The 72089-nt window shown below is 39.0% G+C and overlaps 4 protein-coding genes across 4 annotated transcripts in view; 3 read left to right on the top strand and 1 right to left on the bottom strand.

Annotated features, from left to right (window-relative positions):
- LOC310637646 (vitellogenin-2-like) overlaps positions 1-5037 on the top strand; it is a gene marked incomplete at its 5' end in the record, with an annotated part of 25445 nt that extends 20408 nt beyond the window's left edge. The window contains 8 exons of the mRNA XM_083358149.1: positions 157-295; positions 734-845; positions 1471-1657; positions 2426-2517; positions 2919-3016; positions 3315-3465; positions 3812-3973; positions 4816-5037. Coding sequence (XP_083214275.1) covers positions 157-295; positions 734-845; positions 1471-1657; positions 2426-2517; positions 2919-3016; positions 3315-3465; positions 3812-3973; positions 4816-4928 — 1054 coding nt within the window. The 3' untranslated portion in view covers positions 4929-5037. The remainder of the gene's footprint in view (positions 1-156; positions 296-733; positions 846-1470; positions 1658-2425; positions 2518-2918; positions 3017-3314; positions 3466-3811; positions 3974-4815) is intronic.
- A 4215-nt stretch (positions 5038-9252) lies between these two features.
- LOC310637960 (di-N-acetylchitobiase-like) lies at positions 9253-16582 on the top strand. The gene is made up of 7 exons (XM_083358595.1): positions 9253-9420; positions 10178-10316; positions 13501-13709; positions 14459-14630; positions 15513-15610; positions 15729-15890; positions 16329-16582. The coding sequence occupies exons 1-7, from the start codon at positions 9280-9282 to the stop codon at positions 16515-16517; spliced, it is 1110 nt and encodes a 369-aa protein (XP_083214721.1). The 5' UTR covers positions 9253-9279; the 3' UTR covers positions 16518-16582.
- A 9346-nt stretch (positions 16583-25928) lies between these two features.
- Positions 25929-38245, top strand: LOC310637645 (di-N-acetylchitobiase-like; the record flags this gene model as incomplete). The annotated part of the gene is made up of 7 exons (XM_083358148.1): positions 25929-26115; positions 27266-27404; positions 29297-29505; positions 34473-34641; positions 35984-36081; positions 36987-37148; positions 38060-38245. Exons 1-7 carry the CDS (start codon positions 25978-25980, stop codon positions 38243-38245), a joined length of 1101 nt encoding a protein of 366 aa, XP_083214274.1. The 5' UTR covers positions 25929-25977.
- Positions 38246-42123: 3878 nt separating this feature from the next.
- On the bottom strand, positions 42124-71852 carry SPATA1 (spermatogenesis associated 1; the record flags this gene model as incomplete). The annotated part of the gene is made up of 13 exons (XM_083358147.1): positions 42124-42984; positions 46412-46510; positions 53286-53464; positions 53690-53815; positions 54981-55104; positions 55786-55846; positions 56333-56468; positions 57843-58064; positions 58786-59122; positions 59215-59268; positions 60368-60485; positions 63509-63615; positions 71802-71852. The coding sequence occupies 13 exons, from the start codon at positions 71850-71852 to the stop codon at positions 42880-42882; spliced, it is 1719 nt and encodes a 572-aa protein (XP_083214273.1). The 3' UTR covers positions 42124-42879.
- Positions 71853-72089: the final 237 nt, after the last annotated feature.

The following is a 72089-nucleotide window of genomic DNA, read 5'->3' as shown; positions in this document are numbered from 1 at the left end:
AGCTAAATGCATATCATCCACCTGCTTTACAGACTAAATATGATATATTGTGGATTATCAAGTTTGTTCTAAGGGTTGTTTTCTTAGATACAGAATGTCCTTCCTATATCCCTTAAATTATATGTCATTAAACCAGGTTTTTCTGTCTTTATCAAGATTTCTTGCAATGCTCCCTGGAATTGCTTACCTAGCAGACTTCACTCACAAAGTCCAAAAGAACCCTCCTCAAGAAATGTCAATGATTATGTCTCTAAAAGGTCCAAGCGAGTGTGTCATGGTCATGAAATTGCCAGAAGTGAGTTACACATTTTTAAGACAACTGGGTTTTTGTTGTTGTTGTTGTTTAAAAAAACAATCAGTTCTACATTTACTTGTTCATTCTAATCAGCTTTGGTGGGATTCTGAAAACTGCTGCTCTATAGCCATGTAAAAATAGGGAGAGTCACAGGAGAATGTTATTGCCATTTTGAGGGTGAGTTTTTGGCCTGCCACATGTGTTGCTGAATTCTTCCTATGTATACAGTAAAGGCCAGTACGGTCTGGCTGTCCAGTCAGTCAAGGTAAAGCAGTAATCCAATGTGAGAAGGAAATTGATTAGGACTAGTGTACTGTCGAACTGTATCTATAAAGCAAATAAAAACAGAATCATTGTGCCTCATTGAAAATGCACTGGGAAAAATAACTAAAGGTACCAGCTCTACTTATTTTTTTTTGTTTTCATATTTCTTTAAAGGATGTCCTCTACAATGACAGATGCAGACTTCCATTTTCACTGCCAAAGGATCTCAAAGCCCGAACTTCAAAAATCTCTGAAATTCCAAAATTGCTTCTTGCTAGTCTGAATGGTCAGCAGTTTTGCTCTGTACTTATAATTTCTGGATAAACTTGTGGACCTTTCAATGATGTTGAATATCAGTTCCCATAATTCCCTTCCAAATGATCAGTAATCAGAGCTGATGGGATTCAACATCATCTGAAGGTTCACAGGTTTCCTTCCTCTACTTCAACTGTTTAAAATATATATTATACTATAAAATTAATTTGATTTATTTAAATTCATTTGAATATGTAGAAAAAGCCATAGCAACCTAAGATCTAAGTTTTATTCTTAGCTCAAATAAAAGGCATATGTAGAATATGTATATAAGAATATACCTCAAAGTGTTTCATAACCGATGTGGAGCAATCACTTTAAATCTTATTTCACAAATAATTTAAAACCCAATCAGTCTAAACATTCATCACTTACTCTAACTTAACCTGTGAGAATGCAAAGAAAATATTAAAATGAGCTGAAAATAAATCTCCCTTTAAAAATATCTACAGATTCCTACATTAGGTTTCTGTGATCACAAATGTAAAGTTATTTTCTCAGAGTTCTAAAATACAATTTATTAGCTGCTTCTCTAAATTGTCAAAATATTAGAAGCTTAATTCTTCTCTCATTGCATTCTTACTTGCTGTTATCAGGTGTTTGTACAGTAGAAGGCAAAAAAATTACAACATTCAACAATGAACTCATTACAAAAGGATTGCCTGACAACTGTTTTATAAATGTATTGGGAGATTGTACATGTCACAAGAAGCTGATGGTGCTAATGAAATACGAAAAAGCAGAAAATAACAGTCTTCTACTTGAAATCCATACACATGGCATGTAAGTAATTTCCAGTACATTTTTAATAATCTAGCCTGAACTCAGGATAAGAGAAAATGTAATTTCTAAATTATCAGAAAAGAATCATTCTATTATAAATTTTGTAAGTTTTGTGAAAACTTAAACAATTTTATTCAATATTTGAGCAAATGAAATATAACTAAGTCAAAGCAATAACCCAAACTGCAACAACTGCAATAAAAATGAAACCTCAGCATTAGACAGTAGAATAAATCATGTATAGTAAGGATGAGGATAATAATAAGAGCATCACCTGCATAATAATAGTAACAACAGCAGTTATATATTATAAAACACCTGTATTACTGGAAGAGAAGAATAACCAGAAAAGTGTTTTGTGTTAAAAAAAAAATGTCAGATTTTTCTCTGAAAATCAAGAATCCAACTTTGAGGGAGATGGATGGTTCAGAAATGTGAAAAATAAATAAACAAATGAGTGTTTCAAGATTGGCCTTGGCAGGAACTGTGAAGGAGGATATTCTGTGCTGTGCTTGTAGGTGAAAATTCTGTTACCTCTAAACAACCAGCCTTTTTCAGCCAGTAATTAGGATTTTAGATATTGTGATACTTGTTATAATTATCTATTTTAAATGGTATGTCTCTTTATGCCTGATAAAATAAACTTGCGTAAGAGAATAAGATAGTGTTCAGTGTTAACTCACTTACTAATGTAAACATGTTGACCAAAAACTCATAAATTTTGAACTCAGCAGACTAATTCTTTTTTACGTTTTCTGTTTCTATAAGTGAATGTATCATGAAGAAGCGTAATGGTCAGCTCATTGTAGAAGTAAACGGCACTAGGCTACTAGATGGAGTTCTCCCTCGTAAACTGCAACGTACGTAAAGAAAATAATATTAATCATGAGTTAATGTAACAACTGAAGAATTTGCTTTAAAAAAAATCAAAGATATCATATTTATTGCAAAGAAATAGAGAGTAATGATACAGCATAAATAGAGGAGAAAAACAATCTAAAAACAAGCATTGATTGATTCTGGATTTAGAAATAGTCCTTCAGTTATGTGTTCGCCATACATAAAGGTAGAATTGTTTATATTTCCTGACTCTAAAATATATTAGAGGGGTAGTTTGATGATCAGGAATGTTCAGATGGGAATGGGAGAAGAAACGAACAACAGTAGTCCCTGGACAAATTTTATTTGAGAGGAATTCCATCTACTAACCCTCTTGGTAGAATCATCAATTGAACTTTCATTTCACTTTTTGCCCTTACAGATTTGCCACTTCAATTGAAGAAAACATCACGTGAAGTGGTCTTTAGTATGCCCTCAGCTGGACTAGAAAAAGTGACCTACACAGGATATAATGTCGAGGTGTTTTTTTATTATTATATATTTCTGTCATTATTACAGCATATTTAAAGTTGTAGAATGTTAAATGATTAAGAATATACAGGAATGAGTCTCGCTGTTTTAGAGATTAAGCTCTTGGTGTGCTTAGGGGAACAGCACTTGAATCATATAAGATTTTGAAATAAATTGGTCTGAGGAATCCAGTTTAAACTTCGGGGGGGGGGAAATGAACAAATCCACTGTTTTGTATTTATGAGGTTACATCTCTTTTCATGCCTGTTGTAAACAAAACCCCATTTATTTTTCTCTTTTTGTGAAGTTTGAAGTAAATACCGTGATAGAAAATTTATGTGGTATCTGTGGATCTCGTGGATCAGAAGCAAAAAAGTTCCGGAGACCAAGTGGCCACATAGCTAAAGATGAAGTGAGCTTTGTTCAGTCCTGGGTGGTCCCTGATAAATGTGGTGGAGGTAAGCAGAGTCCAATGGTTTGCTTTAATAGTCACCAACAATCTGCTCCAGATTTTTCCTTGCTCGGCTCAGCATTTTGACATCACTATTAGCAACTGGAATAAACTATCCTATAATGGTTCAGGAAAGAGGAGTCTATGGCTGCTAGGAATTAGTATTGCCCCAAAGTTGATCATTGTATACCTGTAGAATAAATTGTTTGGAATAAATTCATTTAAATCACATACCTTCAAAGCTAATAAGCATGAACATGATGCTTTAATAAATGCTACTTTGGGAAATGAAGCTGTAGAGCTCCTAGTTTCCTTTAGAAGGCTTAAAAGAAATCTATGTTGTTCTCTTGTAGACTGTAAACTGCGACACACAACCGTAAGAAATGAGAATCCAATCCTAATGGGCCAAGAAAAATCACAGTGTGCAACCAATCTTCCTGTCACACGCTGTGCTGAAGGATGCTCAGCCACCAGTACTACCAAAACCTTAGCTAGCTTCCATTGTGTGCCTACTGGTAAGTACATGTAATGTTTACTTATTTCAGATATTCTTATAACCTGTAATATATGGGGCGGACACACTAGATGATTCACTTAAGTATTTTCTGGGAATTTTCTGCAGTCTCTTGGTTTTCAAATATTTTGTTTTTAGAGAGGAGCACCAAAGAGCTTGATTTTATTGGGTCATTAAACATTTTGTTTGCTCAATAGTGGGGTTTATCTCTTCCCACTCTTGCTTTTATGTGGAGAAGAAAGAGTCTTTAAAAAAAAGGGTCCTGAACAGTACAACAGCCATAAAACTTTAAAAGAATCTTAATGTTTTTAACATTTTGTCTTAATAATTGGTTTAAAGTGGGCTTCACTGTTACCTGTTTTCTATGAACATTAAATGCATGTACAGATACCTAATGGACTTCAGTCCAGTCTTAACTCATAAATATTAAGAAATATCTCCTATATTATGAACAGGCTTAAAGACTAAACAGGAAATAGGCTCTGCTGTTCTAACTGAGCTCTTATCTTGGCATAAAGGACTGGGCCAAATCAGATTTGACTATTTGCTTGCATAAATTCAGGAAATGTGCATATCTGAGAAAGCTGACTTATCCTCTGGATTATGGAAAGTGAGATTGAGGGAGGGGGAAATTATCCCCTTTCCCTGCCGCAGTCCCAACTGAGTCTCTTTCTCAACTTTTCCAACACAATAATATCTTGAGGAAAATTATTCTTGCCAAGACTGGGGTGGGCTTTAATGGTGGTGAGGGAGTTTTCATTGGCCTTGCAGAAAAAAAAATATTCTTTGTCTTGCACCAAGTTTCTTCTTTTAATGATTTTATTCTTTTTCCTCTTCCTCCAGGAACAACCTTGCCTACTGACCTGACCCTGCTGGCTGAAAAGTCTGAAGATTTGATAGACTTAGTTGAATCTCACACATCCTGCTCTTGTGAACAGGAACGATGTGTTGCATGATCCTTCAACTGAGCAGACTCAGTGCATGTTCTCTTTGTTTGCTGTGGGGGCTAATGTGTCAATTCTAGGCTACTACACAGTTGTTAATTAAATTATTTTAAGAACCCTACTGTACCCTCTTAAAGAATCCAATTCTTCCTAAAGTAAATCTAAGCCTTATTCCAATATAACAAAGTCAACTCTAAATGAAAGAGAATTTTCTAATAAACACTTGCATTCCAAAAGAAAAATAAAGTGGTGGCTTCTTTATTTCATTAGCAAAGTGCAGTGAAAGGTTGCATTTGGTAGAGCAAAAATGATTGGGTATTTGGATAATAGGAAGTGCTTTTTAAAATTATATGTTACTGCTAGAATTTTCATTAGAATTTCTGTTTTAAATAATTACTTTCCTGCTCAGTGAAAAATGTATGTTGCTCACATCATTGAGAAATACTATATATGGTAAACTTCTCACAAGCTATATATGCTAACAGAGAAAGAATAATATTCAAATTTATGGAGTAAATTTGAATTTAAATTACTTGGAGTAAGATAAGCAGACTGAACTACCTTCAATTATAATTATAATACCCATAAAGCCTCCATGCTACATAAGTTAATACATTTTGTTAACTCATTCACATACCTATTCCAAAAGAAAATATTTATCTTGATTTAAACCCTCTTCCCAATTATCAGAATGTCTTTATTTTGTTTTAAAATCACAAATTGAAAAATCAAGCCTTCAATGGCATAAAATAATATAGTAATACCGGTATATGCATCCTATCCAGAATCAGTAAAAGGAAAAAGAACTAAGTTTGTGTGTGTGTGTGTGTGTGTGTGTGTGTGTGTGCGTGCGCACGCTGTGGGTGGATATGTATGTAGGTGTGTGGGTTTGTGCACGTGTATATATATTTGTGGCAGTAAGAATATGTATCACTCTATACCTGTGTGGTTATGTTTTCATAAACAAATCTAACCATTCAATAGCCCATATATGAGCAGAGATGACAATGGCAGTTTCAAAATAGGGTGAATGGTGGAGATACCATTTTAATGGAGTAGAAGCTGATCCAGTGTTTATCTTTCTTGAAATTAAAGCACTGTAATGAGATCTGCGTTCTCCACTGTAGTCTTGGCTCCATGATCTAGTAAGATTGTTATTCCAATCCAGAGGTATTATTCTATATTTTTTAGATCAAGGTGTGTGAAATGGGAGAATAATAGGTAGCATTTCTCAGTAGTGCTCATCAGTACCCATAGTAAAATGGTTGCCATCTAGATGGACAAATATTGCCTCTAATAGTTCAGCAGTATGATGAACGGTGCAGGATGGAGTGAGTTTGCAAATGTATTGACATAGATTCCTACTGTTTCATCATCCTACCTAAAAGTATTGGTCCATTGTTGGAAATAAGGAATCCACATCATTAAAACAGAGTGGTATTAATTGAATAGAACCCTGTGCATGAGCAAAATGTCTGATCTCATAGCCCAAACCAAATTGGTCATAGTAGGTAGAGCTATATGATTAAAAGAAAAGGAATATGCCCACACGAGCTTCAAGTGGCCATTGGGATCCAAGTAGATCACAGGTCTAACCATGTCTTTTCCAACCACCTCACTGAAGTGACACAAATCGCTAGTATGATAACATTTGTATTGGGAAAAGACAACTCCTTTTTTAACAGCACACCAAGTACACTACCTCTGTATCAGGCTGCAAATGACTTAGAGGTGATGATATTTCGCATTAAAAAGTCAATGTTATCTTCACGCCCTGGTTAGGATATAAAAATTAACCATACACCGTAAAGTAGTATGAGCAGGTTTGCATTTGTCTGATTGTGTGAAACAGCAACAACAACAATCCTGAGGAGTTGCAGTGAAGAAGGATTTATGAAACTATCAGGTTACTTTTTTTCTTTAAGCATCTATGATATGACTTCACGCAACATATCGGGACAGTTTTGCCATTGCTGGCAATGGGGTGGGCGCAGCTTCCAGATGATGTGTCCGGCCCGTGGGCTGGCAGTTTGACACCCCGGGATTATAGGAACACAGGCCTTTACTGCTGCCAATAGAAAGAGTATTTCTGTGTAATTTACAATGCTCCACAGCTAAATCAGTTATAATTTCAAATCTCACACAGAGATGGCAGCATGTGAACATAACAATCTAGAGTTAATTGTAAAGAGGTGCAAGGAGAGTGTAGGCAAGTATCCTCAGAAGCAATGAGAATCAAAGAGCAGCTGGTGAGGAACTTTCCACTCACTTCTGCTGCTATACCAACTGAGCTGCATTTCTAGCTCTTGGCTTCGCAAAGGTCATCATTTCCTGAGAGGAAGAACAATGGAAAGATCTACATTTGCCAGGCAGATCTAGATTCAATTAACCTGACCTACATGTGTTCAAGCTCACTTCTTTATTATATTCTGCCTATTATACAGGAATATTATACCGTTCCGAATCTTTTGCAACTGTGCAAAGACTTAAGGCCACCTCCTGTAATGGCTCAGCTCCTAAAGCCACATTTGAGGCATATGTCTGGACAATAAATCTCTTTGATGGGTCTGGAGATGGGGCTATTTGGTAAAGAGCTGTTCTGGAAAGAACTGTTGGTGGTGCAGTGATTAGAATGTAGTATTTTGCAGGCTAACTCTGCCCATAGTCTAGAGTTGGATCCTGACAAGGCTCAAGGTTGTGTCAGCCTTCCAAGATTGGTAAAATGAGGACTCGGATTATTGGGGTCAATATGTTGACATTGTAAACTGCCCAAAGAGTGCTGTAAAGTATTCTTTCTGTTCAAATGTCAAATTTTACTTTCTTTTCAGCAATTGAGTGAGAGGCTTAACTTTATGTGCAAAGTTAGGAATGAATTACCTTTAAAAATTAGCAAAGCCTAATAAATGCTGAACCTCTTTTGCATTATAGAGGACTGTCAGGAGAGTACTGCCTGCACCTTGGGGGGCGGGGATCCCATCTGTGGAAATGTTTTAACCCAGAAAACCTAACTGCTTCAAGTCAAATGCATATTTCTCCAACTTACCAAATAGGTGATTTTCCTATGGTCTGTGCAAGACTTCTCATACATGGTGCTTATAAATTTTCTCATCTTCTGAACAAATTAGGATATCCTCCAAATCAATCACTACAAATATGTCAATTACATCAGAAAAAAAATTGGTTCATAAATTTAGAAAACTCTGCTCCATAGTTGAAGTACTAGCGTCATACTGCAGCACTAGTCATGCAAAAATGATCTGCGATCTAGTGAAGGAGTGGATCCAATTGTAGTTGCAGTGGTACTTACTATAGTGAAACTTCATTTTGGCATATCTCAATATATAAAATTTTGAATATAATAGTTGCAAATATCAAAAGTTCATCAAATGATACAAAAAAGGATGGATGGATAATGATGTTATTGTACAAATGATATAAATCACAATGACATATTAGCTTAACAGATACTTGTGAATAAGATTTCACTGTCTCAGTATGACGGCAAGAATTCCAATTGGCCAATCTCTTTCCCCTTTGTGAACGCAAACATAGCAGGAAAATTATATAACACAAATGAAAAGTTTTGGGATGATTATAAAAGTATGGATTTTTGCATTTATTATCCTCTTTTTTCTCTCTCTCTCCAATCCGATTGAAATGAGCAGATGCATCGATTACAGAAACCGGTTCCCTTGTGTTCATCAAGGCAAACTTCTGACAAGTTGGGGAGAAATTATTTTATTGGGGTTCTAGCCAAAATGGAAATAATAATAATAATAATAATAATAATAATAATAATAATAATAATAATAATAATAATAATAATAATAATAATAAGAAGAAGAAGAAGAAGAAGAAGAAGAAGAAGAAGAAGAAGAAGAAGAAGAAGAAGAAGAAGAAGAAGAAGAAGAAATCTTTTTCACCAGGGGGTGTATACATGTATGCATGTATATCTGTGAAACACAGAGAACACGCCTACCTTGCCACAAGCAAAACTTGCGACTTCAAGAGGATTCTTCTTCGTAAAAAAATAAAATAAAAAACAAAAACAAAAACGGGGAAGTCTCTGATTTCCTTCTTGACTCATTTTTTCCTCCCCGGCCCCCCTATTCCTGGATGAAAGACAGCATCAGCGCTAATCACGAAGACCGACGCCTCGATCGACGCTAGGGGGCGCTCGCAGCCCCTATAATCGAACAACCCAGATTTCCCTCTGAGCGGCGCCAGGTCCCCCACCTTCCTAGCCAGCCGGCAGCCCGGCAGGTTCTTCCCCAGCCTGAGGCAGGGAGACCGAAGCGGAGGGCAGGGGAGCGCGTTGGGGACGCTGTTAGAGAAGCCGAAGCCGAACCGGCGCGCCCTGGCCATGAAGAGCTCGGGAGGGGGCGGGGACGCGCGTCTCTTGACCGCCATCCTCTTCGCCCTGCGCTTGCGGTGGGGGGCCGGCGCGTGCCCGTGTGAGGATCCCGCGCTTTGCAAGCCTATCTCGAGCCCCAGAGACTTTGAGGTGAGCTCCCCGGCCCCGCCCTCCCCCCCTTCTCTCTCTCTCTCTCCTGGAGCTGGGGTGGGATCGGGCGGACTGTCTCGCTCGGGTCGGTCGGTGCCCGACTTCCACAGTTTACGAGACTTTTGACCTTTGGCTGGGGACACTTAGGATAATTTTGAGGACAGATTGTAAGTAACATTTATTTGAGTCTGTTGTAACTTTGTTGTTAAGCAATAGGTTGTAAGTGGAGGACTATCTGTAATGTTAATGATTTTAGAAATCTTACGGCTTATGAAAAGGTGGCAAATAACCATTTTTATGGTTAAGAGAACTTTGAATTTTAATTAATCTTTTTAATATATCTGAATCAGTAAATACAAGCAGTTATGAAAGCATTTATTATACAAGGGACTTGTAGAGACTTAAAGGCGCATTCTTTATTAATTAGGGAAAGGAATCTTTATGTATATTTTTATGCAGAAAAAATGCATGAGTTCCTCTAGGGGGGATGGTTATTGAACTGAGAATTTCTGAATTTCGAAGTATCAGAATGTACACGAAGCAAATAACTTTTAGGCCTTTTTCCCAATCTGATGCCCTTTGACTGTGTGGGACTTTGGACAGAGAATTATGGGTATTGGTTCAACATGCCAAAAAAAAAATCAGGTTGGAGAAAGTTTTTTCCCCTTAGTCCTAATTAAAATAGTTTTCTTTATCAGCTAAATCAGTTAAAGAACAGTGATGAGAATGACACTTTCATTTTACTGTACCTCTGTAGGTCTTTGTATTTGATGTTGGTGGGAAGACATGGAAAAACTATAATTGGTCACTAATTACGACAGTGGCCACGTTTGGAAAATATGACCCTGAGCTTATGTGTTATGCTCATTCAAAAGGCTCCAGAGTAGTACTGAAAGGTAAGTTCTAATCAGGATAATGGTTTTCTGCACCTTGTCTGTATGTCTTTTCTCACATGTAGCACCCACTGAGCTTAATTAAATCTATTCTATATTAAGTGTGTGCAAGAATTCAGCTTTAATCATTGTGTAACACTCTAGCCATTATGATCATAGTTTACCCCTGACATATTAAAAGAATTTGCATTAGGGCATCACCAGACTCAGGATAAAATGTTTTCTATTCAATCCAATCACTTTCAGCAGAAAGGAATTCTAGATAAGCTGGAAAATGCCAGTTTAATAGGCATGTGTTTCAAAATATTTAGAGTGTGTTCAATACTCCATCACAAACATAACCTCATGTGTATATATTACCCAGGTCTGGTATTTCAAATAGTATATACCTTGCAGTACTTTTGTGTCCTCTGAAAAACCATTCTCCAGTTGTACATTTAGAGCTGATTGCATGTAGAGATAGTCCTCGGACTTACAACAGTTCATTTAATGAACATTCAAAGTTACAACAGCACTGAAAAAAATGATGTATGACCATTTTTAGAAATACTGTTGCAGCATCCTAATGGTCACATGATCAAAATTTGGATTCTTGGCAACCGGCTCATATTTAAAATGGTTGCAGTGTCCCGGGATCATGTGATCCCCTTTTGTGACCTTCTGACAAGCAAAGTTGATAGAAGCCAGATTCATTTAACAACAGTGTCACCAACTTAGCAACTGCAGTGATTCACTTTAAAACTGTGGCAAGAAAGCTCATAAAATGGAGCAAAATTCACTTAACAAATGTCTCACTTAATAACAGGAATTTTGGTCGCAAGTCAAGGACGACCTGTACAACTTCATTGGAATAAATATCAGTTTCATAGTAAAACTTATTTGTATTCATATTTAACTCCATTACATTTATGTTGACAGAAGCACAACTCTATGGGCCCTTTTCTATGTTTATAAAATTCAGAGAATTGGGGCCTTCTGTCACAGCTTTTCCTAATAAAACAAAGTTATGCTTTTCAAAAACAAGCAAATCATGTTTAATATAACATATTTTGGTTATTTGGCTTCACTTACTAACTGATAGGGAAACACTGACATCCTAAATTACTGGTTAACCAGATTATATAATAATTGGAAACAAGAAGTCAGACTGCTAAAAACATCATACTGATTTTTAAAAGTGATGCAGTTATAAGCAAATTAACCAGACTTTCACAAAATAAATTCATTCACAAGGCTCCAATTACAACAAGGAAATAAATTTGAACAATAGTCACTTATATCCAAAATCAACCTCTTAAAAATGGAGGTGGTCAGTTTCTTTGATTATCATGTGAAATGGAGACATGGCCTTGACAGAAAAAGTAAATATGTTGTCCTAACCAGGAAGTTATTTCTCAAAGCCAACTGATTTTGTTCTGGTCAGCCTTCCCCAGTCAACCCATCTATATAAGTATTAGATTTGTAGCATGGTTGAGGGCTGTGGACCAGTTCATCTGGAATGAATCCGCATGAAACAATTACTAAATCCAGTTTGTGATAATATTCTCCCATAATGAAATTTCTCTGCTAGATTTTTCTCATACACTGTTTTTCAGACAAGCCAGTATTACTGTTAACACTAAACAGTATTCAAATAATGGGTTTGTCCACCAGTAAATGTCACCAGCAAAGCAGAATAGAAAGCACAGCAGAAAGATTATATAAATCCCGATCCATGAGTACACAAAAGCTGAACAATTTATTTTATGGCTATTATTATTTTGGTATCTTAAGCAACATCTGAAGCACTTACGACTTTGGTGTTCCTTGTTTCACTTTCTCTCTCATGTAGTAATAATGAATTTCTGGTCCTCTCTTCATGCTCATGTTTATGGCCTCTATTTAAAGCTATGTGATTAATAAAATTCAGCACATATTTATTCCTATGATCTGCCCTGATATGCTGATTAAGGCTTTTTTAAAAAAATCATACTTAATATATGAAAGGTGGCTATAAATCTTTTACAACCTGGCCCTGCTCTTCTGAAGAGATATAGGTCTTCAAAGGTGAATTTCAATACATAAGTCCATGGACAAGGATAATCATGTGGATTTTCCTTCCTTGTGGGAATTCTCCTTTCTTAGAAGTAATTTTGCAAAAGCAAAAAGTGATTTAAAATCATTACTTGACCATTTTTAATGGTGTTATCAAATAGGGGTTCAGATCTACTTGTGAAATGTACAGAGATCATGATTTCTACAGTTGCTGGGCACGTACTATTATGCTTGGCAACTTTGCTTCAAATGAGGAATTTTGTACAAACAGGAATCTTCCATTTGCAAGCAGAAAGTACAACTGCAAAAGCAGAAATAGATATCAGTAATAGGGACGCGGTGGCTCAGTGGGTTAGGACGCTGAGCTTGTCAATCAGAAGGTCGGCAGTTTGGCGGGTCGAATCCCGAGTGCCGCGTAGCAGAGTGAGCGCCTGTTACTTGTCCCAGCTTCTGCCAACCTAGCAGTTCAAAAGCACGTAAAAAAAATGCAAGTAGAAAAATAGGGACCACTACGGTGGGAAGGTAACAGCGTTCCGTGCACCTTTGGAATCTAGTCATGCTGGCCACATGACCATGGAGACGTCCTTGGACAAGTGCTGGCTCTTCGGCTTTGAAACGGAGATAAGCACCGGCCCCAAGAGTCGGAAACGACTAGCACACATGTGTGGGGGAACCTTTACCTTTACCTTTTAATGATATGCATATCAGTAGCTTGGCTATTAGTGGGGACACTTGCCCAACTTCATTTCTGTTCTCAGAAAGACATGATTGTAAAGAGTTCCACTGCAGGGCTACTCACCATGACAGACAGACAGAATGATTTTAATTACTTGCCTTCCTTTTGCTTATGGGGGATGGGAAGAGGATTTATTTGCAGAAAAATGGACGGGGTTGCCATATGCTAAAAATGAATGAATGAATGAATGAATGGGCATGGGTAGAGCTATGCATCTAATTGCTACCAGCATTGACTGAGATCTCTGTGCATTACTGGTCAATAGCTTCAGTGTTGCAAAATAGCAGAACAAAACTGAAATTGTCAGAACAGAATATACTTCAAAGGGATGACGACAAGGATGATGTTGAGTTCAGAATATTGTTAATGCCTTAATAAATGCAGCAATTTGGCAAATCATCACCATTTTTATTTCAGGAGACATATCTGTGAAGAAAATTATTGATCCTGCGATTAGGGTAGCCTGGATAAACCAGCAGGTAGACCTGGCCAAAACACAGTATATGGACGGAATCAATCTTGACATTGAGCAAGAGATTAACCCATTGTCAGCAGAATATTATGCATTAACAGCTTTGGTTAAAGAAACCACAGATGCTTTTCACAAAGAAATTCCAGGATCCCAGGTAAAAATAGAACAGTGACTCTTCTCGCCCATACACTAGTTCAATTTCATGCTTCTAAACTATGCACCAGAATGCAGCAAGACTTCTGGATATGATTCACACATGCTTGTTATCACTCCTAAGTCCTCATATGGCACAAGGCCAAGCTATTATTTTATCTCTGATTATTTCTCCTCACCCCACCAGAATTAACAGGAATGCCATGTTCCATGTCTTGTCTACCATGTAATGTCATTTTCCTGGACATGGGGGCCTTACCTTCTCTATTACAGCTATACACTGTACAAGCAACACCCTCTTCAGGTTCCAGATGACCTGGACCCTACTAGCCTTTCAGAAAAAAATAAAAGTTCCCCTGCAGTTCCCCCTAGGAATTTCGTCCATTTTTTTATTATTATTTTTTAAATTCCATTTATATCCCGCCCTTCTCCGAAGACTCAGGGCGGCTTACAAGCTTAGCAGTCATTAGATGCATTTTAGTTTTGGTTTCTAAGGGAAAACTTGTCCAATGTTTTATGTTATAGTATGGTGCCAGTGAAATGCCTTGGCTTCATTATAATGTTTGAACCTGTTCCACTGCACTTTAACATTCCTATTAGTAATTTTATGGTTCTGTGCAGACCTATGATTTATATTGCTAGTGTAGGATCAACACTTGGTTGATCCATAAAAAGTGGACCCTGCATATGTGAAAAAACACTAGGCATGAGAGAGAGACAGACAGATGGTTATGTTTCTTTCATACACAGGTAACCTTTGATGTGGCTTGGTCTCCTGAATGTATAGATAGAAGATGTTACAACTATACTGGGATTGCTGACTCCTGTGATTTTGTGTTTGTGATGTCTTATGATGAGCAAAGTCAAGTGTGGTCACACTGCATAGCAAGAGCCAATGCTCCATATAACCAAACCTTAGCAGGTATGCTATAAAACAGAAGAAAATGTTGGAAGTTCTACAAAAAACTTACAATATGTGCAGTATTTCAAATTTGAAGAATCTAAAGTATGTTTAGTTAAAGCATTTTATTTAGCTCTGTGGTAAAAATAGTCCCTAGGTAGTTTACAAAATCCAGAAATTAACCAGTCTGTGCTGTGTATACAATTAATCAATAATTAAAGCTAGTTTTTTTAAATAGCAATTATATCTGTAGTCTTTAGAGATTTAACTGTCATTACTATATCTGAAGGGATCTAAACATACTATTTTAAAAAAATATTTTGAGAGTAAATAAGGTAAAATCTAAATATAATATCTATTCTTCAAAATGAGGGGTTCTTGATACTCTGTGAGCTTGGTTGTTTTTTCATCTTGCAGATGTTTCATTACCCAAATTAGGTAACATCATCAATGTTAGTCCTACAATTTGTAGCTAGAGCTACAAATATACTCCTTTCCTGGAATCTTCAAAATATTTGCTGAGCATTACATTGAGGGCAATTTAACATAGGAGATACCTGATTAGATTGGATGGAAGAGCTTACTTGGTTTTCATTGCAAAAGACAACCTCAGTTAGTTTGGTTAACTAGCAATAATCTTGGTCATGTACCTTTTCAGGTTTCTAAGGCTACATACTATTAGTTCTTATATTCTCATGAAAGCAAAATAAACAGTAAGAAAAATTAAAAATGTTTGTCTAGAAAGAGTGGACCACATCTGAGAGATCTGAAGGCTTAATTGTATCTTGAATGTTTACCTCAGTAGCTTTTGTTTGCTTGATGATGCAAATGTAACTATAGGTATGGAAGTGTAGAAGAGCAAAACAAGCATGTGGATAAATTCTGAATTTTATATTAAATTAGGTTATGATAATTACACTTTCATGGGCATTAACCAAAAGAAGTTGGTGATGGGAGTTCCATGGTATGGCTATGATTATACTTGTCAAAATTTATCAAAGGTAAGAGAAAAAGGGATGACTTGTTTATCTTTATCAACTGTGGCATTTATTTCACATGAACAATAATCCTTCTTAAAGTGTTAATACAGTTCCATAATAAAAGTTGTATTTTTTTCAGACTCATGAGTGCATCATTGAAAAAATCCCTTTCCGGGGAGCTCCATGTAGTGATGCAGCAGGACGTCAGGTTTCTTATAAAACAATAATGACTCAAGTGAATAGTTCTCTTTCTGGGATTCTGTGGGATGAGGAACAGAAAGCACCATATTTGGAATATAAGGTAATTAGTTTACTGTATCAAGCATATAAGATAGCTACGTTGATTCATTGGTGGTGGTGGGGGGAAATCACCAAATAAAAGTACTGCATTACTTTTACTAGGACCAATATAACAAATTTAGAAGGAAGCTTCAAATCGAATCCAGTGGCAATATGTATAGAAATTAAAGAGCTTACAATAAAGGAAAGAAAGGATAAGGGGAGGGGAGAGAAAGGAAGGGAAAACATGAAGGAGATTATTTGGGTTGGGGACTGAATCCAAATTATTCAGCTACATTAAACTTGGTGATCTTGTCAAATAATTTGAAATATGTTTAGCGATTATAGATTTTCATATTTCATGCAGAAAGGTGACTAGTGATTTGAAGGGCTGAGGTGAAAAGAACATCAGTTAATACTTTTGTTAATATTTTTGCTGTTACATTCTCTTGTCTTCCAGGATTCACATGGTGGTTTTCATCAAGTATGGTTTGATGATCCCAGGAGTATTTCTCTGAAAACAGCCTATGTGAAAAAACATGGCCTGAGGGGCATCGGAATGTGGAATGCAAATTGTCTTGAATATTCTGGGAGTGTTAAAACACAACAACAGACAGAAGCAATGTGGGACGCCTTGTTGCCAAAATAATATTGCTGTGTACACTGCCATTTTAAATGTAATTCTGTTTTAATTATGCACCATTTGAGTTTTAATTATACTGTATACACTTAATCTATTCTTGTCAACAAATAAAAGTTGCAGAATATATTCAGACCCCCCCTTCACCTTTGTCAGTTTTGTTTTGCTGCAGCCTGATTCTACGGTTGTTGAAATTCACTTTTTTCTCATTAATCTACACTTAGTACCCCATAATGGCAAAGTGAAAACAGAATTTTAGAAATGTTTGTAAATTTATTAAAAAGAAAAAAACTGAAATATCCCATTGGCATAAAGATTCAGACCCTTCACTCAGTACTTAGTTGAAGCATCTTTGGCAGCATTTACCGCCTCGAGTCTTTTTGGGGTATGATGTGACAAGCTTTGCAACCTGGATTGGGGGATTTTCTGCCATTCTTCCTTGCAAATCCTCTCAAGTTCAGTTAGATTGGATGGTGACTGTCGATGGACAGACATTTTCAGGTCCCTCCAGAGATGATCAATAGGGTTCAAGACAGGGCTCTGGCTGGGCCACTCTAGGACATTCACAGAGTTATTCTCAAGTTGTCTTGGCAGTGTGCTTAGGATCATTGTCATGTTGGAAAGTGAACCTTTGGTCCAGTCTGAGGACCTGAGCACTGTGGAACAGCTTTTCATTGAGGATATTCCTCAATCCTGACCATTCTCCCAGTCCCTGCTAAAAAACACCCCCACAGTATGATGCTTTCACCACCATGCTTTATTGTTGGGATGGTACTGGGCAGATGATGAGCAGTGCCTCGTTTTGTCCAGACATAATTTTTAGAATTGAGGCCAAACAGTTCAATCTTGGTTTCATCAAAAAAGAGAATCTTGTTCCTCACAGTCTTGAGAGTCCTTCAGGTGTTTTCTTGCAAACTCCAAGCGGGCTTTTGTGTGTTTTACACTGAGGAGAGGCTTCCGTCTAGTCATGCTGCCATAAAGCCCACATCAGTGGAGGGTTGCAATAATGGTTGTTCTTGTGGTACTCTGTCCCATCTCCACACAGGAACTCTGGAGCTCAGTTAGAGTGTCCATTGGGTTCTTGTTCACCTCTCTTCCTAAGGCCCGTCTCCCCCAATTGCTCAGTTTGACCAGGCAACCAGCTCTTGGAAGAGTCCTGGTTGTGCCAAACATCTTTTATTTGAAAATTATGGAGGCCACTGTGCTTTTCAGAACCTTCAGTGCAGCAGAAATTTTACTGTAGCCTTCCCCAGATCTGTGCTTTGCAATAATCCTGTCTCTAATCTCTGTAGGCAGTTTCTTTGACCTCATGGATTTTGCTCTGCTATAATATGCACTGTCAGCTGTGAGGCCTTCTATAGAGAGGCGAGTGCCTTTCAGAAAGAAATCATGTCCAATCAATTTAATTTACCACAGGTGGACTCCAAACAAGGCAGAGAAACATGTCAGTAATGATCAAGAGAAAAAGGGAGGCACCGGAGCTAAATTTCAAGAGTTGTTGAAAAGGGTCTGAATACTTATGCCAATGTAATATTTCAGTTTTTTCAGTGTATTAAATACACTTACAGACATTTCTAAAATTCTGTTTTCACTTTGTCATTATGGGTACTGAGTGTAGATTAATGAGAAAAATAATGAATTCCAACTCTTGTAGAATCAGGCTTCAGCATAACAAATTTGACAAAAGCGAAGGGGATCTGAATACTTTCTGAATGCACTGTGAATTTAACTTTCTTACATTTGTATGGTTTCTTTCGTCCAACTAGTTTGGCTTATTGTAGCCAATGCATATTCTGGTTGATTAATATAACCCCAAAATTATGAAAGCCCTAAAAATATTTGAATATCTTTGAATAATTGATTTCTTTTTTCTAATAACAAGTGTTTTTTATCATCATCTTCCATCTCCATCCTAAAGTTAAAGCTGCAGAACTGAAGTGCTCCTGAATCTTTCCTAATTTAAGCAGATTTCTAATCTAAAATAGCCAAGATGTGATGTAAGGGAGAAGACTGAATAACAAGCACCCAAAGTGTGATGGGAAACATAAATAATGTCAAAAGTCCTTTAATTGATCTTTATTTGGCTGTCAGTATTGTATTCTCAAAGGCTTGATTTTCTACTATCCTGAAAGAAAACTCAACCCTCCAATTCCAGAAGGGTTCCCCAGCTAGACAAGCCCCAAACTAGATCAAAAGGAAGAGTGACCTAATTTCTATAGATGCCTTATGGAGTATTTTAAACAGCTCTTTGATGTATTCCTTTTAGTCGCTATTGAGTATATCATACTAGCAGTCAAATGAAAATAGTAAGCAGAGGACATTACTCGGAGGCCATTTAGAGTCTATCATCATCTGCCTTTTTTTTTTTTAACTCAGGTGATAAACTGAAAGATTGGAGTGGCATAACATGAAAGCTTTCCTTTGAACAGATGTACAAAATGGAAGGGAGAGAAGAATATTAATGGTTAATATACTTCTTTATACCTTCAAGTCAGTCTGGATTCTGAGAACTAAATGCTCAAGCATGGGGTTTCCTACTTGAGTAGCGGAGTTGGACTAGAAAACATCCAAGGTTTCTTCCAACTGTTATTCTGTTCTGTTCTGTTTTGTTCTCTATGTGGAATATGTGAAGGGTTGTTTCTTTGTTTTTTGGCATTTGCCATAAGTGGCTTGTCTTTGCCTTCTTTCTGTGGCTGAGAGAGAGTGACTGGTCCAAGGTCACTCAACTGGCTTTGTGCCCAAGGCGGGGTTAGAACTCAGTCTCCCATTTTCTAGGCTTGTGCCTTAACCATTACACCAAATCGACTCTCATTTATTATATAGTAATAATTAAATGAACAAAAATGTTGTGTTGTAGTTCCTCTCAATGCCTTCTTTTATATACAGTAAGCTTACATTGTATTATAATGCAATATAATATTGTATTATAATATTATACATTGTTTTATAAAATAATATAAAACCCTTGCATTTTAACTTGATTGTATTCAATTTTCTTTGATCTGAAATAGAGCTTTTCTCTAAGTTTAAAGTTATATATCCTTAGAAAGCAGAAGAAAGGTGTTATTTGATGCAAATGAAGTTCACATAAAGAAAAAAAACTCTACAGTTTTCTGCATTGTTACAATCAAAAGAATTGCAAGATTTTTTATTTTATACAAGAATAGAAAACAGAGAATGTCTGGTTAATAATACTTCCCATGAAAATAATAGTTAAGATAATTATTTTTTCATCACGTGGAGGTGATTGAATTCTAACCATAGATACCTAACCCTCTGAATTACATAAAGTATTAACAAATTTTGCTTGCTATGTAATACTTGTGTTTTTTATAAATTCAGGGCCAGAGCAAATATTTGTTTAGAAAAAGAGAAGCCAATGAGTTAAAGTGGTTTCACAATGTAGCAAGCGAACCATTCATGTGACAAAAGCAAAACATTAATCACATTTTAAGGCTGCTTCCTTAAAAACAAGCTTATTAGAGACTGAGGTTCATTGAGACTTGTTTGCTTTTAAATGGATCTTTTTTTTGCTACTTTGAAATGGAACTGTTGACAGTGCTATATTTATACCTTACAAATGAATTTGGATTTGATCAGTGATGACGAACCTATGGCACTTGTGTCAAAAGTTACACGTCACAAAGTTTTGTGTTGATATACCAGCATTCACCAACCCCCACATTATTTTCAAAATCGCACCCGATCTCACATGATTTACAGAGACTATGGAGGCCATGTGAGAGCGGGCTATCTTTTGTGTGGCCTCTGGAACTTATGTGAGAGAGCTGTTTCTTGTGCAGTTTCTGCAGCCTCCAAAAAATACCAGAATGGGGCATGTTTTCACACTGTTTTCAGAGGCTGCAGAAGCTACAAAAGAACGTTATCTGAAGCTGCTTCAACAATAGAGGCCTTGTGTGACCTGGATCAGCCTCGGGTAGCTTACAGGGTCTGTCAACAGAAAAAGAGCATCTCCTGAAGATAGGTGTCATGTGGCAGACTCCTTGGGGAACAGTACAAGGTGGCTCTCTTGAATGGCAGTGGTAGAGCTAAGGCTGAAGCTGACGCCTAGGCATTAGGCCTTGCCCTGGTACTGCCACTGTGTGTTGCTCTTCAGGATAGTATGTATGGTGAGGAGACAGAAAATTATTTCTCTTTTGTTCCTGGGTAATTTTGTGTGTAAGGGACGCGGTGGCTCAGTGGGTTAGGACGCTGAGCTTGTTGATCAGAAGGTCGGCAGTTTGGCGGGTTGAATCCCGAGTGCCGCGTTACAGAGTGAGTGCCTGTTACTCATCCCAGCTTCTGCCAACCTAGCAGTTCGAAAGCACGTACAAATGCAAGTAGAAAAATAGGGTCCACTACGGTGGGAAGGTAACAGTGTTCCATGCGCCTTTGGCGTCTAGTCATGCCGGCCACATGACCACGGAGATGTCCTCGGACAAGCGCTGGTTCTTTGGCTTTGAAACGGAGATGAGCACCGGTCCCTAGAGTCGGAAATGACTAGCACGCATGTGTGGGGGAACCTTTACCTTTACCTAATTTTGTGTGTGTTTGACATGTCAGAAAAACAAGTTAGGCATTTTCTGAATTTTTGACATGCCAAGTGCAAAAAGGTTGTCCACTACTGGACAGATTGATAAAGTTCTCTCCAAATTAGCAAAGAGGCTCTGTTGCTTTCTAATAAATTTCCTCCTGTTCAAAAAATCTGTTTGATCAATATCTGCCATTACTGCACAGCACTAGAGGGAGCCCATAGACACAAAATGAACCCCTGGGTTGCAGTTTAACTTCAGAGTAAAGTGAAGGATCTAGAATTAGTGTGGATTGGAATGACAGCAGTGGTGTCAAGGTCTGGAAGTGTGGCTTTCTACACAAACTGGCCAAGTAGGGATTTCTTGGTGCAGGATTGTACTGCCCAGAAATTGACATGAGATATTACTTTTATTGGTGAAAGGAATAAAAGTATTATTCAGAAATTTCTAATGAGTCTAAAGGTTGAAGCAGAAGCCAACTGAAGATCAGAAATAATATTTCATCTGAGTATTGACAGGTACAACTGTGAAAAGCAGAAGTTACAAATTGTAAGAGGAAATATTGAAACAACTATAGGAGACGGACTGTGATAACAGAAAATTAGATGGTGAAAGGTAGGATATGGACAAAGGGGCTTCCTGGAACATGGGAGGGACAGTGGTTTTACGCGGTCCGGATAGTTTATCGGATGATTAGGGAAGGGGCGTTGAGTGCAATAGGGGAAGGGGAATCTTCGTCGGAGATAGGATATAAAAATGTGTCAAACAGCTCTGACCTGGACTGATGATGGGTTTTTAAATATGTTTTAATTTTTAACTGTAGTTAACTGTAGTTAATTTATTTTGGGGCTGTTACTCGTTTTTAATTTTTGTATTGTTGTTTTTATTGTTGTAAGCCGCCCTGAGTCCTTTGGGAGATAGGGTGGCATATAAGTCCCAAAAATAAATAAATAAATAAATAAATAAGGTGTGGCTGAACTCCTGTGTGTGTTTCAGTCCACCAAGCCTTTGCAAACGTTTCTTTTGAAATAAAACTTTGTTGCTGGAATCTTGAGCCACGTTCCAAACATTGGAAATCTAAAACTGCCACAGCAACCTGTAATGAGTGTAATTCTGTACAAAAGAATTCAGATAGAGTAGCTTTTCTCAATTGAGATTCCATGAGAGGTATGATTGAAGAAAAATGAACATTTTGGGGACTTGATTGTAATGTACTGGCCTTTTAAATGCTGTTTGCTTGTGTTGTGCTGTTTGCTAGTTGCTTCTGTTATGTTCTAACCTTCAGTAAAGCCTGTTGCTGTTTGAACCTCCCATCTTACTCAATGCCTGCAAAGAAACGACTACACAACTGTAGGAAGAAAAGTCTTCATCATGATTCCTCCAAGCGGGGAATAAACATGGCAACTGCTTTGGGAAGAAGGTTGTAGTTTATTGCAGAGGAAAGCCAGACAGAAAGATGGATCCAACAGAAAAAAAGGACTGACCACATGTGGGTAATGAGTTTTTATACCCGCTGGACTCTATTGTTTGGAGTTATTTCCTGTTTCAAGCTTTGTATTTCCTTTGTCACGTATTCTGTCCTGAGCCTAGGTGTGCCCCTCTAGGATTCTTGATGGTTGTGGGTATGTCCTATTATGTCCCCTGCTTCCCTGGGGCTGTGGTTGATGTTGACTCTAGAGATCTTTCTTCCTAATCCCAGTTTCCTGACGAGATTATCACATCTGCATTCCTGCAGATTTGGTTTGTGCTTGGGACAGAGAGACTTGGGGGCAGGGTTGGTTTCTGCTTTTAAAATCCTCTAGGGAAATATATTCTTCCCTTTTAATATTTCCTTCTCTGGGGAGCTGGCTTCCCACACAACATTGAGCTTAATGTTGAATGTATGGCCTGGAAACCAGACTGTGTTCTAGGTCTCCCTTAAGCGTAAAAGCCTTTGGACCAATCACTCTCTCTCAGCCTAGCCCACCTCACAGGGTGGTTGTTCTGGGAAGAGGCAGGAGCTTTAGGTATGTTGGTTGCCTTGAGCAGGATACAAATAGAATAATAATTCCATGGACTGTGCAATGTTAAAACTCACGAGTGATAGAAATTCTTACACACCACAACTTAATTTAATTCTAATTTATTCCTCCATTTGCATAACAAGATAAGCAATGGGTGATCAGGACTGTGGTGAACAGTCATCTCTTTCCTATCTTGGACTAGCTTTGCCCAAAATGCAGTATCGTAAACCATAGATTACAAACCACAGTAGTTTAACTACTCAAATACAAATCTCATATTAAGCTTTAGTGTGTGAATTTAGCTACTGCATGCAACCGTAAATTGGTTTGTTTCGTTTGGGTTAGCTAGGCCCATGGCATCAGGGTTGCAATATTCTAACCAGCAGCACAGTCAAGAGTTTTCTGAATCACTTTGCTGCCACCTAGCAGTAGATCAAAATATTGGTAAAGATACTGGTCAAGCAGCCCAGGTGTTTTCAAATTCTCCAGAACCTAGGGGCCAGTTAAGTTCTTGAACCAAATGCGGGTGCTGATGGCGGTATTGGTTCAGACTATGTGAACCCCAGAGCCTTGGTGGAGCAGTGGGCTAATGCCTCCTTAAGTAACACCAGCTGTCTGCAATTAGTGCAGGTTCGCATCCCACCAGGCTCAAGGTTGACTCAGCCTTCCATCCTTCCGAGGTAGGTAAAATGAGGACCCAGATTGTTGGGGGCAATTAAGCTGACTTTGTAATAATGCCGCTTGGGGTGTGTGTGAAAGCCCTAATAAGCAGGCATATACATAGAACGAAGGCTACTGCTAAGCTTGTAAGCCTCCCTGAGTCCAGTGGCGTAGCGTGGGGGGTGCAGGGGGGGCCGGCCGCACCGTGCGCAACATCTGGGGGGGCGCACTCGACGGCGCCGGGATCCGGCAGGGCGGAGGCACCAGAGCCCCAGCCGGGAAGAAAGAAAAAAACGAGTTTCAAGTTTGATCATCGCAGATCCTGGCTTGTCTCTTCCTTACCGCTCCCCGGCTGCCAATCGTGGATGTTGGCCTGGAAAAAAGTATATATATATATTCTCGGCAGACCTTCCTTGCTTCGCCCCCCTCTCTGCTCGTCTGTAAGTAGCCACGTTTTTTTAGACCGCCACGGTTGGATTGTCCCAAGCAGGAAGGGCACGGCATTCCCGAACGGGGCGCCTTGCCCAGATGCACCCGGTGCGCAGTTTCCAAAATTGCTAGCCACCGTATTTGGTTGCAAGCCCAGCACGTTTGAAAAGTGGCAGGCTGGGGTAGGCCTCTCCTTGCAAATTGCTTTAAACACACAACCACACAGCGTGACTCTTCCTTCGGGCCGCTCCGCCTTCGCTCCGGCCGCCGGCGCTGGACGGAAGCCTTCTCTCCCTCCTCCCCCCCCCGCAAAGGAGAAGGCGGCTCCTGAGCGTGCACAGAGCGCAGCCCTCCTGCAAGCCCGGGGCTCCGCTGTGGAGGCTCTCCCAAGGCGCTCCCGGGGTTGCCAAAGGCGGGGGGGGGGGGCGCGGCGGGGCTTGAAAGAGGGTGGATTTCCCGCAGGGGGAGGATCGCTGCAGCGTCTCTCCGGGGGTCCCTGCTCTGGAACAAAAGCTGCGTCGGCAGGTTGCCGATCCAACCGTGCATGCAGACTTTGGGGGCGAGAGGACGTGGTCGTGTGCGTGTGTGTGTGTGTGTTTGTGGGCGCGCCCGTGCTGTCTCTGTTCTGCAAAAGGCGCTTTTTTAAAAATAAATAAATAAAAATAAAAATAAATCCTGTCCTGCTGGAATGCAGAAAAGCAGCCCTCGCCCCCCCCCCCCATTAAAAGCTTGAACTCTTCTTCTGCCTTCAATCTCAGTTTCTGTTTGGGGTGAGGTGCCAAAGAGAAGGAGGCGGCTTGGCTTGGATAAGCAGCGTCTGGGCAGAAAATAGGTCGGGCGCCGCAGCAAGTATGAATTCCTGGGGTTCAGCCTAAGCAGGCAAAGCTGCAGGGTGGGTTGGTTGGCTTTTCCAGCTTTGGAATAACCTTGGGAAGCTGAGGCATTGTAAGTTGGAAGTCATTGTTTGTCGCCTAACATGTTGGGTCAACCCCACGCCACATGCTAAGCCATAAACCGTGGTTGGTATCCAGGGTTTAGGACAAGATGGAGAAAACTAGCCAATTGTGGGATCATAAATCTTGATGAAGCCCGTCATCGCTCCATGTGATGCATGCACTCAATCTACAAACGTAGTCCAAGCCTATTCACATCTGTTGTAAGGTCATTCTCTCGTGGGGTTTATCCTGACGTCCACTAAGAGTGGAACAAACATGCCCCATTAACCATTTTCAACGCCATGTCCTCTCTTTGTCTCATCCTAAATCACAGCTGAGGCACCTTAAAGTTGCCTTGTTTCAGTTTTAAACTAGCATTTTCCCTCTTCTCCAGAGACCCTTTTTTGCCTTGAACCTAACTCAGGGGTAGGCAACCTTGGCTCTTTTATGACTCATGGACTTCAACTCCCAGAATTCCTGAGCTAGTGGAAGAGACTCGAGTGCTAAAATCCACAGGTTAGGGGGCGCAAATTACTTGCCTGGGTGCTGACAACCCACGCTACGCCACTGCCTGAGTCTTCGGAGAAGGGCGGGATATAAATGGAATTAAAATAAAATAAAATAAAATAAAATAAATATTTGATTGACAATATATCAAAGCCTAGGTGCCTTTGTTATTTGTGAGCATTTATCACTTTTAGTCTTTTTCAAGCGAGGGAGGAAAAAAAAATGGGGAAAAAAAATCCACGCAGAGTTCTCAAAGCGCTCGAAGCAAATAAAATTGGCCCATCCCACTTTCCATCGCTCGTTTCAACGCCCGCGGGGCGGGCGGGTGGGTGGAAGGAAAGGGAAAGGATAAGAATATCCACAGTAACAAAAGAAACTGATTCCAAGCGGGGAAATCTCCGGGATGAGGCGGTTGCTAGGTGACGGGGCCGCGCTCCTCTGCCTCGCGCTCCTCCTCCGCCGCTGGCTCTTGGGCTCCAGCGCGTGCCCGTGCGAGCATCCTGCGCTTTGCAAACCTATCTCGACTCACTGCGACTTCGAGGTGCGCAGACGGAGGGTCTTCTCCAACGGCGCGACGGGGGAATTCCGAGGGCAGGAATGGAGAGACACGTGTTACTGCCATCGGCCCTTCGATCTGCAGCTCTCTCGATAGGTTGCCGCAATGTTTCTGAGCGGTCACTTAAAATGTCAAAAGTGCTTCAGCGTAAGCCCACGTAACTCCTGTGGCTCCTCGCCTTTTGAAGTCGGGGCACAGTAGCTTTACAACGTGGGTAAGGATCTAGCATAGCAGCTGCGCTTGCCGGATCTGATGAGCTTTGTTGGCATTAAACGTGGTCAGGTATTTTTTTGTTGTTGTTGTTGTGGCTTAAGAGAATCATGGGAACCTGATTTCTTTAGTAGTGGCTTCGTGGTTCCAGGCATTGTTTGAAGGTAGTTAGTGGTTTACGTAGCGTTCAGATGATTGAGTGGCGACCAGTGCTAAATCTCTAGACTTTGGGCAGATGGAAAAGCTCCCTACTTCATTTCGGACTGCTAGATTATGAAAGGTATTATGAAAGGGCCTTGTTGGTGAGGAATGGAGGACAGAGGCAATCTTAATACTGTTATTATATACAACTCATATTTTACACTTGTTAACTGGATAAAGTCTCTTATAAAAAAATGCTAGCCTGCTGGCAAAATGTGGCACCTTTGAATCGTTGTTATTAAATAGCAACTTCATTTAAAAAATTGCCACTCTACATTTTATGAATTGAAAAACACAATTTTAATATTTGTTCATGATTGTTTATTGTGGAATACATTATGCCTATCTGCCAAATCTAATTCTAATGCCAAAAAATATCATGTCAAGAGTTAACACCAGCTGCCTGCAATTAGTGCAGGTTCCAGTCCCACCAGGCTCAAGGTTAACTCAGCCTTCCATCCTTCCGAGGTAGGTAAAATGAGGACCCAGATTGTTGGGGACAATAAGCTGACTTTGTAAAAATGCCGCTTTGGGGGGGGGGGCGAAAGCCCAAATAAGCAGGCATATACATAGAATGAAGGCTATTGCTAAGCACATTGATTTGTGCTTCTTAGATTGTAAGCCGCCCTGAGTCTTCGGAAAAGGGCGGGATATAAATGGGATTAAAAAAAAAGAGTAGAGAAAGAAGGGGAAAGAGATATTATTTTTTGCTGTGCCTTTCTAGGTCTTTGTATTTGATGTTGGTGGGAAGACCTGGAAATCTTATGACTGGACACAAATTACAACAGTGGCAACTTTTGGAGACTATGACCCCGAGCTTATATGTTATGCTCATTCAAAAGGATCCAGAGTTGTTTTAAAAGGTTTGTTTTATCCAGAGTAACATAAATTATTAACAATTGCACTTTATACAATTTAGCTGCTATGAGTCCTTTTTGTTGTAGCCAATTAACTTTATTCCTTGGACATGTGCCTAATTATAACCCATAAGAATTATTCAAGAATGATGTCTTATTTTTCATACGTTTATAGTGACTATGCCATCATTTTATGGATACCTCGTGTTCTCCGTTATGTGAAGCCCCCCTCCCCCAATAAATGGAAGATATGTTGACTGAATTGCCCTAGAAATCTATTTTAAATAGGGAGATAGGGCGGCATATAAGTCCCAATAATAAATAAATAAATAAATAAATAAATAAATAAATAAATAAATAAATAAATAAATAAATAAAAAACATCCTACTGGTTTTTAAGTAAGTTTTGTCAAACAGGTGTCAATCTGGGTTGGCTGTCACCAAGCCAGTCTGTTCCTAAATAATATTAAATTGCTCAGCTCAGCATGATAGTTCGAAACAGATAAAGTGTTAGAACAGTACTGGTGAGACCACACTTGGAATAATGCATCCAGTTCTGTCATTGTGATACAAAGAAGATATTGAGATTCTGAAAAATACAGAGAAGAGCAGCAAAAATGATAAAGGGTGTGGAAGCTAAATTGTATGATGAATGCTTGAAACCTAAGTATGTCTTGCCTGTTGAAGAGAAGGATCAAGGGCGGACATGATAACTGTCTCCCAGTACCTGGAGGAGATAAAGAAGAGGAGATTGAGTTATTCTCTAAGATGCCACAGGGCAGGACAAGAATTAATGGGTGGAAGCTTTCAAAGAGAGGTACAACTTAGAAGAAGAAATACTGACAGTAAGAACAATCAGTGAAATAGCTTGCCTTCTGGGGTTGTGGTTGCTCCCATCAATGAAGGTCTTCAAAAATAGACTGGACAACAACCATTTGACTATGATGGTATTAGACGCCTGCCCTGAGCAGGGGGTTGGACTAGAAAACCTCCGAGGTCCCTTCCAGCCATATGATCTATGATTCTATAAAAATTAGAAATAGACCATTCTCCTGGGTGAGGGGAAAAAGGAGCACAGCTGGTTTTAAGATGTTGGTTGCATCCTGCTATTTCCTTTCAAAAATTGCTTGTATTTTTTAAATTCTGTAGACCTGTTATTTAAGAAATATTTTTAGCTACTTAAATGTGCTTTAAGCTCTAGAAACTGTTTATGATACATTACTCGCAGGTATTCTGTAGTACAGGGGTCCCCAACCCTCGAGCATGCTAGTAACCGGTCCACACAAACAAGCAAAGCTCCATCCGTGAGGTGCAGGCAGCACACAAAACCACACCCTCCAGTCTGTGGAAAAACCTCTCTCCACAGAACCGGTCCCTGGTGCCCAAAAGGCTGGGGACCTATGCTGTAGTATAATACAAGTAGCCTTGTTCAAGGTGGTTCCCCCCCCCTGTGGAAATTCTCAAAGGAATAATACTACATAAATTCCTCATTTCAATTTATGTTTGAAGGAAAAAGGCCATATGGCCAATGCATTTGGAGATAAATGATATTGTGGTAATTTAAAAGAATTAAATATATGCGACTATTGATGATATGCATATGATAATGAGTGTTACTATTTGGAACTTCATTGTTGAGTATAGCTGCAGTAGAAACAGTATTTTATTTTGAATCATTTTTCATACGTGCTTTGCCTCATAAAACCAATTCCAGATCTTCATTCAGAGAAATGGAACTGAATTAATGTAGCTGTGATATAAAACTCAGTTTCCTTCTCTCTCTCCCCCCCCCCAGTCTCATGGGACATAACTTCAGGGCAAACATCTGGGTGATTTCTTTTTAAAATTCCTTTTAGTGGTGCAAACATAATGGCAATTAATTGTTATGTGTTGTTTAGGAAACATATCTGTGAAGAAAATTTTAAAACCTGCTCTTCGAACAGCCTGGATAAAACAAAAAATCAGCCTGGCTAAAAAGCAATATATGGATGGAATCAATATAGACATTGAAGAAACAGTTAAAAAATCCTCAGCTGAATATTATGCATTAACTGCTTTAGTTAAAGAAACAACAGAAGTTTTTCACAAAGAAATTCCTGGTTCTCAGGTAAACTAGAAGGAAAGATTATGTTTTACATTAAATTCTCCATTTAGTCAATCCTCAGTCTTAACATATGAGTTTCTTTTGACAGTATTGACTGTTATGAGCACACATTTTAATGCTGCATATTTGTTGGTGCTAATATATTGTCAAACCAGCATCAACACAACTAAAGGCTTTTCTTCACCGATACTTAACTTACTTAGCATGGGAGCCTCTATTTTTCACTATGTTGCCCTGACGTTCTCCTTCATCTTCCCCTTTCATCTTCAAGTCAGCCCAGTCTATTTTTAAAGACATTTTAGCATTTCTAGTGTTCAAGTAGTGTTTTTCCCTTAAGTAGACAACAACCATAACAGTTTTACCATGGGTATCATCTGTTATGCTTCACACAGCCATTTTGTTGTTCCTGTCAAGTGACCCCGACAGAGTATTAGAGTGTCTCCATGCTCAAAGTTGGCCACTTCAGACTGGAGTAAGGACATTTCATCTGTATCAAGCACTGGTTTCTGTCCTGCTTTCAGCAGCAAAAGAGCCTGGTTTTTCAAACCTGGCTCTCTCCCTATACCTGCCAGGCTCCAGGCTGATCACTGGCTCAAGATCAGCCATGGCAAAGTAAGGGGGAGGAAGCTGCACTTGAGGAACAAGCACGCTTCTGCTTCATAGTACAGTCTACCTATTGAACCTCTTAGCTGTTGTTTGGAATTTTAAACATGGGCGCAGTTCTGACTTATATCCCACACTAGCTGCTGCTATTGGAACTATGCTAAACACGCTTGTTGTTAACCATAAGATGTGCTGCTGGATAACGGCTTTAGCTGGTTTCAAAAAAGGATCGAATCAATTCCTGGAAGTCATGCGAATGTATGACTACTCACCTTGATGGCAGCGTAATCGACTCATAGACATCCTTCTGCCGGGAGACTAGCGGGTTTCATGTACAGTTGGTTGACCACTGTGAGAACAGACTGCTGGACTAGATGGGCCAAGGGTCCGATCCAGTTTACTGCTTCTTATAATCCAGGCCTATGAGCTGGTGATTACCTCAAAAGCTGTTGGATAAAGGTCTCCCTTTTCTCTGTTTGGTCAGTTGTTACACACACAAAAGGAGGTAGAGAAAGCAGAAGCAAGTTTTGACAGTTGGCTAAACTTGCAGGTATGGCTTAACTATCAGTGAAAACCATTAACAATCACAATTGTGTTATGATTGACAGATGACTTTTCCCCTGGTTTGGGAAAGGTGGGAGAGTAGAGACCAGTGCTACGTGGGAAATGTTAGACATCCACCTAATGACTGCAACTCAGAACAAAGGAGTTGGGATTGGTAGCAGGAACAGTATAATCTGTGCTGGTTTAGTTTTCTGCTGGCTCATCAATAGGAAGGGAGCGTTTTAATTGAGCCATGATGAAGAACGGAAAGGTGACTAATAATAGAGTCACACTAGAAACAAAACAATTATATTTGGGAGGCCACAGCAATCTGGATTTTAATTTTCTGAATGATATATTCTATCCTTGTAAATTACAAACGACATTTTACAAATAGTCATAAAGTAAAATTAAAATGAAGATGGTAGCAGGAAAACAATGTGAATAATCCTGTTTTCATTAAAAATGTTAAGGAAAAAGAATATTTTACATGGCATTTAAAAGATACAACTGAGATATATATTAAGCCTGTCCCTTTCTACTAATTTGAAACTCCAACCTATAGCTTGCCTTTTTGGCTATTTACTGCTAATAAATCATGTTGTGAGTATGGAATCCAATAAATTCACATATAGGTAGTCCTCAATATATGACTGGTCACGGAATGACTGTTTGAAATTATGACAGATTCACCCCTTGACCCTGTTTCAAAGTTACAATAGCTGCATTCCCCACATCATGTAATCTCATTTTGGAGGCTTGGCAACTGGCTCACCTTTATGGCCATTTGCATGTGATGACAGTTTTTTTGCTGGTTTACTTCTGATTTCCAGCAAAAAAACACCCCACATTGTAGAAAATGGCAACTGCAGCAAAAAATGCAGAAAAAATGGGTCTAGTTGCGTGATGCCTCATTTTATGACTGTAGTGATTTACAACTAATTCAAGGCTCAACTACAATTGTTAGTGAAGGACTATGTGGCAACTCCAGATTAGCACATAGCTTTTCTGTACCAATCAAATAATAATGACATTGAGTGCTCAACCCAAAGGAGACTATTTTTTAAATTTCCAAATAAACTGCCTGAAATTTGGATTGGTACCTTGAAACTAACAGACTTGAAACTATCTGCCTTTGAATTTGAACAGTATAGACCAGGGGTCAGCAACCTGAAACAGTGAAAGAGCCACTCGGAACCAGTTCCCTCACAAAAGGAAAAACTGGGAGCCGCAAAAAAATGTGTGCACAAGCGCGCATGCGCAGAACAGGGTTTGACTGAAGAGTGGAGCCAAGGCAAGATATACACCTACCCTGCATATTTGAATTGATTGGTTGAACTTTTTTAGTCCCACTTTTGTTTTTTGGACTGCACATAGCAGAGGACTGGGAGCCGCAGGAGACGGCTGAAAGAGCCGCATGCGGCTCCGGAGCCGCGAGTTGCAGACCTGTGGTATAGACAATATAGCTGGTGAGGAGCAGAATGCAGAATTAGATTCTCAGCATCCTTAATTGCACTGATATATAAGATTATGGTTGAAAAATATATGCCACAGTCTTTTCTGGTCAAATTGTTGCTTTGTATAATATTTTTAAAAATTTATCACTCATTGTGAACTATAGTAATACATTCAAATTCTCACATCAAGTGAACAATGCTAATGTAAAGGACATATAATTCAAAGTTTCTTCATATTGTATATCAAGGCTATACAAGTTTTGAAAAATAACAAGAAAAGATGGGTCAGATTTTAATGATCAAACATCACTACTTTTTTTTCAGATGTGGCCGCTTTCAAGGAAGTGCTGTTCCTGCATTTTGTTTATTCTAAAGTATCTTCCAATCATTTTCAAAGCATACATATCGCTATTATGTAGCTTAATTAAATATGTTTAGATTTGTTTTAACCACATTTTAGGCAACTGTGGGTTTTGCAATAAACTATGAAAAAAATTAAATCATTCCAGCACATCTTTACTCATACTAGAACCTTTGCAATTTACTAATTAAATCCCTGGTACTCAGCCCATATACCCAATGTGTGTGCCAATGTGTGCATTTTAGCTCCCAGAATCCTCAGTAATCACTGTGTGGATCAGTGTTTTTCAACTTTAGCAATTTTAAGATGTGTGGACTTCAACTCTCATAATTCCATTTGAAGTCCACACATCTTAAAGTTACTAAGGTTGAGAAACACAAATGTTGGGATTTGTTCCACTTGTTTACAGATTTCCCAGATTTGGGAATATAGTTTTAGCCTGAACCACCTTGATAAAATAATTCTAGAACAAATTAGTCAAATTACTACCACAAATTCCTTTCCCAAGGTTAACATTATTAAAAAGAGTTTCAGTTGTAAAGCTTACTAAAATTATAGGGCAGCTAGCTTCCACTAAAATTATGAGCTGCATTTAGACTTTGCTGATGAGCCCTGACACAACAATATCCTCAATGCTTTTTGCATTGCATTTTCTCCCCACCCACCACTGTATCATCATTTTGTATGGCTCCTAACTTGGTTGGGAAATCCAGGTTGGAAGATAATGGGTAGGAGATGTCCACAGGACCAAAATAATTGACATGGGTTATTATAGGATTTATAGCCTGCCTTTGTCCTGTGAACATATGACAGAACTTACGGATAAACTGTGGGTTGAAAGAAAATGACTATGTTGAACCCATTAGCAAGCCTTTTGATCAGGTAGGTTTTGAGGCTTTATTCTATTTAGCCTATGTTTATCACCTATTTTCTTCCCCACAAAATTCATAAATTACACACAAAAGTCAAACCTAATTAGAAGGTTTGCAAGCTTTACATATAAACGTGTGTAGAGAATGCTTATTCACAGCCAAATCTGTACAGCAAGCTTGTGGGAAAATGCCCCAAATATATACCAACTACAAAGAAACTGATTTTTCAAAGAGCAGGATGTTGAGATAAAGGAGAAAGCTGCATGTTCTGTGAAATGTAGGTTGCAGGTGGAGAGTCTATGAGATTTAATTGGATATGCATCTTTGAACTCTTCAAACAAAGTCTAAAACACTCAGAGGATTATGCTGAAAGACAGAATTTTATCACAAAATGTTTCCAAAAGAAATCTTTATATTCTTTTAAAAATACAGGTAGTCCCCAAATTACTACAACAGTGATCAAATTTCCTTTATTAAGCAAAGCGGTTGTTAAGTATGTCATGCCTGATTTTATGCTCTTTTTTAACCATGGTTGTTAAGTGAATCACTACAGTTAAGTGACCCATTCATTCATTAAACAAATCTAACTTCCACTGACTTTGCTTGTCAAAAGCTGGCTAGGAAAGTCATAAATGGTAATCACATGATTCTGGGACACTGTAACTATCGTAAATGCTGTTTGTTCAACGCCCAAATTTTGATCTTAAGTGTGAGGATGGTCATAAGTCAGTGCCATCGTAACTTTGAATGGTTGCTAAACAAATGCTTGTAAATCAAGAACTACCTGTAATGGACGTGGCTGTGGTTTTAATGATTTAAAAATAATTTAAATTTAATAATTTTAAAAAGTTATTTAATTGTGAAGTATAGCCTCAGCTTGGTCAACAGTCTGAAAAGTTGGGCAGATTTGAAAAAGCTGAATTACGATGATTGTTTAATCCAGCATCTTGAAGAGGCAATAGCAAGACATTCTCATATTGCTGCTACATCATAGTGCTTATCAAGAGGCAAACGTGACTGAAAGAAAAATTTCATCTAACCTTTTTTTCTTTGTATACATTAGAAATGATTTTGGGGTAGTAAAAATGAAGAAAAGAAGAGAGATATACTGCTTGTGCTTTTCTTTCTCTGCAGGTAACTTTTGATGTACCTTGGTCTCCTGAAGGTACAGACAGATGTTACAACTATACTGGAATTGCTGACTCCTGTGATTTCCTATTTGTGATGTCTTATGATGAACAGAGTCCATTGTGGTCCAACTGCATAGCAAGGGCCAATGCCCCATACAAACAAACTTTAGTGGGTAGGAATCAGTTTCATCTCCAGAGTATAAAGAATTATTAGCTTCTTTAGTTGGGAAAACATGAAGACTGGATCTTTGTATAAAACACCATAGGTCTTATGGCATAGGGGACTGAATCAAAATCAGCCCTAGTCCTACAAACTCTAACCAGTTTCCAAGCTAGAAGGCACATTTCCCTTCTCCAAGTATTGGACCTGGATACATGTAAACCTAGCTACTTATTAGTGTTCTGGTCCTCTTTTTACCTTCCGATGCGGTGGCTCAGTGGGTTAGGGTGCTGAGCCTGTCGATTAGAAGGTCGGCAGTTTGGCGGGTCGAATCCCGAGTGCCGTGTAGCAGAGTGAGTGTCTGTTACTCATCCCAGCTTCTGCCAACCTAGCAGTTTGAAAGCACGTAAAAATGCAAGTAGAAAAATAGGGACCACTATGGTGGGAAGGTAACAGCGTTCCGTGCGCCTTTGGCATCTAGTCATGCTGGCCACATGACCACGGAGACATCCTCGGACAAGCGCTGGCTCTTTGGCTTTGAAACGGAGATGAGCACCGGCCCCTAGAGTCGGAAACGATTAGCACGCATGTGCGGGGGAACCTTTACCTTTACCTTATGTATCATTTTACCAGACTTGCGGTAAGCTTTTTGGATAGCCAATGTTTTTTTTTTCCTGTTAGTTTTTCTCTCCCCTCCCACCCTGTAATTGTTTGCAATTCTGCCCTAATTATCTCCTGTTTTAGGTTTGTCCACCCATTCTAAGCACTTTTTTTCCTAATGCCTTCTGCCATGAAATCCTACTTCACATTTCTATGATGTTATTAAAATCCAAGGTATATGCTAGATTACAAATACTTTTAAATTTCCTAAGTTTCTAGAATCCCAAGTCTTTCCCAAATTTCCCACTAATTCCACTTTATGTAGTAAGACTTCTGGTTGATTAGGATCAACTCAGGAGTGGCTGATCCCCTTATACCTTCCTTTCTTTTCTAATCCAAACAGTCTTTTGTAGATTTGGGAGGCAAGATTTTGGCAAGATGTCAGAGAAGGATTGTATACAATTAAGATTCCTATTAACCCATAGGAGTCTTAATTGTGTACAATCCTCCTCTGATATCTTTAAATCTATTAACACTTCTTTTCTTCCTGAATAAATAGAAATAAATAAAGTAAATTATATCTAAATTAAATATAAAATTAAAGAGTAAAATGCCATATGAAAAAACCCTCTACTGGTTTGGTTTCACTTTGAATGCCTATTTTAATTACTTTTGTCTGGTTGATATTACAAGTGTAGATTCCTGAATGCAAATAAGTATAGCAACCATGAGAGTACATTTCTGTATTAAATCAGGATATGACCATTACATTCGCATGGGCATTAATCCAAAGAAACTGGTGATGGGCGTTCCATGGTACGGCTATGATTATACTTGTCCAAACTTAGTTAAGGTAGGAAAAAAACAATTCATTTCTATGTTTTTGTGGGCATGAATTTCACCCCAGGACTATAAGTCAAATAATGTTAATAACCAGTTTGTCTGCCAGGTCTTAGCTTTAGATTCTCAGTCTCTAGAATCTTAAATAAGCAGTTGTATTTAAACAGGAAACCACAAGAGAAGGCTCCAAAAGTAACCAGTGGGGTGGAGGGGAAAATAAAATAAAATAAAATCTTAAAGCATTTTAAAAGAAGAGTGATTAGGATAGAGCAGCATGGATTTTTTTTCTCCCTATTATAAATTCAACAAAAATGGCCACCATTCAGAGAAAGAAATCCTGTAAAATGAGATGTGTGGACTGCAGAATTCTGGGAGTTAAAAGTCCATATATCTTGAAGTTGTCAATTTTGAAAAATATTGGTCTAAAGTGACATGGATTTTCTTCAGAAAAAAAAATGAAAAAATCCCAGTGATACTGGCTATATCCACATTCAGGCTGCACAAATGCCCCCCCCCCCACTACAAATGATTCAAACACTGCTGCAGGAGATGACAACTGCTGAATGAAAAGCTAAAGCGATTGAAGGAACCTCGGTAAGATTTGAAACTCTTGCTTAGTTTGTAGTCTGAAATGTGGTTCTGGAATCAATAAAACCCACTTCTAAGATAACACTGAAAGTCCTGAGGTACCCCTCTTGCCTTAGATAATGATTATTCTTCAAAATACCTGTCTTCCTATAATAGCGTACACAAGCTTACCACTTAATTTTGGAAATTGAGATTTTCTCATGCATGAGACAAGTAAGAATTTATAAACGTTTCCAGTGCTGCATATTTGAGAAATGATTGTGTGTATTAATAACAGAACCCTTTTTGAAGTTTACTGTAACTATGTAATGGAAATTACCCTTTTTTCAGGATCATGTTTGCTTCTTTGCAAAGAATGTTTTCTCGGGGGCTCCGTGCATTAATGCCACAATAAGACAAGCCCCCTACAGAATCATCATGACATTGGAAAAGACCTCTACATCTGAGATCCTGTGGGATGAGGAACAAAAAGCTCCCTTTTTAGAATACAAGGTAAATTGTTCTAAGGGTTCCTTTGCATAGAAAGTACACATTTGTAAATATATATGTGTAAACAACAAAAATATATTAGTACAAAATTAATGTATATTTTCCTGGCTCCATGTGAACATCTTTTGTACACTTCAAATTCCTCTGTTTAGATTTTAAAATTCCCACGTCTTATGGCTTTATACATATACTAAAAGGGAAAAGTACAAATTACGAACAATAGATTACAACTCAGGAAAGTAAAGATAGAAGTGTAGAGGATAAGAAATAAGATATTTTTTAATTAAAAAAACAGGGAGACAATATAGCCATCCCAAGATCTCCACAGTCTCTAGTATAAGTACATTTTAATTCCTCTTACAGCCATTTTTATCAGTGGCCTTAACCAATGGAGTTAGGGTTATTAGTGGAAGGAGTATTAGTGTACCCTATTTTATGCATCTTATTAAAAGACATATTCATGTTCATATGCTTGGCTGAATGAATTAATAGAAAATGTATAAAAATAACATTCTGAGTTAATTAAAAATATATTGTTCTTCAAACTATAAACTGAAGCTCTTGTTCATGGGTTGTTTTAATAATTTGTCTAATTTCAGAAACTTCTTTGTAGTTTTTATTCAGTTTTTCCTTCAAAATGAAACTATGAGGAAGCCTATTTTCATTTTATAGAGAGCAAAATCAGACTTACAGGACCCATTAATTTCACAATAGAAACTTGTCTGAAAGCTCCTTTTGCTTAGCCTGGCTTACCTTGCAAGATTTTTGAGAGTAAAACTGTGTGGAAGACAGTAGCCCTATCAGCTCCATTTTAGTATGTTTAATGGACATGTAATGGAAGTGTTGTTTCTCATTAGCAGCATTTTCTGACCTGGATAACTAGTTAACACATTCTTTCTTTTGGCCCTTTGCAGGACTCAAAGGGTGCTTTTCACCAAGTGTGGTTTGACAATCCCAAGAGCATTTCTCTGAAATCAGCCTATGCAAAAGAACGTGGTCTGAGGGGCATTGGGATGTGGAATGCAAATTGCCTGAATTACTCAAGTGATGCAGCTCAACAGCAAACAGAAGAAATGTGGAAAGCCTTGAAAGGCGCATAATTTATGAATTCAGACAACCAGGAATAATTAATTAAGTTTTTAAATGGATACAGTTTAGTGCACAGGAAAAAACTTGGAAGACTACTTGATGTTAATTTACCTTGTTCCACAATGAGACATGTGCCTCGTTCATAAGAGCTGTGACATTTTATTTCTCCATAAGGAAAATAATTTACATCAACCATTCTAAGCATGTCCTCTACTTCCAAGAAAGGAAAGGGGAAATATATGTTATAAATATGGCAAATAAAAGTGGTTTTTTATAGTTATAGTACAAGGTTTTTGCTTAAAGCTGTAACTTATAAAATCAATACCGTATTTTCCGGCGTATAAGACGACCCGGCGTATAAGACGACCCCCTACTTTTAAGAAGTTTTTCAAGGTTTTTTGTCTTATATGCCGGAAAATACTTACATGCCCTGCCCTCCCTGTCCGTCGCAGAGGAGGCGAAGGCCCGACTGGCCCTGCCGGCCCTCCCGCTTCTCCCGCGCTTCTGCCGGCCCCCGAGGCGCAGCGTTTCCCGGGCGGCAGGCAGCGCCGGAGGGCAGCTGCCACCCCGCCACGGCCAGCTCCCCTCCTGCTTCCCCCCAGGCCTTGAACTTCTCCCATTCGGCGCAGGGCGGGGCAGCTCCGCCTGCAGCCTCTTTTTCATGTGCCGCTTCCCTCTCACCGTTGGCCGAGGCGCGCTCGGCCCGGGCTCCCGGTCCCTCTTCCCGGCCGGCTTCCCGCCCTGCCCCTCATGGAGCTGGACTGGGCGTGCAGCCTCTTGGTGTGGCTGCTTTTCCTGGGCAGCCTGGCGGTGCGGCTCCTGCGCTCGGACCTGTTGCTGAGCCGGCGGCTGCTGCTGCGCGTGGGGCTGCTGGCCGTCCTGCAGGTGCTGGGCTGTCCTGCCGCTGCCCCTCAGCGCCGCGCTCACGGCGGCTGCCTGCTGGCTCGTCTCGGCCAGCACCGCCTGGCGGAAGCGCAGCATCGGACGGGAGCAGGACTTCCCTGCCGGCTCCCATCCGACGCTCTTCCCTCTTGAGGCAGCTGCTGCCTCAAGAGGGAAGAGCGTTGGACGGGAGCCGGCTCTTCCCTCTTGAGGCAGCAGCTGCCGCAAGAGGGAAGAGCGTTGGACGGGAGGCGGCAGGGAAGTCCTGCGTGCGCGCCTGTGTGCAGGACTTCCCTGCCGGCTCCCGTCCGACGCTCTTCCCTCTTGAGGCAGCTGCTACCTCAAGAGGGAAGAGCGTCAGACGGGAGGCGGCTCTTCCCTCTTGAGGCAGCAGCTGCTAAGGAGCAGCCGGGGAGTGCGCGCGTGCGCAGGACTGCCCTGCCGGCTCCCGCCAGATGCCACCCACTGATTTTCTGGCGTATAAGACGACTGGGCGTATAAGACGACCCCCCAACTTTTGAGGTGATTTTCATGGGTTAAAAAGTCGTCTTATATGCCGGAAAATACGGTAATTGGAGGGGAAGTGGAGGGAGCGAAAAATGGTTGCATCAATGAACTGTTTTTAATTTACAGTTTGATTCATAATATGTTGTTCTGTGTACTTAGTGAAGCAGGTTTGATTTTTCAGATTATGTATAATGTTTTTGTTTAGTATATACCAGAATTAGAATTATTTGGAATGTAAAAGTCGAGTTCTTCTGGAAATTGTTGTAAAATTTTAATATCCTCTTCCTTATCTTCTTTTCCTCAAAGCAATTTGTACTTTTCTATCAACAGCACATTGTGGCCTAAATTCCTTGGTGTAGGGATAGATTTACAACTTGTCTTTCAGGCTGAAGAATTTGAAGAAAGAGCTTGTCTGGGTTTACCACAATGAGATTTACATTCCAGAAACTCATTCTTTAAGGACAAGAAAATGTCCCAAATCTAAGTGCCTGTTTTTTAAGCAAACTATTAAATATGTCTCTAGATTGCTTGGCCTTGTAAAATTAACCCTGTTTCAGTCTTTCCAAAGGAAAACACACTTGCTAACAAGTAATAATAGCTCCAACAGATTATGGAGCCAAGGAATTTGTGTGGGCTAGTTCACATAATCTGCTTCTTACATTCCTTCATTTGTTTGTCACAAGGAACATTAAAACATTCCCACCCATCTATAGGAACAAAGCACCTCATCAGTGGCAATTCTGACTCAAGACCATTTCTGATGCAATGTTATATTGTCCTTAACAGTAATAGCAGCTTTTGTATCTTTTCAATGTGCTTCTTTCTGGTATTGTTATTATCACTAAGAAGCTCAAAGCAGCAATATTGCAGTTACGAGAAGACATTTGCCTAGAATGGTATTTTTACCTATTCAAACGTGCTCAGTTATACCTTTTTATGGTATATTAGGGCAGAGGCAATGTTAATGATTTTCCCATGTTTTGGTAGTATTTCTGTAAAGCTTTGAGAGCTCACTGGCCCTAATCCATCCATCTTCCCTCCCTCCCTCCCTCCCTCCTTTCTTCTGGGTCATGGTCATGCCAATTCAGAAATGTGTTTACCATTCAGCCTTCTTTAGGTAAACTTGTTCCTATATCACTTTAATGATGTAATATGTATTAGCTATTAATTTTACAAAACTTGTGCAGGAAGACAGAATTTTGTTAATTCAGGATTAGTAAAATCCTTGCGAGTAGAACACACATTTATTAGTTTGGAAACATGAGCAACATGATAACTTTACTTTATTGTCACTTTGAATGTACACCAATCGGCATACATCAAAATGAAATTTCGTTGCATATAGCTCTCAAAGGGTCACCACCTCTGATATATACTCCTTGTTCGGGGCCCGCTCAAATTTCACATTGTCCATTTTAGTCTCTAGGGAGTGAACGATGGCAAACAGGACAGATGGAAATGGGGTTCCATGTGGATTAGCCCTCAAATTAGCTTGTTTTCTGACAACCTCGCCTTCTTTCCTTTTTCTGATCCTGACTCTTCCACCCTTTCCTTAAAGAGGCCTTGCTTTTCGCCCCTGGAGCACGCTGCCGCCGCCACCAACTCCTCCAAAAGCCTCTCTCTCTTCCTCTGGGCCTGCCAACAGCCTCATCCAGTTCCTTCGCTCCATAAGCTCCAGGTCCTCTCCTCCTCTGCCTCCTCTGGAAACAGCCCTGATTTGCAATACAATCCATCACTGGGCCAGCAGTCAGATCTTGCTGCTGGTAGAACAAATTCAAACAGCGCCACCGACTTTTCACAGTCTCACCAACAGTTCCAAAACAACTAGAAACTCGCCATGCCAGCAAAGATTGTCGGTCGTATGTAGTATGTTACCTTAGTTCCACCATGTTGCTCAAACACATTAAAATCTTCCTGATCATGTGGCCTATAGCCCTTACTATCCCTCCCAAAACTATTCGCCTTCAAGAGCCAATGCAGCCGCAGCCATTTCAGGCGCCGCCATCTTAGAACATCAAAGGAAAGCTCTAATTTTGATACAAGCAAAAATATAGACATGCTTGAGCTTCAAACATTTAAATATTAGAATGTAACTGAAGAAAAGAATTCATTTCTCTAGCTTCGTTTTATAATAATAATAAACCTTTATTGTCAAAGTACAACATGTGTACATTGAGATTAGCTGAGCCTCCCCCTGTGCTCTCTCCCCCCAACACACAGTGACAACAAACCCTCCATCCCACCACACTATGTGAACCAACTACACCACACACCGGCCTCCCAAGTCAACTCTGCATAAGATTACATCCCATTCAAAAGCCTAACAGCCCACGGATAAAAGCTATTCTTCAGCTTTTTAGTTGGAAACTGGCAGTCTGATTGTTTGAAAGTGCTGTTAAGCTTGAGAACAAGAAAAAAAAGTGTTGTATTATGAGATAAAAGCAATCAATCTTCTCTATACCAAAATTGCATCTGGACGGAGGAGATCAAATGTGTCAAGAATCCAAATAGAGTTTTGCTACATTATGTATAGAGAGAGGGAGAGGGGGAGGGAGGGGGAGGAACTGGTTCTGTTTGCCCAGGTTCAATTTCCCATATTCACAGATTCTTAGTAAACATTTATTCATTCAGCTATACCAGGAAACAAAACTGAAAACACACACTTACTTTATATAGTAGTTTTTTTACAGTAATAAAAAGTGTATTGGTATACATGACAATTCAGTAACACAGCCATCAAATGAATGTGGCTTACAGTAAAAAAAAGGCAACCAAAAAAGCTGAAAAGAAATTGAGAAATAAAAAAATTGTTTGTAAAATCATAGATTTGCAATAGGGAAAAAATTACTAATAATTCTCTAGTCATTCTTCTCCCTAACCCAGATGTGCTATCATTATAGCAAACTGTTCAGTTAAATAGACTAAAGTCATTCTACTCCCAAGAGATGACACACAATGGAGGATAGGGGCTTGAAGTCAATCCAGGGATTTCTTCACCATCTCCTAGTAGTTCTTCCAAATATTTATTTGGAGGTTTTCTCTCTCCATTAACAATGCTGTTGCAATGGATGCAACTGGGGTTCCCTCCTCCAAGCTTGTTATTTCTGGTTTGCAGTGCTGTTGTCACATCAGCAATAGAACCAAAGAGTGGTTTAGCAATGAATAATTTTTCACTAGAACGAGCTTTGCTATTTTTAATCAAAACAACTAGGTTTTTGAGTAACTACAGACTGAAGAATTTCATTAAAAAGGTTAACTAGAATATTTGCTTTCCAGACAGAAATCTTAAAGATGACTGAACCTTCTTGTGCACCAGTTCTGCCTTCAGCGTTTGTAAATCAGAAGTTGCTTGTTTTTTCATCTGCAAAAGATCCAGAGATTATGACAGGAAGAATTAAATTACAACTATTATTTTATAGATAAGAGTCAACTTTTGTGTGCGCAATCTTGGTCTTCAAATTTTATAGCCTAACCAGTTACAGTACGATGCATTCTGAGACATGTTAATGCCTCAGGTCATGGTGGATTTTAATATACATAAGGCATCATGTTTGATTTGACATAAATGGGAAATTGGCTAAAGAAACAATTTTAAAGAATTTTTGTTGTGTTGTATTGTGTTGTATTCTGGGAGATGAAGTCCACACATCTTCAAGTTGCCATTGTTGAGAAACACTGCTGTAGATTGTATTACAGATTTCTAAAGCTCAGTCTTCTATTCATATCATTTTTCTATCTATGGCAAATGCCTAAAATAATTATGATTGTACACTAGCTTCAATGTGTAACATACTAAAAAGGAGTACAGAGAAGAGCACTGAAGATGATTAGGGGACTGGAGGCTAAAACATATAAGGAATGGTTGCTGGAATTGGGCATGTCTAGTTTAATGAAAAGAAGGATTAGGGGTGACATGAAGGCAGGACAAGAAGCAATGGATGGAAACTAATCAAGAAGAGAAGCAACCTAGAACTAAGGAGATTTCTTGACAGAACAATTAATCAGTGGAATGACCTGCCTCCAGAAGTTGTGGGTACTCCAACACTGGAGGTCTTAAAGAAGAGGTTGGACAATCACCTGTCTGAAAGTTTCCTGCCTGAGCAGGGGGTTGGACTAGAAGGCTTCCAAAGTCCCAACTATGTAATTCTGTTATTTTATAAGCAAATAAAACCTTCCAAAAAGTATGCTTTGTGAAGGATTTTCTGATACACAAGAAGAATGAGCAACAGCACTCATGCCTTTTGTTTCTGATTTTAGCCTCCCACTGCTATATCTGCACAAGGGCAATTTGGAAGTAAGATCTTACTAATATATAGGCATTCTTGGCTGTGCTGCCTCAGACGCTGAGAATTGTAGGAGTCAGTTTGAGAAGTATTCAGTAATATGATTGGTTTGAATGACAGGACTATAAATGACAAAGTAAAGGTCATTTGTTAACTGCCATTCATCTTTCTACTGAGAAATCTATGACAACTTTCCAGATCATAGTTTCAAAACCATTGGAATAAGTGTTTATTAACACACAATGTAAAATTATTTGTTAATATATGACAATTATGTGCAAATATGCTCTGAACCTACTGTGCAGTATAAGTGTATCTACATATGAAAGATGTATTAAAATGGCTATGCTTAACACCTATTAATAGCATTATACCACTAGATGGGGCTATAGAGCAACAACAATACACACACAATTATATGCTGAGGCATGACAATACAGGTTCATAGTATTAGATATACCACAGAAAAAGGAATTTCTCTTCTTTTGCACATTCAGCTTTCAGATTAATGGAATCCTTTAAATTAAGATAGTAATCTCCCCAGGGCTTCAAATGTTGCAAAATTTTATCAGCAGGATTAATCAGAAATTTCAAAATCCTAATAACTGAAGGTTAATTTAACAGCTATTTGATGGACGCCACTGAGAAGAACAGCACTGGTGTTCCATGTTGCTGGAGCCTCATCCTCTATGCACTACTATAGTCTATGTTGTTGTTGTTAGTTGCAAAGTCGTGTCCGACCCCATGAACAACGTTCCCCCAGGCCTTCCTGTCCTCTACCATCTTCTGGGGTCCATTTAAGCTCACGTCTACTGCTTCAGTGACTCCATCCAGCCACCTCATTCTCTGTTGTCCTCTTCTTCTACTGCCCTCAATCTTTCCCAGCATTAGGCTCTTCTCCAGTGAGTCCTTCCTTCTCATTAGGTGGCCAAAGTATTTGAGTTTTAACTTCAGGATCTGGCCTTCTAAAGAACAGTCAGGGTTGATCTCCTCTAGGACTGACCGGTTTGAAGGCCTTGCAGTAGAAGGGACTTGCAGGAGTCTTCTCCAGCACCATAGTTCAAAGGCCTCAATTCTTTGGTGCTCAGCCTTTCTTATGGTCTAACTTTCACAGCCATACATTGCAACTGGGAAGACCATAGCCTTGACTATACGCACTTTTGTTGGCAGGGTGATGTCTCTGCTTTTTAGTGTGCTGTCTAGATTTGCCATAGCTTTCCTCCCCAGGAACAAGCTTTTTTTTAATTTCTTGGCTGCATTCCCCATCTGCGGTGATCTTGGAGCCCAGGAAAATAAAATCTGTCACTACCTCCATTTCTTCCCCATTCCATTTGCCAGGAATTGAGAGGGCCGGATGCCATGATCTTGGTTTTCTTAATGTTAAGTTTCAAGCCAACTTTTGCACTCTCCTTCTTCACTCGCAACAAGAGGCTCTTTATTCCTCTTCACTTTCTGCCATTGCAGTGGTATCATCTGCATATCTTAGGTTGTTGATATTTTTCCCGGCAATCTTAATTCCAACTTTTGAGTCATCTACCCCTACCTTTCTCATGATGTGCTCTGCATATAAATTAAATAGGCAGGGTGACAGTATGCAGCCTTGCCGGACTCCTTTCCCAATTTTGAACCAATCCGTAGTTCCGTGTCCAGTTCTCACTGTTGCTTCTTGACCTACATATAGGTTTCTCACTATAGTCTATAATAAGGTACAATATTTGTCTTTTCAAACGGTCCTTATGGCTGGCATAGAGATACAGCTCATGTATAGACTGACCCTTGGACAAGAAGTTTTTAAAAGTTACTGTTGATGAATGAAACAGTGATACACAAACATCTATAGGCAATTTTCACCAGTATTTTTCCATGCCACAAAGCCATCTTCTAGTCTTAATTTGTTATTTTTTCTTAGTCCTTTTATAAATTATCAGTGTAAGCCTATATGGGGTATGTTCAAAAGCAAACCACAGTTGATTCAATGTATGCACTTACAAAAGCAAATGTGGAATCATTTACTCCAAGCGATTGATAAAATGGAACTGATTTTCCGTATAGCTATATAGATAATTTACTGTTGTAATACTATTGTGTGGGTTTCTGAAACAAGTAGCATTAGTTGAAACTGATTCTTCTGAGAACTAAAACAAAGTACCTGGTGTGGAACAGTGATAGGCACCTGCAGGAACATTGTTAAATGTAACCAAAGAAATGTGCATGTGCACAGAGCAGTTGGTAACCAAAACAAACAAAACAAGTAACTGTCCCCTCCCCAAACCGTAATTAAGATTTCTTGACTGGAGTGTGTACACTTTGGAAGTCAGCCCTCTATGCTTCATTCTCAAAATATATTTCAAGAACTACTACTATTTTCCTTGATTTCCAGTTGTGCAAGCCCAGTCTTCAAAAAAAAAAAAAAAACCTTTGATTTGTTACTGGCTTCACTATGTGCATATATGTGTACGTGTATACAGTAAGTGCAAGGACATGTGTAATAAATTAGTACAGTACCTTAATTTCTACGACAAGCTTCATTTTGGCATTGTCTAGCTTTCTCTTTAGCTGGTCAATTTCTCGCTCCAGGGTTGTAATCTGGATTATTACAGTATTCTGTCAAACAACCCCCCAAAATTCATTTAGAATATAACTTCATATATAAATACACTCATTTTGTGATATAACTGTTATTAATATAAGTTAAACTGATGCCTAGATGCTCTCCATGAGTTTCTTTTTAAATATATTTTTTATTTTTATTTTTTATTTTATTTTAATTCCATTTATATTCCGCCCTTCTCCGAAGACTCAGGGCGGCTTACAAGCTTAGCAGTAGCCTTCGTTCTATGTGTATGCCTGCTTATTAGGGCTTTCGCCCCCCCCCAAGTGGCATTATTACAAAGTCAGCTTATTGCCCCCAAAAATCTGGGTCCTCATTTTACCTACCTCGGAAGGATGGAAGGCTGAGTCAACCTTGAGCCTGGTGGGATGTGAACCTGCACTAATTGCAGGCAGCTGGTGTTACTTAAGGAGGCATTAGCCCACTGTGCCACCAAGGCTCTTTTTTAAGTCTTTTAGCACTCTGAATACCTGTATGTCAGAGCGCCCCCAACCTTTTGGGCACCAGGGACCAGTTCTGTGGAGAGAGGTTTTTCTGTGGAGCAGAGATGGCATGGTTTTGTGTGCTACCTGCATCCCCCAGATGGGGGTTTCTCTTGTTTGCGTGGACCAGTTTCTGGCATGCTGCGGACCGGTGCCGGTCCACAGACCCCACTGAATGTCATCCTTCCTCAGAAAAATATAGTTACTATCTCCATATATTATTTATTTATTTATTATTTTAATTCCATTTATATCCCGCCCTTCTCCGAAGATTCAGGGCGGCTTACAAACTTAGTATATCTCACATAAGATGATGGATTGACCATAGAGTAGAGCCATGGTGGCAAACCTATGGCACGCGTGCCACAGGTGGCATGCAGAGCCCTCTCTGTGGGCACGTGCTCCGTCGCCCCAGTCCTAGGCTTCAGCTGGGTTTTATAAAACCTTTTTGCTTTAGGCCTTCACTGCCGTGTGCAAAAAAAGGAAAAGGTTCAATTAATCAATCAACTTCTTGCAGAAAAAAAAAGATCTCTCAAAGTTGGAATTGATTGAACTTTTTAGTCCCACCCAGTCTGCCGTTACCACTGCAGCCATGCCCACCCAATGGGCCATGCCCACCCAATGAGCCACATCCACCCAATTGGCCACACCCAGCCAATGGGCCACGCCCACCTGGCACCTGACAATACATAAGTGGGTTTTGGGTTGCAGTTTGGGCACTCGGTCTCTAAAAGGTTCACCACCACTGTCCTATGAGGTGTTGAGTGTTCATTGCGTAGTATCATCAGCATTTATCCCTTGCAACCCCCTTTTAGTGCTGCTTCTGTGTTCTAGCTACTGCTTTCTTTCTTTCTTTTCAACATCCGTCTCCCATCATGCAACATCCACCTCTCACTTTCTTCTTTTGTTGTTAGTTGCGAAGTCGTGTCCGACCCATCGCGACCCTATGGACAATGTTCCTCCAGGCCTTCCTGTCCTCTACCATCTTCTGGAGTCCATCTAAGCTCACGCCTACTGCTTCAGTGACTCCATCCAGCCACCTCATTCTCTGTCGTCCCCTTCTTCTATTGCCCTCAATCTTTCCCAGCATTAGGCTCTTCTCCAGTGAGTCCTTCCTTCTCATTAGGTGGCCAAAGTATTTGAGTTTTAGCTTCAGGATCTGGCCTTCTAAAGAGCAGTCAGGGTTGATCTCCTCTAGGACTGACCGGTTTGATCGCCTTGCAGTCCAAGGAACTCGCAGGAGTCTTCTCCAGCACCATAGTTCAAAGGCTTCAATTCTTTGGCGCTCAGCCTTTCTTATGGTCCAGCTTTCACTGCCATACATTGCAACTGGGAAGACCATAGCCTTGACTATACGGATTTTTGTTGACAGGGTGATGTCTCTGCTTTTTAGTGTGCTGTCTAGATTTGCCATGGCTTTCCTCCCAAGGAGCAAGCGTCTTTTAATTTCTTGGCTACAGTCCCCATCTGCAGTGATCTTGGAGCCAAGGAAAATAAAATCTGTCACTACCTCCATTTCTTCCCCATCTATTTGCCAGGAATTGAGAGGGCCAGATGCCATGATCTTGGTTTTCTTAATGTTTAGTTTCAACCCAAGTTTTGCACTCTCCTTCTTCACCCGCAACACCAGGCTCTTTAGTTCTTCTTCACTTTCTGCCATTAGAGTGGTATCATCTGCATATCTTAGGTTGTTGATGTTTCTTCCGGCAATCTTAATTCCAACTTTTGATTCATCTAGCCCTGCCTTTCTCATGATGTGCTCTGCATATAAGTTAAATAGGCAAGGCGACAGTATACAGCCTTGCCGGACTCCTTTCCCAATTTTGAACCAATCAGTGGTTCCGTGTCCAGTTCTCACTGTTGCTTCTTGGCCCGCATATAGATTTCTCAAGAGACAAATAAGATGGTCTGGTATGCCCATCTCTTTAAGGACTTGCCACAGTTTGTTATGATCCACACAATCAAAGGCTTTAGCATAGTCAATGAAGCAGAAGATGTTTTTCTGGAACTCCCTAGCTTTCTCCATGATCCAGCGTATGTTAGCAATTTGATCTCTAGTTCCTCTGCCTCTTCGAAATCCTGCCTGTACTTCTGGTAGTTCTCGATCCACATACTGCTGGAGTCTAGCTTGTAGAATTTTAAGCATAACTTTACTAGCATGAGAAATGAGTGCAATGGTGCGATAGTTTGAACATTCTTTGGCACTGCCTTTCTTTGGAATTGGAATGTAAACTGATCTTTTCCAATCCTGTGGCCACTGTTGAGTTTTCCAAATTTGCTGGCAAATTGAGTGTAGCACTTTTACTGCATCGTCTTTTAAGATTTTGAATAGCTCAGCTGGAATACTGTCACCTCCACTAGCTTTGTTGTTGCTCAGCTTTTCTAAGGCCCACTTCACTTCACATTCTAGGATGTCTGGCTCGAGGTCAGTGACCACCTCATTGTGATTATCAGGGACGTTAAGCTCATTCTTGTATAATTCTTCTGTGTAATTTTGCCACCTCTTCTTAATCTCTTCTGCCTCTGTTAGGTCCCTGCCATTTTGGTCCTTTATCATGCCCATTTTTGCATGAAACGTTCCTTTCATCTCTCCAATTTTCTTGAAAAGATCTCTGGTCCTCCCTATTCTATTGTTTTCTTCTATTTCTTTGCATTGTTCATTTAAGAAGGCATTCTTATCTCTTCTAGCTATTCTTTGGAATTCTGCATTCAATTGGGCATATCTTTCTTTTTCTCCCTTGCCTTTCGCTTCCCTCCTTTCCTCAGCTATTTGCAAAGCTTCCTCAGACAGCCATTTTGCTTTCTTGCATTTCTTTTTCTTTGGGATGGTTTTGGTTGCTACCTGTTGTACAATGTTGCGAACCTCTGTCCATAGTTCTTCAGGCACTCTGTCTATCAGATCTAATTCCTTAAATCTATTTGTCACCTCTACTGTATATTCAACAGGAATATGATTTAATTCATACTTGACTGGCCTAGCGCTTTTCCCTACTTTCTTTAATTTAAGCCTAAACTTTGCAACAAGAAGCTCATGGTCTGAGCCACAGTCAGCTCCTGGTCTTGTTTTTACTGACTGTATAGAGCTTCTCCATCTTTGGCTGCAGAGCATATAGTCAATCTGATTTCTGTGTTGACCGTCTGGTGATGTCCATGTGTAAAGCCGTCTCTTGGGTTGTTGGAAAAGAGTGTTTGCTATGACCATCGTATTCTCTTGACAAAATTCTATCAGCCTGTGCCCTGCTTCATTTTGTACTCCAAGGCCAAACTTGCCTGTTATTCCAGTTATCTTTTGGCTTCCTACTTTAGCATTCCAATCCCCCATGATGATAAGGACATCATTTCTGGGTGTTAGTTCTATAAGGTGCTGTAGGGCTTCATAGAACCGGTCAATTTCATCCTCTTCAGCACTGGTGGTTGGGGCATAGACTTGGACTACTGTGATATTGAATGGTTTGCCTTGGATTCGAACTGAGATCATTCTGTCATTTTGAGGATTGTATCCCAGTATTGCTTTTCCTATTTTTTTATTGACTATGAAGGCTACTCCATTTCTTCTGAGGGATTCTTGCCCACAGTAGTATACCTGATGGTCATCTGAATTAAATTCACCCATTCCTGTCCATTTTAGTTCGCTGATACCTAAGATGTCAATGTTTAGTCTTGTCATCTCTTGTTTGACCACGTCCAGCTTTCCTTGATTCATGGATCTTACATTCCAGGTTCCTATGGAGAAAAAATCTTTACAGCATCGGACTTTCCTTTCACCACCAGACATATCCACAGCTGAGCGTCCTTTCGGCTTTGGCCCAGTCGCTTCATTCTTTCTGGCGCTACTAGTACTAGCCCTCTGCTCTTCCCCAGTAGCATGTTGGACGCCTTCCGACCTGAGGGGCTCATCTTCCAGCGTCATATCGTTTTGCCTTTTGGTACTGTCCATAGGGTTTTCATGGCAAAGATACTGGAGTGGGTTGCCATTTCCTTCTCCAGTGGATCACGTTTTGTCAGAACTCTCTGCTATGACCTGTCCGTCTTGGGTGGCCCTGCACGGCATAGCCCATAGCTTCATTGAATTACGCAAGCCCCTTCGCCACGACAAGGCAGTAATCCATGAAGGGGCACTTTCTTCTACTTCTCATGTTTCTCTCTTTCCATATTTCTATAGTACATTCTTGTTCCTTCAACAAAGAGCCTTGGTGGAGCAGTGGGCTGATGCCTCCTTAAGTAACACCAGCTGCCTGCAATTAGTGCAGGTTCGCATCCCACCAGGCTCAAGGTTGACTCAGCCTTCCATCCATCCGAGGTAGGTAAAATGAGGACCCAGATTGTTGGGGGCAATAAGCTGACTTTGTAATAATGCCGCTTGGGGGGTGTATGAAAGCCCTAATAAGCAGGCATATACATAGAATGAAGGCTATTGCTAAGCTTGTAAGCCGCCCTGAGTCTTCGGAGAAGGGCGGGATATAAATGGAATTAAAATAAAAAATAAAATAAAAAATTCTAAAGCTTGTGTTAAGGCATACAATTCCAACAATTTTAATGCAGGTAATTCCCAAGTCTGTGCAAACCAACTTAAAAGCAACTTTCCTGTTTCTTCTTTCTATTATTCCATTCCTTCATTTCCCTTCTGCCACTCTGGCCTAACTTCTGTCTTCTCTGCTTCCACAAGTACAGCTTCTATCAACTTTTACATGAGCCAATTGTTTCCCTTAGCTAATTAATCATGATTTATTGTTGTTCTCTTATTTATTTGCCACATTCTTATGGTAGTGTTTCCTTTAAAAAATATATTAATAATTACCACATTCTCTAGTGAGTGTGTGCTTAAGATTTCAGTGACTGTTGTGTCGGTGGCCTTAATATTTATTGAAGATATGAATCTTTGTTTTGGCCGAAGTTACACATTCTTTGGCCAATTTTCTCGGATGCAAGATATAACACATGCCTTTGGCAAGAACAACTGATGCCCTTTTTTCTTTTTTTGTTCCTCTCCACGTTTGTTTCCTTTGTCATCATTCTTTTCCCTTGTTTTTGTCTTGTTCTTTGATTTTAAATGTTTTTAACAAATGCAAACTGCCCAGAGTTGTTGGGAGACAAGGGCACATGAAATGAATAAACGAACTATATGAATTATAAATGAACTAATGAACTATAACATGCTAAAAATGATCCTAGCAAAAAATGATCCAGTGACCTTTGAGATGACTCTGCTGCTATTAGTACTTGAAGTCCTCTTAAACAATCCTCCTTTTTCCTAGTTATCATAGTCTAGAAAGATATGTATTAGATACAAGGAGACCACCGTATATTTGACCTACTTAAGTTAAAGCTACAAAAGAGAAACAACAGACATAGATGTTTAAAACTAGTAATCACATTTAAAAAAAAATAAATTTATAACATCATTGTTTTGTGAAACACTGGACACAAACTAATAAAAAAAATTCAGAAAATTCCTCTCACACAGTTTCACTGCAATCTATGCTTATTTTCCTATTGTGATCGAAACAAAACTGAATGAAATTGACATATTTTATCCCTCACTCAGAGAACTTTGCTTCTTTACTAGAGAAACAGTAAAGGAATTACTGTTAATCTTAACTAAAACTTTAGAAAGTTCTACAGTTTGATGAAGATATTGAATCCAACGGTAGGACTGAATAGACACCACAAAGTAAGTTTTCAGTATCCTCCTTAGAGAAATATAAGGCATATAGCTGAATATATGAAATTGTGACTTAGCTGGAAAAAAAACCTTAACAACAGGAGAAAGTTTACTAGGTGGGAAAAAATGATAGAACATTTCTTAAACTTATTAACCAAATTCTCTTGATATTAAAAAATCATGATTCATATGGGAAGTATTTAATTAATTTTAAACTTTATTCTCATGAATTTTATTGTTGAACTAGGAAGAAAAAGATCATAGGTATTATCATGTTATAATAAGAGAATGAGGATTTAAATCATTTTAGCAACTTGTAACACTAATTCAACTCAAGGGAAAAGAACCTGCAAAATATTCTTTTTTGTTCTTGCCAACGGTACTTTCTTTTTATTAATTAGGATCGTGATATATTTATAATAATTTATGTTAAATCTTAATTAGACTATAAATATACTCATTTTATAAGCTGTTTAATTTTTGCATAAATTTTGCTTTCAGCATTTTTCAAATATATTAGCAATCTGTTTAAAACTGCATGATCATTAAGATTCCAAGATTTGCTGTACTGATTGACAAAGCTTAGTTTTTATAGGCAAGGAAAGTTTAAAAAAAGTTAATTACCTTTGAATTGCTGGTTTGTGTTAAATTATTTCTTTTTTTCTTCATATCTCTAGCTTCTAGCTGCCTCAATAATTTTTGGTGGCGTAGTTCTATATTTTCCTGCAATTTATTTAAAGCTTCCTCTGAGAAAAATGTGACTTTCTTCATTTCAAAATATTTTTTTTTCCAGGAATCACGGACTGCAAGATTTAAAAAAAGGATTCCATGCAGTTCAATAGCAGCTCAATAATTTATTCTAAATGAATGTATAGAGATCACAGCTAAAGAATCAGGGAAGTATATATTTGATTCAATAATGAAAAGTTAAAAATATATTTTATAAAACTCAGACTTGGTGCTGGACAGCATTAGTTTTTATAATTGTTGGTCAATGGAAAAATTGGATGTATCAACCTAGAACATACCATGGCATCTCCTGAGCCTGTGCTGTTCAATCAAGTTTTTCACTTTTTTAACCAGTTCCTCTCTAGTGTTTTCCAGATGTCTTCTTTCTATCTTAATAAGTTTCAGCTGCTTATGTAATTCATTGCCTGAGGAAGAAGAAATCCCATACTATCATATATGCAAAAGTTAATAATGAGAACAATTCTGAATAAAATTAAAGTAAAAATGTGTCATACTTCTATTGGTAAACACAGGGTTGATCCACTACAATGAAATAAAATGAAATCAACCAAAGACTGATGTAATGGTTGGTGTGGGGTTGAAAAGATAAATATCTATGTATTTTCATTTGAAGCAATTGTCTGGTATGTGGGATCTACATAAACAGATTACAGTACTCAGCAGATAATATGAAGGAACAATCATGGTGTCCAGACCCCTGTATTCTATCAAGAATTTCTTTCCATGCTTTGAATCATGAATTAAAGGTGGGAAAAAAAATCTATATACTGATTTCTGCAAGAAAAAATGTGGCAGAACACTGGAAAAGGTAAACTTTGTGATGCTATTAGGTTAGATTAAAATTGGAGAATACTGTATGTTGCAATATACATTGCAACAAACTGATGATATCTATCCATAATAGAAGTTTAGTCAAACTCAAATAGGTATGGTTCCTTTACATACAACACATTACACAGCAAGGCAAATTTAGACCTTTGAATTATAGTCTGTAGAACTTAAACAGAAGCTAGCCACAATCTTAAGTGTTCAGTGTAAAGTATAGCTGTCTGAACTGTGGTCAGCATTTGGGGACACAAGGGAAGAATATGTTACAAGTTACTCCTTTTTTATCTATCTATCTATCTATCTATCTATCTATCTATCTATCTATCATCTATCTATCTATCTATCTATCTATCTATCATCTATCTATCTATCTATCTATCTATAAATACACACACATAATTCTTCAGTTTTCTCCTATTTTGTGTCCCTTTCAATTTTTTAACAATAAAAATGTTTAAAAACTAAAAAAATAGGGTTTTTTAGGGTTTTTTTTTGGACTGCACATGTCAGAGGACTGGGAGCTGCAAGAGACGGCTGAAAGAGCTGCATGCGGCTCCGGAGCCGCGGGTTGCAGACCTGTGCTTTAGAGGCTTTTTGATTATGTTTACGAGACATATGAAAACACACCTTGGCTTTCAAGCAAACCTGATCTCCTTCTTCAAAGGCAAGAGAGCAAAATCCCTACAAACCCTGCTGCTGAAACTTTTAACCTCATGAGAGGTCTTGGACAGATTTCCTCACCTTCTGTTGGAAAACCTTTGTGAGGAAGTTGAACTCTATTTACTGAGACAGCCAGAAGAGGTGGAGGAGGAGGAGAAAGATAGTGACTGGGATATGCAGAGTCATTAAGGTTATTCCCATCAGCCTAGGATCAAATAAAAACGTGTCAGTGTTCATTGTTATTTTTAGGATATAAAAATGCTGGGCTTAAAAAATTATACATGTAAAGCTAAAAACTCAAAAAAAGAAGAAAAGAAAAGAAACAAGAAAAGAAACAAGAGGGGACCTTTCTGACAATCCTAACAGAACATGAGTCAAACCATAGGAGACATTAGAAAATAACAAATGCCTGGGGTGTCAAAATGTCTACAGCCAGCCCTGATATCATGTGTAAGTGTGTCTTGAGTTACAGCAAACTTTTACATTTTGAACATCTCTCAAACGTTAAGAGTACCTAATTTATTTTAGATTTTGAATGTAGTCCAAAGCGTTTTAGTTCTAAGCCAACAGGCATAGACTTATTCTGTCCCTTATCTGATACTTTATTATATCTATATTATATACACGTATTATATTATATACGCAGAGAGAGAGAGAGAGACAATACTCACTGCTTGTAATGTATGTCCTACTTTTAAAACATTGCTTTCAAATCAGTTCAGAAACTGGCTAGATATGAAATGATTAATCACAAGAGTTATATGTAATTGCAGCAAATCTTAATTAATCTTAATAGTCAAAATTCATTCAACCCAAGTGACAGAAATGAGTTAACAAACCATTTTAACCAACTCAATTGTGGTGCTAGACTCTTCTGGGAACATACCTGATTATTCTGCACATTACCAGGGTCAGCAGCAGTCTTAGTAATTCCAGGATGTTGTTGGCTAAAGATGAGATCAAAGGAACAGCTACATTAGATAGAAATCTCTGATTAAACCTGTTGGGGCTGAAAGTTGCTTTGATTGAGTTATTAATCTGAAAAATAAGATAGTAAAATCAGACTGGAAGAGACTTTTGGTGACAAACTGGATTAAGAACAAGTATTCCAAGGCTGCACTAACCTCACACACAGGAAATTAAGCTAGATGAACTAGTTTCTCATGCTTAATTATGTTTATCTGAAAACTAATTAAAGAGCTTTTTCCATTATTCAATATATTAGAAGTTCTTAATGTGACTTCAATGACTGACACTGAATACTATCAGCAGAAATAGCATATATATATATATATATATATATATATATATATATATATATATGTATGTATGTGTATATATATATGTATGTGTGTGTGTGTGTGTATCTATATCTATATATCTATATCTATATCTATATCTATATCTATATCTATATCTATATCTATCCTTACCTCCTCTTCTTGGCTGAGTATGTCATGTCTCGGTCTTCCAAGGATTTTGGGATTCCAGAATCAGCAGTAGTAGTACGCTCTCCATTTTCAATTCCTGTTAAATTCCCTCCATTTTCCATATGGAGAGAAACCCCTTCTGCATCAAAGGTCAAAATATAATCTCTCTCTACATGAATGTGTATGCATATATACTTATATATGTCAATTGCCAATAGCCTTAATACAGAGCATAATTGGCTACTTTTTGGTAGTCATCAAAACAAAAATACTTCCAATATTTTTTAATACTTTATTAAACAAGTTTTAAATAAAAACAACAAGAACATTATTACAAAATACTGAAGAGTGTGTCGAATAGAAAAACACCAAAACACCCTATTTTCCAATATTTTGAATAAATGAGAGTTCCCCAAGTTCCACATATTTTCTGAATTTGGAATCTTTTGCAGATATACCGGTAGTTAAGATCTCATCAGATACATGCTATCCACACCTGGATTTGAAAGATCACAAATATACTGTGGTGTTATATGCTCCCTTCCTAATTATATCAATTGTCTTATAGTTCTCTATTACTCTGGAGTCTAGCCTTAGTTTGTTGTAACTTAAACCAGTCAGCTCTGGTTAGATCTAAACCCCAAAATACTGACACCATTTCAATTCAAAACACAAAAATCACAGACTGAAAATTAAATGTAATCATATCTTTGCTCTGTTTTGATACCACTGCAAGCAATTAAACTGGTATTTAAAATTAGAGAGCAAAGTTGGGAAAGAAAGGAAGGGAGGGGGGAGGGAGGGAGGGAGGGAGGAAGGAAGGAAGGAAGGAAGGAAGGAAGGAAGGAAGGAAGGAAGGAAGGAAGGAAGGAAGGCACCTGTGGCTATTTCCAGTCCTCTAAGCAGCGTTGCTTTTGATAAAATGTGGTATTTAACAGGAATTTTACAAGAGAACTATAGTAACTTGTGCAAGACAAAATTCTGAGATAAAGAAGTGTTAAAAACATCCAGAAAAAACATGTAATATGTTTTAATAAAAAGAGTCCAACCCTACAGCACAGAAGGAGGCAACAACCAGGAAATGGGATGCTGGCTGGATCTAAGCTATCAATTTACTATTTCCTGGATAGCATTTTCCTCATTTTTTTATACCACTGTCATCTACAGAATCTATTTTTTCAATTACATCAAGAGCAGAAATTGTCACTTTAATTTTCTAACTTGGTCTCATTTTAAGGTCACCTAAGTATATTTCCAGTAAAGCTATCCTCGTAGAAAACCTAGATCCATTCGTTCAAAGAATTTATTTCGCATCAACAAGTAAAGAAATGTTCTTCCACTTGAAATACCAGTATTTTTTATCATCAGGTCTTAGAAATGCCAGCTTCTTACAAAAAGTGTAAATTAGGACAAGAGCAGAGAAAGTTGTAACTTAATACATTCCTTACACTACTAATTGCAGATACAAATGCAAATAAAACTTATACGCAATACTTCATGCAACAAGGTATACCTTTTGGCTTCTGTGAGATGGGACTTTTTTCATTGTTCTGATCTATCTTTGGAGATGCGACTGTCTTTCTGTATTTTTCATCCTTTCCTGGAATATTATGGCTTTCTGGGGTTGGGCTGAAAGTCTTTTTCTGATACATTTTCACTGGTGCTGATTTCTTTGCAGGGTGCTGTTTTGAGGACGGAACAGATTCTGTTTTGTTGATGTTACAACTGATTTTGCCTTAAAAATGACACAATGATATAGTAATAAACATAAATAGACATAGACAGTGCTGTAAACTTCAGAGTGCTGTACAATGTAACACCAGATCATTTTGATTGTATTACATGAAATCACTTTTTACTTTCCAATATAGAAAGTATATACACATTTATATTTATTTATAATTTAAAGACATGATATTAATAAAATATAAGACAAATCAATTAAATGTCCTATTTTCTAGAATATATGAGAAAGATAAAACAATCAGATCAGATTAACAAATATGTTTACAAATATATGTATATGTTTATTTCTTCTGTCATGTTCGCATCATACACTTAATAATAGACAGACAAAAAAGACTAAAATGCAAGTGAATCTCTGCAAGTAACATGGCAGAGATGTCACACACAGCCATAAATTATTATAAATTATATAAGGCAATCGAAAAGTTCCATTGCTCAATTATTGACATGTTGCTAGAAAATCCTGATACCCCCAAGTTTCCAGGAGCTCATTTTAATCAATTATCTCTGTGCTGTAAATGCAATACTGAAGTGGAATTTTAGGAATTGAAACCAAAGAAAGGAGAACAGGAAATATTGCTGTAGATTTAATAGCAAAACTAGATATAGCTTATTTGAAAAATTACGATAACTCTTCCATTAGTGGAAAAAAAATTACCTTATTTATAATTTGACTTTTATAGGATGCTATTTAAATTCCAAAGTCTCACCTTTCCTTTGTTGTGAACTACTTTTTCTTTGAATACTTTCATTTTTTTGTTGCTCAGAGCTTTGCTTTTTATGTAGAACTGGAAGAGTTTCCTTTTCATTCCATTCACCTAAATCAGCTTTTTCCTGAGTCTGACTAAGATTGTTTTTGAAGGAGCTATCCAACATTGCTGAGTTTTGATAAATAACAGGATTGGGAGAAATTAAACTATGTGGTCTTTCATATGATGCAGATGTAAGCACATATTCTGTATTATTATGGTGTTTCTCTGGAGTGGATGACAAAGATGAATGAATACTTTCTATTCCTGGTAACAAATAAAGTTCTGGATGAAATGCCTGCAATATGAAACATGGTAGAAAATAAACTAAGAACTAAAAAATTTAGCTTTGTTCTTACAATTGAAATAATTATAATATACTGTACATACATACGGAGGAGCAAATGATTTGAGCTTCAGTTCCATCTCTTGTTTTGTTTTCACCTTGGAACATTACAACAAAGGTAATATTATCAAAATGCTTCCAAACATCCCATCACCTTTATTTATAGAAATTGGGCAAAGTTTCAATTTCACATGAATAAAAATACAGTTTTGCATCATTCTCCTGAAGTTCTGTAAAACTCCAAAAATTTACCAGGAACAAGGGTTGGAAGACCCTTTGCAGAAGACATCTTTTCTCCTCCAGTAAATTATGTCCCAAGCATAAAACATTACTTTGTTTTAGATGTCATATTCAAGAGCAAGAACAAAATCATAGCTCATTGTAAAAGATACTTGTATAAGATTTTGTTGGTTTAGAAAGACTTTTTAGCGTTATTCCATTGTTTTATTTATTTTTAATTTTAGTTTTCACATTTTATTTTTCTCAATATGATTGTTTAATGCACTGTTTTATGTAACCTTCATCCCCCCCTTTTTTTAATAAAAAGTATTTCATCAAGCTTGTTAAAAGAAAAAAAAATACTTTGGAAAACTTTAAATCCCAGTATAAGTAGCCTTCAACAAATGTTTGTTTATACTGATTTAATTTCAGAGTTGCTTTTCAAATCTTATGCCGCACTTTCAACATTCTCAAAGGGATGCTTATATTTATAAAAGCCTGATTTGAAATGTATAAAACTAAATGAAACCTGCAGAGGAACTCTAAGGCATGTGTTTTCAGCAAATTATAATTTGCAAATTGGGAGGATACCTTTGGAACCTACAAAATGTCTGTTCCCCACTCTTTTCCCTCCTCTTTGTAAGAGTTTTTCCTATAGGATGCTTAAATAATCTTCCAGCCTCTCTCATGGTACTTATGGAAGTTTTTACTATTGATAGAAAAGCAGGATTTTAAATGAGAACAAACCTTTAGGTCACTTAGGTTTTTCATTTCCTCTGCAGACTAGTTAGAACATCTTAATTGATGAAATGCTCTTGGAGTTATATTATGCAACTTTATAGAATTTTAGTATATAAGTTTTACATACTACGTACATAGATATCATATTATTCGTTTTGTTCTCAAGTGAGATTCTTGATTATATTGTGTATGTTGGCAATCCTATAAGACAATCAGCAAGAAACATGAAATACTTACCACCACAAGTTTCTCTCCAATACATTTTAGAAAGACATACTTATCTACAACTGCTTCTTCACCCAGGTATTCTCCAAGGTTTTCTCTTAATATTTTCAATGTCATATGAGGTGACACCCTAGAACATCAGATGTTATTGCTGCATTTAATATGGTGTGTAAAATAATGCTTATATTGTACAGTATTTAGTTTTAGAGAGGTGGGAATATAAAGGGAATAAAACATACATAGAAGACACCTGAATGTTAGAATTGAGATATTAACCCCTATAATGGAACTGGAACTTTGAGCAGCATTCAAGATTGCCCTGCAATTTAATTAAGTCTTATTCACTTTTATAGAAATAATGAAAAGAAAGTCTAAAATATAAAGTAGGGTAGGTACAATATTCTTTGGATGTGTACCTGTTTGCGAACAGCTATCACTGAGCCTCTTAAGATTAAATTGACACAGTAACGTCTCTGTGGTTTGATATGATAAGATAGAAAGCCAGTTTGGTATAGTGGTTAAAGTGCTGACTTAGAAACCAGGAAACTGTTGAGTTCTAGGCTGCCCTGGGCACAAAGCTGGCTGAGTACACTAACTTTGGGCCATTTTCTCTCTATCACCCAACTCACTTCACAAGGTTGTTGTGGGGAAAATAGAGGCAGAGGTATTAGGTATGCTTGTTGCCTTGAGTTATATATATAAAAAGGCAGGATAAAAAGTATTAATAATAAAAAGCATGAAGCTTTACATTTCATGAATCATGTTTATTGCCATAACCTGAATCAAAAATAAAAAATAAAGTTTTTTGTTTTCTTATAAATTCAGTTAAAAGCTTAAATGTTTCTATTTACAAAACAAGTATAACATGTTTATACATGATAATCTCGTCAAACGTCTACCTATGGATTATTGAACCTTACATTATTTTTCATAGACCTCTATGACTATTGTGGATATATTTTCTAAATATTGATTATAACAAAAGGAAATGGCAGAAGTATGAAATACAACAACTCTTTATTCCCAATGATTCATTCAGGTTATGTGGGAGAGCAGTCATACCATTCGGGAAAGGAGCTCAAGTGGGGAATTAATCTGGATTTTACCAATAGGTAAACTCAAGAGGGCAAGGTCTGACCCTCTCTGAATGGCCTTGAGTCCTCCTCCTGGCTAGAGGGGAATTATGAATAATTGAGATGATGCTGTTAATTTCACTTTTAAATAGCATCAGTGCTAAAATTTCTGGTATTCTCAGTAATTTTGTAAATTACCTTGAACTTTTTTAGTCCCATTTTTTTTCCAGGGACTGCACATGGCAGAGGAAGACTGGAAGCCGCAGGAGACGGCTTAAAGATCCGTGGGTTGCCAACCCGTTAATTAGCAAACTGTTAGAAACTGGTGTCCTTGGTAAGCAACTTGATCTGTCCATAACTTATGCTCCTTTTTCTTTGTGGAAATGTTTAGACTATGTCAGTGCAAAGCAGTTTTAAAAATGGTATATTATAGAGATGGTCATACTGGTTCAAGTGAAATGTAATATTTATTCAATATCAGAACATTCCACCACTATGAAAATATTTCTATCCCTCCAAAAATATTGATGTGCTAAATTCTCTGCATAGGAATTATCAATGCATAAATTACAAAGAAGAAAGCAATAATTCCAAAATAATGCCAAGAAAATAAAGTTTCCCTAGTTACATAAAGCTGTATTATAAATTACATCCTTCCATTTTTTCCCACAAGCAATGACTAAAATGAACAAAGTTTGCTTGCCTTCCATATTTTCCATTCCATTCAAAATTTTATTCTCTATGAAAGAAGATACAAGGTGCATGAATGTTTCCCACATATAGAGAAAAACAATTTGCATGAGAGTTTCAGCAGGGAGATCAAAGTTTCCCTTTTTGCCAGTTTCTTTGCTCATGATTTCAATTTATTTATTTTATTTTATTTTATTTTATTTTATTATTTTATTTTATTATTTTATTTATTTTATTATTTTATTTTATTTTATTTTATTTTATTTTATTTTATTTTATTTTATTTTATTAGATTTATATACCACCCTTTCCTGAAGGACTCAGGGCGGTTTACAGGGTATTTAAAAATCAAACCAATACAAAATACAAAAGTTAAAAAACAATTAAAAAGATTAAATTATCCCTAAAAATAAAAACCCCAGTTAAAAATTCTCAGTCTCGGCCGGAGAGCTCAAAGAGCCAGGTCTTCAGGTCCCGGCGGAATGAACGAAGGTCAGGGGCAGTCCTAAGCTCCACAGGCAGCTGGTTCCAGAGGGCAGGCGCACCCACAGAGAAGGCCCTCCCCCTGGGTTATCCACCGGCAATCTTTTACCAGCGGCACCCTGAGAAGACCCGCCCTGTGTGAGCGCACTGGACGAAGGGAACTTGATGCTGGCAGCAGGTGTTCCCTCAAATATCCCGGACTCAAGCCATTAAGGGCTTTATAGGTCATCACCAGCACCCTGAATCTCACCCGGAGGGCAACCGGAAGCCAATGCAGCTCGCGGAGTAGAGGTGTTACATGGGAGTATCGGGAAACCCCCATCACAACTCGCACGGCCGCATTCTGCACCAGCTGAAGCCTCCGAGTGGTCCTCAAGGACAGCCCCATGTAGAGAGCGTTGCAGTAGTCTAAACGGGAGGTCATGAGCGCATGAGTGACTGTGCGTAGGGCATCTCGGTCCAGGTAGGGTCGCAACTGGCGCACCAGGAGAACCTGGGCAAAAGCCCCCCTGGTCACGGCTCCTATATGGTCTTCAAAATTGAGCCGTGAATCCAGGAGGATGCCCAAGTTGCGAGCCCTATCAAATTATCATAGCAGTTTTTGTTTTTTTCCAAAGAAGTTAGAAGATTCATAGAAATTCCTTATCAAATGTTTAGTCTTTGGAGAGCTATAACTTTTGTGTAGGTATTTTAATCAATTGCTAAATAGTTACAAGAATTGCTAAATATTAAGGCAAGCCTATTTATTTATTTGATTTTTATCCTGCCTTTTTTATACATAACTCAAAGCAGCAAGCATACCTAATACCTCTGCTTCTATTTTCCCCACAACCTTGTGAAGTGGGTTGGGCAGAGAGAGAGTGACTGGCTGTAAGTCACCCATTATTATTATTTTATTGCATCTTACCTTATAAATCCAGCTGAGAAAAATTTGCTAATAACTTCTATAGAAACTGTATTCAACTTGAAATTCCATACTTCTTCAGGAACATAAAATACATGCAGCTCTAAAAGCTAAAAATATGTAAAAAGAAACTGTTTAGCATTTATCATAGCCAATTTTAATAATGGAGATAATATCTGACAATATATGATAATGATTTGTTCTTAAGCAAAATGATGCAAACTATGAAAATGGAATATCATGCTGTAAATGGACATATAATTTTGGAACAATGTTTAAATATTTCTCTCAGCTCAAAACTGCATGCAAAAATGAATAATTTTGACAAGTTGCATATAAAAAGTGAACCTTTTGTAAAACTTGTAAAAAGGGATTAGTTGTAGAAATTGTATACAAAGATATTGGGTGTGTGGAGAGACAGAAACAAATATTTATTTATTTATTTATTTATTTATTTATTTATTTATTTATTTATTTATTTATTTAAATTCCATTTATATTCCGCCCTTCTCCGAAGACTCAGGGCGACTTACAAGCTTAGCAGTATATATAGGTTAGTCAGGTTTGTTTGGATATTCGGTATGGAATTTTTAAAGTAGCTTAGGTGTGTTAATGTGGCGTTTGTGGACCCATTCGTTTTGGGAGGGTGGTGTTTCCATGCTACCAGGTATTGGGTTGACCCATGGTGTTTCCTGGAGTCTAGGATTTCTTTGATTTTAAAATGCTGTTCTCCTTCAACAATAATGGGTGGAGGAGGCGGAGCGACAGTTGGTCTTAAGGGTGAGTGTTGCTCGCGTTTTAGGAGGCTGCAGTGAAAGATCGGGTGGATTTGTCTGAGGGATTTTGGTAGTTTTAATTCCACTGTTACAGGGTTTGTGATTCTAATGAAGGGGAATGGTCCTACATATTTGGGTCCTAGTTTCTTTGATGGCTGCAATAACTTTTAAGTATTTAGTGGATAGGTAAACCATTTTCCCTACAACAAAAGGTTTTAGCTCGACCCTTTTTTTGTCTGCCTGGGTTTTGTATGCTTGTCTAGCCTTGTCTAGTGCCTTCCTAACTACTGGCCACATATTTTGCAACTGTGCGAATCCACTCTTTTAAGGAGGGGATGGCAGGTTCGGTAGGCGACAGTTCTGGCATCGGGTTGAAGCTTTGTCCGGTAGCTACTTGAAATGGCGTGTAGCCCATGCTGGAATGAATAGCGTTGTTGTAGGCGACTTTGGCAAACAGAAGTAGATCTGTCCAGTTTGTCTGTTGGTAATTACTAAAGCATCTAAGATATTGTTCAAGTACTGAGCTTGAATGTTCAGTCCCACCATTCATTTATGGCTGATGACTAGATGACAGCCCCTGGATGGTCCCTAAAAGGGACAGAAACTCCTTCCAGAATTCTGATGTTGGATATGATGCGCTGGGGGCTCCCATGCAAGCGATAGATGTGTTGAACAAACTGCTTTGTTAGTGTCTTTGCCGTGAGGATTTTTGTGCAGGGAATAAAATGTACTTGTTTGGAAAATAGGTCAGTCACGACCCAAATTACTGTGTTTCCATTGCTCTCTGGTAGTTCTACTATAAAATCCATGGAGATTTCCTTCCAGGGTGCTGAGAGGATTGCTACCGGTGTAGCAGTCCAGGCAACCTTCCTTGTAGTCTTTTTGCTGATGCACATGTTGGCCACCAAAACTGCCTCTTAACTAAGTGTAGTGTTTTCATGAGTCCAAAATGGTCTGCCGATTTTGAATCATGGCAGAGTTGCATGAATGTCAACCTTTGTATGTATAGCTTCTCTCCCACCCAGGGTAGCCCATCTGTAATAGTGCACAAATTTTTGTGACTCAGGAGCCATTCATTTGTTTCTAGCACTTTTCTGAATTCGATCCCTGCCTGGCTTGCTAGTGGTTTTTGTAGTCTGGGTGCTCGGGTGGTTACTTGTGCTGCCAGCTGTGTTTTGGGCATGAGTGGTTTTGTTACACTGGGTCAGTTGCTGTTGTATTGAGGCATTCTGGATAGCGCATCTGCCAGAAAGTTCTTCCCCCGGTAGGTATTTTATAGTGAAGTTAAATTGGTGGAAATGTTGCAGCCACTGCGCTTGTTTAGGGGTACGTTTTCTGGGCATTTTCAATGCTTCCAGATTCTTAAGATCAGTCCACACCTGGAAGGGGATTTTATTCCCTTCCAGAAAGTGCCACCAGGTGAGAAGCACCCATCTCACAGCATATGCCTCCTTTTCCCAGACCGCCCACCTTTGCTCAGTTTCGGTTAATTTTCTTGAGGTGTATGCACAAGGTTGTAGGCTCCCTTTATTGTTTTTTGTAGCAATACAACCCCCACTGCTACGTCACTAGCGTCTGCTTGGATTACAAAAGATTTGTTGGTGTCAGGGTGCTGCAGCACGGGTTTGGCAGAGAACAGCCGTTTTAGTCTCTCAAATGCGGCTTGGCATTCTACTGTCCATTTTACCTGTTGGCTGAGTTTAGGTTTGCCTTCCCCTCTGGTTTTTAATAAGTTCGTGATGGGCAAGGCTATTTGGGAAAATGAGGGAATAAATTGGTGATAGAAGTTGGCAAATCCCAGGAAGCTTTGCAATTGCTTTCTTGTGTGGGGTGGTGCCCATTCTAACACCGCCCTGACCTTTTCAGGGTCCATTTCTATGCCCTCGGGAGAGATGCAGTATCCTAGGTAGTCTATTTTCTCTTTGTGAAATTCACACTTAGACGGTTTGGCATAGAGGTGTGCTGCCCGTAATTTGTTTAGGACAGCTCTGACCAATTTTACATGCTCCTCCATAGTTTCTGTGAATATGAGAATATCAGCCAGGTAAACCAACACACTATTGAATAAGTGCTCCCTTAGTACATTGTTTATTAGTTGCATAAACATGGCCGGGGCTCCTTGTAGCCCAAATGGTAGGATCTGGAACTGGGAGCACCCTAGTGGGCAATTGAATGCAGTTTTCCATTCATCTCCTTCCTTAATCCTGATTCGGTAGTACGCCTCCCTGAGGTCTAATTTAGTAAAAAATCTTTCCTTTTGAAAGATGGGACAACATGTCCTTCATGAGGGGAAGTGGGTATAGGTCAGTGATGGCAAACCTTTTAGAGACCGAGTGCCCAAACTGCAACCCAAAACCCACATGTATCGTCAGGTGCTGGGTGGGCGTGTCCCATTGGGTGGGTGGGTCCAATTGGGTGGGTATGGCTGTGGTGGTAACGGCAGACTGGGTGGAACTAAAAAGTTCAATTAATCAATTCCAACTTTACAAGATCTTTTTTCCTGCGAGAAGTTGAAATTGATTGATTGATTGAACCTTCTTTTCTTTACACACAGCAGTGGAGGCCTAAAGCGAAAAGGTTTTATAAAACCCAGCTGAAGGCCTAGGACTGTGGCGACGGCGCACGTGCCCACAGAGAGGGCTCTATGTTCCCCCTGTGGCACGCGTGCCATAGGTTCACCACCACGGGTATAGATTGCTTTCGCTTATGGTGTTCAGAGTCCTATAATCCATGCAGAGACCCATCCTTCTTTTCTCTGAACAAAACAGGAGCCACCATTTTCGGTTTAGCTGGTTGGATGAAACCCCTCTAAATTTTTATCTATGAATTTCTGCATCTCCTTCAGTTCCTTGGGGCTTATAGAATATAGTCTGGGTTTGGGGAGTTTTGCCTCTGATCTGATCTCTATGGCACAGTCCATGGGCTGATGCGGTGGCAACTCGTCTGAACTCTTCTCGCTGAACACTTCAGCCTAGTCCCTGTATTCCTTGGGTATTTCAGGCAGTTCCCTTTCCCCCGTCGCTGTTTTCTCTGTTGGGGTCTCTTGAGAGGGGGGTCGGTTTGGTGTCTTGGTTGATTTCTCCTTTGGGAATCTAAGCTCCAGTCCACCTGTGGATTCCATTTGGCCAGCCACACCATGCCCAGGATTATGGGACATTCCATGCCAGGGGTTACCACAAATGTTACAGTCTCTATGTGGCCCCCCAGGGTGAGTTGGAGTGGTACCATCGCTAGGGTAGCCGGCATGCCCCCTGCTATGGACCCATCTAATTGACCAAATAAAATTGGTGTATGGTTCTGATTAATGAGACAGATCAAAGAACACTGCATGATTGTTTACTCCAAAAAAGTCTATAATAATGAGAATGGAGCATCAACACTCATGGATGGATGCCAGAATCTGAATTCTCCTCCCCTTTACACATTATATCATACAGAATCTCCCTCCCTTAATTACATGTCATGAATCACATTCACCAATTAGTTTAACACACGAAGTTTCACTTCCCTTCTGAAGCACGCTCTTATCTTCTCAAAACATCCGGGTTGAATTCCTCCCGCGCTTTAGGACAGGCAGGGAATTAGCATAGCACATTCCTAAATATAAAGTAACACTGAGAAGGCACACTGAAAAGTTCTTAATTTTTCAACACCTGGACAGATTCAGCTACAGTTTCAACCTAAATCCAAAAGTGCTAGAGAATTCCTGGAAACTTGGCACTGAGACAAATAAGCAATCAATAGACACATAAGATGAACTACATTTATATGCCATTTAATAAATACAACAAAAAGCGAAGGAAAGCGAAGGAAAGAAAAAAGACCAAAACACATCCTCTCCAGGGACCACACTCGGATAAGCAGGGACCAATGGACCAGGGCTTTTCAACATTTTCACCCATTGTACCACTTTTAGGATATGGCAACATCCGAGTACCACCAGTTCCCTAGCAAGGTGTCAAAAACTTGATAACCCCCCTCCCCAAAAAGGAAAAAATTGATTAAGTACAGGTAGTCCTCGACTTACAACAGTTCACTTAGTGACTGTTTGAAGTTACAATGGCACTGAAAAAAGTACCCCCCAAGCCACAGCCAAGCAAGACACCTGTCTGCCTGCCCGGCGGCGCTTTCCTCCTGTCCGAGGTTTTCATTGTTGTGAGCATTTCTGTTGAGGATTGGCAGCGGGGGTGGGGTGGGGCGTGTTTGGTTTTTATTACATCTGCTGGGTGGTTGCAGGAAGTTTTGGTCACTTCACATGACCCTGGGACACTGTGACCATCATAAATATGAATCAGTTGCCAAGCATCTTAATCTAAATCACAAGACCCTGGAGATGCTGCAACATTCCAGCTGATCAACACTTCCTTTGGGCTCAGAGGCGCCAGGTTCAGTGCCAAGCTCCAGCTGGAGCCCGGCGCTGATCCTGGTGCTTTCGCTAAGCCCTGACAGCCCTGCAGCTCCAGCCATCTCTCGCTGTTGTGACTCAGGGCCAGCCTGTGGGTTCGGCAGCCGGCTCAGATGTATCGGATGACTCAGATGAGGGGGAGGAGGAGTGTGTGGGAGACGAACCGGCTGATGATGGCTTGGAGGCTTGGCAGAGCTCCCAGCCGGGGCCCTCTTCTCAGCTGCGTGAGCCCGATAGTGCGGAGGATGATGACCCACAGCTGGCCCTGTTCAAGGACGCCCGACGCAGGAGGCAGTCGAGCAGGACCAAGCAGAGAAAGGCTGCGGGTCTCCTCGGGAGGAGGCAGAGGGAGGCCACGCCCTGAACTCTAAATAAAAGGAGTGTTTGGGGAAGGGCTGGTTGCTGAAAGCAACCCTTCCGCTTGAGGATTCAAGTTCCAGTGTTTTTGTTTCTTGTTCTGTTAATTGAGTAATAAATCTTGGCAGACGCTTTTCAGCCTTGGACGCTCTCCAGTCTCTACTGTTTGAATAGGGGTTTGCCTTATTGCAAAGCCGGTAGTTGGCTGGTTCAGAACACTCGCTCAGGCTTGCGCAATGCTGCCACCGGTTCAGCTCATTCCCCTCCCCTGCTACCACTTTTCTAGGATGGTTGCGTACCACCTGCCAGGTGCCAATGTACCACAGGTGGTACCTGTACCACTGGTTGAAAAGCCCTGCACTGGACAAGCAACCAAACAAAAGTAAAAACCCTTAATCAAGGAGCTATCAAGGAAAAAAACCCACATGCCCACCAAAACTGGCAGGGCAAGCTAGTATAAAGTAAAGGTAAAGGTTCCCCTGCACATGCGTGCTAGTCATTTCCAACTCTAGGAGCCGGTGCTCATCTCCATTTCATTGTGTCCAATATCAGTTTATAATCAAGTGGTGGGATGTATTCATCCATTTCATTGTTGTTTGCAGTTAAATCTTCCATGGAGGCTGTTTTAATAATAGTCAGATTTTCCACCTCCTGAAGAGTTGTATTCAGTGCCAGGTGTTCCCACCCTTATCTTAGTGTCAAGGACAGCTCTGTTATTCAGTGAGCAGTCACAACAAAAAAAGGAAATTTACTTGCTGTACCAGGTTTCGCCACAAGATGTCATCAGTAAAATATAACATGCAATGTAGGAATTTTCTTTTCCTTTTTTTTCAAATTAATATAGAACTTTTGTAGAATTAGTCCAAATTTTTCCTTAATTCACAGCTTAGAGAAAAGATAGGGTAGTGGATTCCCAGCAACAAATAGAAACTTTTTAGTAAATACAGATGAAATTACTTAACTTCTTTACTGAATTAAAGTTCTTTTGTAGCTTTGAGGCTTTAAGATTTGTTCCCAGAGTAGATATTTGCCGTTTTCTCAAAAAATGGGGAAGGAGGTATTCAGGAAAGTCCCACAGGAAGATGGTTAGGGAATGAGAAAGGTAAAAGCTCACCCAGGTCCTCCAGATTGCTTCTTAGTGCTAGGTAGTACTTTGGCTTTCGGCAAGAAGCGGCTTAATGATCGGCCATCTCTATGGCCGGTCTCTTCTTTGGGCCAAAGGAGATGATTCCAGATTCCAGCGGAGGGCTGCCATCCTTCCACGATCGCAGGAAAGTCCTCCTCTCAGTAATCGCCCCTCCAGGGCGATTTTTGACCCTTTCCAGGGTCCTCCAAAAAAGAAAGAAACGGACGGCAGGAAGCAGGCTGTTCCTGCACATCCGGAAGCGCCGTGCATGCAATCCGGAAGCCCTTAGCAACTTTCTTAATGGTATGAAGTTCCACAGGTATAGAGAATAGAAAACTATTAATAATTGACAATTAGTTTATTTTATCCTTCAGGTTTCCCAGGTACAAACTCTGCAAGGCTTTCAACTTCAGAACCACTATCTTTCATGTAGATTCTTACCAGCAATTAAAATGCTGACTTAAAAGCAATGCTTATATACTCCTGAAGGTGTACAAGCAATTAATAATAACTGCTACACTTTGGTATAGCTGAAATTTCAGAATTGTCTCTAGGGCAGACACATGTACATCACACAGTAGTCCAAATGAGACTGGACTGCACCCCATTCCTAATGAAGTGATACCACTGTCATCCAATCAGATGTGATTATATCCCTGTAAAGGAGGTGCAGATCTTCCTGAGATAAATAATTCCTAAATATGCTTTTTGTTGTTTAAGCAAATTATCATCACTGAACTATTTTGGTATCATTCAGAAGATGAGACAGGGAAAGAGACAGAAACACCACTCTTCCATTCGTTCTAAAAATACTGTATGTATTTTCTTTAGACTTGAAACTGGTATCACTAGAAATGTTATTGCCTGTATTTGGGTCCATTATCAGGGATAGGAAATCTGTGGTCAAGTTGTTGATGAACACCAACTCTAAAAATCCATTCACTGATCTTGCTAGCAGAGTATTGCAACTTGTAGATCAATACCTAGCTGTTATTTTTATTGCATAATTCCTTTACTTAAATTAGAAAAACACGAGTTTAACATTGCAGAGAAGCTATTCCTCTTTTTAGTATGCACATTTGTACTATACTTACTGCTACTAGTGCTGGTTCAGACCCAGCAATTTAGGGCAACTGCTCATAGTGCAGTACTACAGAACCTGACACTTATGACATTCTGTTGCTAATATCCTTTTGTCTCTATTTAGTCAAAGAGCACTGGAATCATTCCTGCATGTACCTAGCAACAGGTGCAACCATATTAATTGAATTATTTCTGACTGCAGGACCATGACCCTGTGCTTAAAAGTTTATGGTGCCAAATAAAGGAACAGCTATGAAACCAATTGTTCTTGCAATCTGGAGGGAAGGGAATTATGGTAATCACCTGATTAAAAACTGTAAAATCTTGATCACTGCCTATGTCTGTAATTAGCATAACTAAATACTAATAATAATGTTTTCAAATATTAGTTATTATTATAGTTTAAATTTAACCTATATGTAATTCCATTTTTGAAAGATCTAACAAGTTTCTTTATATATTTGTATTCTTATCAACCAACAACAGAAAATATTGCAGTATAGCATACATAAAATTTATCAATGGTTATTACAATCCATTATTTCTTACCTCTGAAGTGTGTGGTCTGCTTTGATTGGACAGCATATTCCTTGATGTCATTTCTGTATTATGCAGAAGTCTGGAATTGGTTTTTTAATCACATATTGAATTCCATGTATTATTTAACACTATAAAGATAAATCCTATAGGTATTTAAGTTGCAATATTCCATATTTTAGAATAGTTTCCATATCCTGTAAATTTGGATATAACACAGGGATAGCTTCAGGGCAGAAACTTTTGTTTCTTGTTAACTGAAAGGAGCCAAACATTTGCTAATACAGGAGCTGAACCACT

Source organism: Vipera ursinii, assembly GCF_947247035.1.
Source record: "Vipera ursinii genome assembly, chromosome: 3".
Lineage (NCBI taxonomy): Eukaryota > Metazoa > Chordata > Lepidosauria > Squamata > Viperidae > Vipera > Vipera ursinii.
The sequence above is the reverse complement of the archived record's forward strand: the minus strand, read 5'-3'. Positions and strand labels throughout refer to the sequence as shown.

Excerpts from the sequence above, each read along its gene's own strand:
- LOC310637960 (XM_083358595.1), top strand. The coding sequence starts at position 9,280 with ATGAAGAGCTCGGGAGGGGGCGGGGACGCGCGTCTCTTGACCGCCATC. Across the intron at positions 15,611-15,728 it reads CTTGTCAAAATTTATCAAAG|ACTCATGAGTGCATCATTGA; the intron begins GTAAGAGAAAAA and ends TATTTTTTTCAG. Across the intron at positions 15,891-16,328 it reads CACCATATTTGGAATATAAG|GATTCACATGGTGGTTTTCA; the intron begins GTAATTAGTTTA and ends CTTGTCTTCCAG.